At 33.1% G+C, this 72,089-nt stretch overlaps 4 protein-coding genes and 1 pseudogene across 4 annotated transcripts; 3 read left to right on the top strand and 2 right to left on the bottom strand.

Annotated features, from left to right (window-relative positions):
- Positions 1 to 4,250, top strand: part of LOC114756459 (G-type lectin S-receptor-like serine/threonine-protein kinase RLK1) — an 8,711-nt pseudogene extending 4,461 nt beyond the window's left edge.
- Positions 4,251 to 19,794: 15,544 nt separating this feature from the next.
- Positions 19,795 to 36,941, top strand: LOC114756458 (G-type lectin S-receptor-like serine/threonine-protein kinase LECRK2). Its single transcript, XM_028945404.1, has 4 exons — positions 19,795 to 19,801; positions 19,894 to 19,905; positions 30,131 to 30,135; positions 35,120 to 36,941. The coding sequence occupies exons 1-4, from the start codon at positions 19,795 to 19,797 to the stop codon at positions 36,788 to 36,790; spliced, it is 1,695 nt and encodes a 564-aa protein (XP_028801237.1). The 3' UTR covers positions 36,791 to 36,941.
- A 1,540-nt stretch (positions 36,942 to 38,481) lies between these two features.
- Positions 38,482 to 39,603, top strand: LOC114756457 (G-type lectin S-receptor-like serine/threonine-protein kinase LECRK1). Its single transcript, XM_028945403.1, has one exon. It carries the CDS (start codon positions 38,482 to 38,484, stop codon positions 39,457 to 39,459), a length of 978 nt encoding a protein of 325 aa, XP_028801236.1. The 3' UTR covers positions 39,460 to 39,603.
- A 7,901-nt stretch (positions 39,604 to 47,504) lies between these two features.
- LOC114756456 (G-type lectin S-receptor-like serine/threonine-protein kinase LECRK1) lies at positions 47,505 to 50,190 on the bottom strand. The gene has a single exon (XM_028945402.1). The coding sequence runs from the start codon at positions 50,188 to 50,190 to the stop codon at positions 47,791 to 47,793; it is 2,400 nt and encodes a 799-aa protein (XP_028801235.1). The 3' UTR covers positions 47,505 to 47,790.
- A 2,271-nt stretch (positions 50,191 to 52,461) lies between these two features.
- On the bottom strand, positions 52,462 to 54,911 carry LOC114756455 (G-type lectin S-receptor-like serine/threonine-protein kinase LECRK2). The gene has a single exon (XM_028945401.1). The coding sequence runs from the start codon at positions 54,909 to 54,911 to the stop codon at positions 52,566 to 52,568; it is 2,346 nt and encodes a 781-aa protein (XP_028801234.1). The 3' UTR covers positions 52,462 to 52,565.
- Positions 54,912 to 72,089: the final 17,178 nt, after the last annotated feature.

Here is a 72,089-nt window from a genome sequence, read left to right as displayed (position 1 = left end):
TCCCACGGACACCATATTAGGAGGTCAGAATTTATCTGAGGGACAAAATCTGACCTCTGCAAATGGACATTTCACTCTCAATATGCCGAGCGATGGAAATCCTGCTGCCTACCCTGTGAATAATGAAAGAGAAGACGATGCTTACTGGCACTCAAATACTTCTGAACTAAGTGCCTCAGAACTTACTCTTAATCTTACAGGCTCTCTTTGCCTCAGCTATTATGGGGATACCATCAAGGTTCTGGCCAATAGCAACTATCTCGCGAGGAACACAAGCTTAATCTATCGTGCAACATTGGATTTGGATGGCATATTTAGATTTGGATGCTCGAACTCATCATAGAAATTTGGTTCAGCTTATTGGTTATTGCATTAATGACTCAAGAAAGCTTCTTGTTTATGAATACATGAGCAATGGGTCCCTAGCGGATTTTCTGTTCAAGGCACATATGCATCTATCTTGGAAACAAAGAGTCAAGATTGCATTGGATGTCGCAAGAGGTATCTTATATCTACATGAAGAATGTGAAGTTTGTATCATCCACTGCAATATCAAGCCTCGTGACATTCTTTTGGATGAAATGTGGACAGCAAAGATATCTAATTTTGGACTTGCACGGCTATCAATGCCAGAACAGCCAAGAACTAGAAGTAGCAATGAATCAACAAGTGGCTATGTGGCACCTGAACGACAAAAAGATGCATTGGCGTCGGTTAAAGTTGACATCTACAGCTATGGCGTGGTGCTGTTGGAGATCATATGTTGCAGAAGAAATATAGACGTGAATGCTCCTTCAGAAGAGGAAATAATGCTTTCTAGTTGGGTATATAATTGCTTTGTGAGAGGGAAATTGAATAAATTGGTAGTAGATGAAGATGTGGAATGGATTACATTGGAGAGAATGGTGAAGGTGGCCTTATGGTGAGTCCAAGAGGACCCATCTCTGCGTCCTTCCATGAAGAATGTGATACTGATGTTGGAAGGGTTGAAACATATTCCAATTCCTTCGTCTCCAATGCCTCTAATGGTTTGTGAATAGGTATCTGATTCTGTGTTTTTGATGTCTTTATTCTGATTGTTATGTTTGTAAGCATGTAGTATGTACTTTAGGCTTTAATTTCAATTTTGCATATGATCTTCGAAGCTATGTTAAGAATTGGATTACTTGTGTGTGTGTCATATTAGGTGTCTCTGGTGTTGTAATACACCTTCAGTCCTTAATATAAGACCCAATTATTGAGTTGGTTTTGGTCCTAAATATAAAACTCATTTCTCATATTTATCAATTTTCTCTAAATTACTCGTATGGATACTCCCTCAACCATAATCAAATAGAAGAGGGAGAGAGGGTATTAAGAAATATCATTATGTGTTTTAGGAAAAATGTGTTACTTTTTTTATAATTAACTACCTTGCCTAATTTCCTTAATCTAATCAAATTAGTTAAATGGATCTTATATTAAGGACTAGAGGAGTACAACTTTGTTCATTTGATAATGCTGTACTTTATGATGAAAAATATAGTGTTATTGATTTTGCAAAAAAAAATGAGAGTTGAGAAAATAGGGCGACATGAGTTTTATGGGTTAATATAAACTTGGAAAATTTGATTAAAAAAATCTCTATTTAAAATTTTAATTAGCTAAAAGAACCTGAATTTGAGTGAGTGTAACTATAATCTGTAAGTGCAACATATCTTTCATTGTGTACAACATATATCAATTATGCGTAACAATCATCAATACAAAAATCATATGCACAAAGTGAAAGATACATTGCATGTAACGGAAGATATGTTACACTTACATATCATAGTTGCACTCGTTCAAATTCATGTCCTTTTAGTCAATTAAATTTTCAAATAGAAATTTTTTTTACCAAGTTTTCCTATAAACTTAGGCCTATACACCTTTCTATCCTAAATATTTAGACATTTTCTGAAGTGTAGCTTAAAGGGCTTGAATAACTTTTGCTAATTTAAATTTCTCATTATCATAATAATATGAATACATGTACATTTTCAACCAATTAATTCATAATGATATTAAAGAGGCACAATAGGATAACAGCTGTTGATGGAGGCAGCACCAATTGTAGGAAGCGAGAAGATAGTAGTCGTTTACTTAGGAACCCATGAAATGCACAAAATAAATTTCAATAATAAAAGTAAAAAAATTAAATAAATAATAATAATTATAACATGATGTGTGAGAGAGAGAAAGAAAAGGAGGACATAATGTCTCTTGTGCCAATGAAGGAGGACATAATTATCATAACCAACGCCTTATAAGTTTCTCTTTCCAGCACACCCTCTTGTCCTTGATGTGTTACAATCAGAGGGAAAAAAGAAGAAAATAACAGAAAAATAATTCTTGAATTTGAAAATTCTTAAATAATCACTCAAGTAAGTAAAATTTCAGTTTATAAAGCTGACCAAATGGGGATTTTTAAATTTGTTGAAATGATCATATTGTACTTAATTTTAAAAAAAAACATCAAGCACTCTTACCGGTTAGGCGGTTGATGAAGCTCCTGTTATAACAATGAAACTACTACACTTTCAAATTAATCAATATTGAAGAGTTAACCATAATAGAAAGAGGAACTTTGCAAAATGTAAAAAAAAAAAAAAATCCTACCATGGTTATATAAACAACCTAAATCACATGAAAATTTACTATGATAGAAAAGAATTAAATCAATTAATATATATGTCTATCATGGTTAAAAAAAAGCTTTTTTAAATTAATTGTATGCAAATAAAGATTCACAATAAATGGGGCTTTAGGCATTATAAAACCCAGAATGTCATCTTCAACCATAAACCCATAACATAACATTACTTAATAACACCTTTCATAACTTTCCAAAACCAAAAGTCATCTAGTATTAAAGATCACTGTGGATCTACAACTCATATAAAAAATCACATGCAAATACCTAGACGCCTCCGGCTTTAATACCAGCATGCAATCCAATAACACTTAATCAAAAGTATACTGTTAAAATAACCAGTTCTAAGACAAATTAGAATATGTGGAATGTGCCTTATTATGGAAATATACATCTATCCAACACAATCAAAAGAGTGGAAGCGCTACAATTTTGCAGTAGTAGCTCAAACTTCTAAAGCCTTCCTTGACAAACCAGAATGGGAACTATCACCTGGAAAAGTGTTAAATCAATAGAGTGAGACAAAAGCCTCAGTAATCAACAATTCTACTTATCAAGCATACAAGTAAGTACTCATGAGGTGTCAAGTGAGACCATTACAAATTCATAGTATCCAAACAAATTTCTTATTGTCGAAGCATATAACAAATTACAATAAATAATCCTCTCACCTCCTTTTGAAAGAACCCATGGGCTAAATTTTTATCCTTGTGATTAGTAATTGAACAAGCTTACCAATCAAGTGACACGGACCAATCAAAATCCACAAAAGCACAAGATCAAACCATGGGTTTTCCCTCTAGTCCACTAGTGGGGTCTCAATACCCTATAATAAGTAATTGGGCTAATAGACCAACCAATGTACACCTAATGGCCCTACTACCTTATATCCTAAAATGTACATGATTCACCCTCTTATATCCTCTTTGGTATAATTCCTATCATCAACATCCGTCACCCCTCATATCAATACTCAAAAGATTATATTCATGATAATTCATCAACATGTCAAAATCAATTCAAATTTTCAATTCCCAATAACACATGAGATCATCATAGTCATATATATATATATATATATATATTAAAGAAAGTCCAAGACCGTTTCAACAACAATATAGTTTCATAGCTCATATAATATTTCAATAGTACTTTCTAAATTTTATATAGGGGAAATTTCATTCAAGGACCACTGAAGGCAATTAATTTCCAAGAGCCCCCAAAACAATCTAAAAAGCCACTGCAGGACCATAGGGGCAAATTGAAATTAACTTCAAAACCAAAAAGACAGTGTTGCCCCTCAAACTATTACTCTGAAATTTGAAGTCTTTTCTCTCTCTCTCAATTCCTGACATTTGAAGCCCCTCTTGCTCACTCTCTAAAAAATCTAGTTCATGCATTGAAGGAGATTGTTCGCCTCGCCGTCGCTACTGTTGTGGTAAGGAGAGACTTTGCCATCGTCATTGCTCTTCCGAGGAGAGCCTTCGTCGTTGCCCCTGCTCTAGCAACGAGAGCCTCTATTGCCCCCCTGCAAGTATTGGACGAGAGCCTTTCCCATAGATATGAAGCTGGTTAAATTAGAAAAACTTACAGGAACTCGAACTCTACATGACTTTATTGCTGAATATAGTTTGTTTTTGTTTTAATATACAGTTTTTTTGTAAATATATGAACCTCAATATGTACTTCTAGAATGGTTCGTGAAGTGGCTATGACAGTTGAAATCTGTTTTGTATAGTGTTATGAATAGATGGAGAATTTCATGATGGTACTTTGAGGTAAACTGCCCTAAATATTGAATTGAAACTAGCTAATAACTATCTAAATGTATGGACAAATTAATCGACTTGCAAATAGACATATTTTTATTGTTAATGTATATGTCCTTATTGCAAAGTTCCTAATTCCACTTGTGGACAATCGCTCCAGACTTGTGAATTGATGTGTTCAACTTTTTGCATGAAATAAATCTATTAGCAAAAGGACGTATTTTTATTGTTAACATGTGTATCCGTGTTGCAAATTTTCTAATTTCACTTGTGAAACCTCACTCCCAGACTTGTGATAAACTTTTCAATTGAACTAGCTCACTTGCAAATGGATGTGTTATTCTTATTAATATACATATTCTCTTTTCAAATTTTCTAATTTCAGTTGCAAATGATCCCTCCCAGACTTGTAAATAATCATGTTCAATTTCTTGAATTCAACTAGCTCACTTATAAATGGACAAATTCTTGTTGTTAATATACTTATCCTCCTTTCAAATTGCCTGGGAAGCACCAATCACAATATCCCTTGTGTGATAGTCATTTTCTATTGCTCATGAGTTCATTCATTAGTTTGAGTTTTCATTGATGCACCTGTGCCAATCTATTGACGGTACTTATTGTTGTGCCACAGGAATAATACACTTCACTAAAGTCTAAGTTGTGATGGCTCGTTACTCATACAAGAAATACGTAATCAGCTACTATTACAAAACTACTTCAACAAATAAAGACAACAAAAAACAAAACAATGACATAGCAATTATTATATTTTTATTTCAAATGTAATTTAAGCTATTTTAGAATGTGTTAAAATTTGTGTATGGAGAATTTGCACAATTTCCGTTTTAGGGAATATACTATGAGTAGGTTACATGTCAATGAATTACAATTTGCTGTCTTTCCCCACGAACTTGCAAGTATGTGATGCACTATTGACAACTCAAATTAGAAAATTTGCAATAAGGATATGTTGATTAACACTTTGATGTCATGGGTATTTGGATGTCATATTGGCAATTAGAATTAGAAAATTTGCAATAAAGATATATTGATTCACAAGAGAAACTCGTCCATTTACAAATGGACCAATATAACTAAAAAAGTCATACATTATTATTCACAAGTCTAGGGAGTACTAATCACAAGTGAAATTAGGCAATTTGCAATACGAATATGCATATTAACAACAATAACCCGTCTATTTGCAAGTGACCTAGTTGAATTCTAGAAGTTGGACATGATAATTCATGTTTAGGAGGGACTATTTGCATCTGGAGTCAGGCAATTTGCAAAAAATAAGTATATTAATAGCAAGAATTTGTTCATTTATAAGTGAGCTAGTTGAATTCAAGAAGTTGAACATGATTATTCACAAGTCTAGGAAGGATCATTTGCAACTGAAATTAGGAAATTTGCAAAGAGGATATGTATATTAATAAGAATAACATATCCATTTGCAAGTGAGCTAGTTCAATTGAAAAAGTTTATCATAAGTCTGGGAGTGAGGGTTCACAAGTAAAATTAGAAAATTTGCAACACAGATACACTCATTAACAATAGAAATACGTCTTTTTGCAAGTAGATTTATTTCATTCAAAAAGTTGAACATCAATTCACAAGTTTGGGAGCGACTGTTCACAAGTAGAATTAGGAAATTTGCAATAAGGATACATACATTAACAATAAAAATACATCCATTTGCAAGTCGATTAATTTGTTCATACATTTATATAGTTGCTAGCTAGTTTCAGTTCAGTACCTAGGGCAGTTTAGCTCGAAGTACCATCATGAAATTCTCCATCTATTCATAGCACTATACAAAATAGATTTCAACTATCATAGCCACTTCAAGAACCATTCCAGAAATACATATTGAGGTTCATATATACACAAAAAAGCTATATATTAAAACAAAAACAAACTATATTCAGCAATATCATGTAGAGTTTGAGTTCTTACAAGTTTTTCTAATTTGACTAGCTTCATATCTATACAAAAAGCTCTCGTCCAACACTTGCAAGGGCGGCGATGGACGCTCTCGTTGCTAGAGCAGGGGCGACAATGAAGGCTCTCCTCGGTAGAGCAATGACGATGGCAAAGTCTCTCCTTATCACAACAGTAGCAACGATGAGGCGAACGATTTCCTTCAATGCATGAATTGGATTTTTTAGAGAGTGAGCGAGAGGGCTTCAAATATCGGGAGTTGAGAGAGAGAGAGAGAGAAAAGACTTCAAATTTCAGAGTAATAGTTTGAGGGGCAACACGGTCTTTTTGGTTTTGAAGTTAATTTCAATTTGCTCCCATGGTCCTGTAGTGGGTTTTCATATTGTTTTGTGGGCTCTTGGAAATTAATTGTCTTCAGCGGTCCTTGAATGAAATTTTCCCATTTATATAATTCAAAATCTATCACAAACAACATACAAGCATGCTTAACAAGTGCAAAGTGGTTACCTCTTGCCTACTAAAAAAAAGGATTACCACAAAGTTAACTTTTTGCTTAAACCAATAATTCAATAATTTAATCTATACAATCAATATATTTACATATCAATACACAAGTTATTTAATTAATTACTTGAGTATATATATATAAATTAAAGTTTCTAATTCTATGTTAAAATTTCATACCTCTCATGCCCCATAACTAAATCTTTTAGCACAACATTATAATATTCTAACCATTAATATTTCAAAATATTTGCTTTAATAAAAATTTCTGAAATTTTTAAAATCTGAAATTATCATATTTAAAATTCAAAAAATCCTATCTCAAATTTAAATTTTAAAAATAAACCATTAGAAATTCAATATAGATTAAATAAACTTAAGTAAATAATTTAATCAAAAGTTTAGAGTAAAAATATCATATTTTTCCCAAATAAATATCTATTTAACTAAAATAATTAATTTAAAGATATTAAGTCAATCAATAAATAAAACTATACTGATAGAAATAATTTACTAAAATAACTCTACAATATTATGTTCATCTATCATCAAAACTCAACACTTGCTTCAAATTTTAGAACCAAAAATTTTCTCTAAACAATATAAAATTACTATCATTAGTTAGATAGATTTAGAAGAATATAATAACTTTCATGAAGAGTTTAGTTAAAAAAGTCATTTGGCTTATCCAAAATGATTTGCAAAATTATAACCTATGCTGGATTTTCAGAACGCGACGCTGTGCGGAAAATGGGACGAGAAAGATCAATGACGCGTTGATGCAAAGGCCTAAAATAAACTTTTAGGGTAAATTAAACTTAAAGGCCTCATGTTAAAAACGGAAATATTACCCTTTGAAAAACCCCATCTCATTTTTCTTGCATCTTCTCTTTTTTTAATTTGTTTTATTATTTTTATTTAGTAAATTTTTTTATTAACCTTATTTTCAGTAAATTCTCTTTCCTTAAATAATTAGAGAATAAAACTCATTTATTAGGCATTAATTTCTTTCTAATTTTATTTAAATATTAGAAATAAAAATTAGGATATTATACTAGTGCTGGCAACGATTATTGAAGTTCAGCTGGGCTATTGGTTGCTAGAACTTCGCCAACCCATAGTTGAAGCTCTAGTAGCTGACAAATATGTTTTGGAGATTTTTTTCAAATCTAGTAACATTATTAATAAGTTCTTTAATCCTATTAATGAGTTTGTTATAGTAATTAACAATAAGTTTTTCAAAAAATTCAAAAAGTAACACTTTTATAACTCTAATAATGAAGTTAACAAATTATGTAATGATATTACTAACTCTCATAATGCTATTAACCATGTAATCTAAGAGCTTTCTACATTTTGGAAAATTAGTCATAGCATCATAAATAGAAAATTTTTTAAATCCTGTAACATGGTTAACAAGTTTTTAATGCTATTAACAAGTTTGGTCGTCGGTAACAACATGTATTTCAGAAAATTCAAAAAAGACACTTTTATAACTTCAGTAATGCAGTTAACAAGTCATGTAATAATATGAACAACTCTCATAATATCATTAACAACTCTCATAGCAAGTCACGTAATAGTATTAACAACTCTTACCTAACAAATGAGAAATTTTGTTGTACAATCTTCATAAGGAGTTGACGTTATAAGCATCAACCTTCATAGAAAAATTTTGTTAACAGCATTATCGAAGTTGTTAATATTATTACATGACTTATTAATTATATTATTAAAATTGTAAAAATACCACTTTTGAATTTTTTAGAAAACCTATTTTTAATGACAATATCAAACTTGTTAATAACGTTAAAGAATTTGTTAATCATATTATTGGACTTGAAAAAATTTTCAAAAAATAGTTGCCAACAGCTAGAGCTCCGTTGACCAGTAGTCGGTTGGCTGTCAGAGCTCTAGTAACTAGTGACTCACCTAAGCCTTTGGCACCAAACCTTTGGTGATTGACTAGCCGATGAGGGTATTTCATGCTTTTTTCATAAAAAATTAAGGGTAATATGGTCATTTTAGGAAATTTAAAATTTCAATTTGGTCAGCTATACCTAAACTGGAATTTTACTTATTTCAATGACCATTTGAAAATTTTCAAATTCAAAAGTTATATTTCTGTCATTTTTCCTGGAAAAAACAATTTAAAAAAGTGTTATGGGCCGATCCAAGCCCAAGCTCCTTGTTTAGGGCCAGGTACAAAAGGTCATTTATACTAAAAGCTCATGATTTTCAAGGCCTGTATTGCTGGTTAAAGATTGAAATTGTTCCATATGACAATGATTTCATTTTGATTTTTGTTTTTTTTTTTTACAAAAGGTCCCATCTGGTGTGTTTGCCAATGGGTACAAATCATTCTTTGCATAGATGATTTCTGCACGAATTCAAATTTGTTCGTGCAATAAATGATTTTTAATGAAGAATTTTGGTAAATACTTTTTACAGTACTTTTAGTGTTTTATTTCATTATTAGTATCTCATAGTTTATTCATGTGGGTCCTATTTAATTATCACTTGTCACTTCATAAATTACTAATCACCAGTCAAATTAGGTGAATTTTTTAATGGCATATATTGGTTCATTAGTCGAGTCAACCAGTGAGCATGGGTCCATGGAAAATAATAATGTGGAGAAAAGTAGAGCCATCATTACTAAACGACAGAACACGAAGCTGGTTGTTGGAATTAAAAGTATGTCGTCCCAACCACGCAGTAATGACTTAGTGATAACCTCACTTGGTCCCTTAATTAAGTAGTGGGGGTTTGAATCTTATCCTTGGGTATGGAAATGCTTTTGTGGCTAACCGTTTGCCCTTAAATGAAAGTCCCTGTGACAAAGAGATTAGCCACTGCTACAGGCGGTGGATACCTTGCGTAAACAAGTAAAAGTATGTTGTCGAAAATCTCTTATCACTTGTAACCTTTATAATTTATTAACAATATTAACAACTCTCTTAACGCAACTAATCATGTGATATGAGAGCTTTTTATGCTTTAAGAGATTAGTTATGGCATCATAAATAGAAAATTTTTTAAGTTATGTAACATTGTTGACAAGTTTTTTAATGTTATTAACAAGTTTGGTCGTCGTTAACAATATGTTTTTTTAGGAAATTTAAAAAGTGACATTTTTACAACTTTAGTGATGCAGTTAATAATTTATTTATTTTATTAACAACTCTTATAACAAGTCATGTAATAATATTAATGGCTCTTATAATCATAGCAATTGCCTAACAATTAAAAAAATTTTGTTGTATAACCTTCACATGGAGTTGATATTAAAAACATCAACCTTAATGGGAAAATTTTGTTACTAGCATTATCATAGTTGTTAATATCGTTACATGACTTCTTAATCATATTATTAAAGTTGTAAAAATGTCGCTTTTTGAATTTTCTTAAAAACCTAATTTTAAATTTGTTAATAATATTAAATAACTTCTTAATCATATTATTGGGCTTGAAAAATTTTCAAAAAATAGTTGGTAGCCGCTAGAGCTCTGTTGACAAGTCTTCGGCTGGCTGCTGAAGCTTCAGTGACCAATGACCCATTGAACTCTATAGGCGGCCATTCGCATCAAACCTCTAGTGACTAACTGCCCGATGAGAATTGATGCTTTTTTCATAAAAAAAAAAATATTAAAGGCAATATGGTCATTTCAGGAAATTGAAAAATCCCAATTTGCTTAACCATATCTAAACTGGAATGTTGCTTATTTCACTGATCATTTGGAAATTTTGAAATTAAAAAATCATTTTTCTATCATTTTTTCTAAAAAACACAATTTGAAAAAGACTTGTGGGCCAATCCAAGCCCCGGCTCCCTGTTTAGGGCCATGTACACAAGCTCATTTATACTAAAAGCTCATGATTCTTACCAAAAAAAAAAAAAAAAAGCTCATGATTTCCAAGGCCTGTATTGCTAGTTAAAACATTAAATTGCTTCACATAGAACGACTTCATTTTGAATTGTTTTTTCACAAAAGGTCCCATCTAGTGTGTTCGCCAAGAGGTGCAAATCGTTCTTTGCATAGACGATTTCTGTACAAATTCAAATTTGTTCATGCAGTGAATGATTTTTAATGAAGAATTTTGGTAAATATTTTTTATAGTATTTTTAATGCTTTATTTCACTATCAGTATCTCATTAAAAAAAAAAAAAAGCCCCAGTTTGTTTATGTCTTGTCAGTCTATATTGTCGGAACTTTCTTTCAGTTTTGACCCAACAAATATATATGAACTTTTCTGATAACCTCCCAAAGTCCTACGAATTAAATTAGATGGACTTTTCATTTGACAAAATTTGAAATATTAACTATATTATTGCTACCTACCACCTATGGTTTTAAAATCCTTACAAGATCTGTTGGAAAAAATAGTTAAAAAATGATTTTCACTAAAAATATTAGGCTTTGATATTTTTTATGAATATTGAGAAAAACAATACCCCAAACTTTGGGTTGTTGATTCACCGGGTCAACAAGGGTTCATGGAAAATGATAATATGGAGAAGAATAGAGCATCATTTTTGAATGATAACATGTGGGTCCTATTCTTTTATCACTTGTCACTTCATAAATTGCTAATCACCAGTCAATTTAGGTGGATTTTTTAATGGCATAGATTGGGTCATTAGTCGAGTCAACCGGTCAGCATGGGTCCAGGGAAAATAATAATGTGGAGAAAAGTAGAGCCATCATTATTGACCGATAGAACGTGAAGCGTTGGAATTAAAAGTATGCGGTCCAAACCACACGGTAGTGCTTCTCATGGTAACCTCACTTGGTCCCTTAATCAAGTGATGGGGGTTCGAATCCTACCTTTAGGGCCTGTTTGGATGCCCCAAAACCGTGGTTTTAGAAGCATTTTTCTGTAAAACGAGAAAACCTCCTCCACATATTTACTTCGTAATCCGTAAAAGCACTTCTGAAACCATGATTTGGTTTCTATCCAAACACTCCTTTAGACATTGAAATGCTCTCATGACCGGTCATTTGCTCTTAAGTGGAGGTCCCCGTGATGAAAGGATTAGTCTCTACTATCGACGGTGGATACCCTGCATAAGCAAGTAAAAGTATGCGGTCGAAAGTCTCTTGTCCCTTTCATAATTTATTGCCTTATATATTACCTCCATTAGTATAAAAACTAAATAATTAATTTAAAAAAATTTAGAAAATTAGTTAAAGTATGTAGTTATAATAAATATGTGTTGATTTTGTTTTAAATTAACCTATTTCATCATATGTATTGAAATTATCTCTTGGTGGAAACTCTTCACAATTAATAGAGATATATTGAACAAAAATAATATGAATTTGAAAATCAAGTAGATTGAAATCTTATCTTTATGATCAAATCTAACTCTCAATTAGTCTTATATTTAGAGTCGGAGGTAGTATTGACTTTCTCTTCAAAACTTTACTTTTACTTTTTATTTTTTTGACATTAACATCTATCATCCTGCTAGAAGCAATTTTGTTTAAAACATTAATAGGCACTTAATATAAGCATTTCTTTTAGAGGCAATTTGAATCCTAATTTGTCATTTTATAAGGAATTAGCTACTTTTATCAAACCCCACCCCTGTTGGTAAAACATTATTATTATTATTAACCAAATTAGGTAGATTTTGAAATATTGTATGATCGAATGTGTGAGAAATAATATTTATCATTAATATAATATTCTTATATAATTGATTATAAACTTGTTATTCAACATTGATAATCATATTTATATCGATCGATTCTATTGATGATATTTTATTTGTTGACTTAAATTGAAATGAAAATAAAAAAGACCGTGGTTATATAAAAATCGAGACCCAATTGCTGGTGAGTTGAAGACTGACATTCTACACGGCATAATGCCGTATTGTGGACCCCATGTGACATTGGCCCTTGAACCACATTTTAGACTGTGAGAGTTCCCATGTAACACGACAATTTAAGGCGACTAACCATGGGCCACAATGGAATTTCCCTTCGGCCAGGACAATGGAATTTCCCTTCGGCCAGGACTCTCTCTCCTTCCCACTTCTCTTTCTTTTAATAATTTACCATTATTCTATCTCATACTCTCTCTCCTTATTAATGAGGGTATTTTTGGAAAAAAAATTATACTTTTTATTTATTGATTGTTTTTAATTAATTTTAACTTTTTTTTTTATCAACGTAATTCAGTTATTCGTTTCTTATAATAAAGAACGGACGGAGTAATTAAATATGTTGGTGGGAAATCAAATACGCGTAGGAAATGCTTCCAAGAGAGTCGAACTGAAGTGGTCTTGTGTGTGCGCTTGGCCTTGTGGAAATATGGTTCTTTTTTCATCCATTACAAATTACTGGCGGAAATTTACCGCGCAAGTATGTGAAGAATAGCTGACAGCAGCTTCCCTTTTTTCCCTCGAAATTGTTCTCCTCACTCTAAAGCTGTTGTGTTAGTTTTCAATCCGTGCCTCTACATTTGTTAATAGTATTCTGCATGAAAAATTTTGATATAAACTTTTCATTTACTCTAATCATTTTAGATATTCTAATCACACATGCTTTCATTTTAAAATTGGATTATATAATACCTTTTTTATAATTTGATATAACTTGAACTTAATATTATCTCAGAAATTGAATTGTTAACTTATATGACTTGTCAATTGGTTTACATAGACTTGTCAATCCATGTCTTACATTTGTCAATGTCATTTCGCAAAATTCTGATATGAATCTCATATATGTTCATTCCTTCATCTCCTTCACTAAAGATAAAAATGTATTTTCATAATTCTAATATTTTACTCATAGATCTTTAAAAGGCTTTGCATTAATTTCAACATCTGAAGAAACTTTATATTAATAAAATGTGTTACTAGGGACCAGTATGTAATTGTCCCTTTTTTCCTAGAAAAATTACAATAAGACTCCATCCAAGAGAATTAAATACAAAAAGGTTTCTTAAAATTATTAAATTATTCTGAAGTCTCAAAAGACTTTATTACAAAAGAATTTATTTGCTTAATTATTAAAATGCTCTTTTTTTCCTATAAAGTTTGCATTGAGAGCTGAAAAAACAGTCATTAACAACTTAAACTATTGCAACAAATATTGACAACACATTTTCTCAGTACATCACAAAATATAATGTATGAGTTGTCAATACCTATCGTAATAGTTGTTAATCCTTACATCTCACGTTGTCAAACAACGGTTTTTTCAGTTGTTAATGCGAATTTAAAAAAAAAAGAAAGTAATTTAATAATTAAACAAATAAAATTTTTTTACAATAAAGTCCTTTATGACTTTAGAATGATTTGATGATTTCAAGGGACTTTTTATATTTAATTCTTTTGGATGATACCTTATTGCAAGTTTTTCTTTTGTCCCGCCTGGAATTCAAACAAGATGCTTAGAAGCGTCTGAATAGATTTGGTGATCTTACAGATTATCTAACATTCAATTATTCAGTCCCTGGGTTCATAATTTTATTTGTAGAGTTATTACATGTTAGGGGGTCCATTTATTTAAAGCTTTATATTTTGTTTTACGTATTATTTTCAGCTCATTATTTTCGAGAATGAATATTAAAATTTTTATTGTTTTATGTTATCACTCATGTCAACTCTATTCTACCCTATTTGAACTATTCCTTGCACATCAGACTTGGTATATGAAAATAGTAAATTACATTTTTCCCAAGAAAATACAAAATTTTAATACCCTAAAGAAATTTGGGACACAAGTCCTTTGAAGTCTATGATCAATAATAATTAGGTATAATAATGGAGACCCAATTGGACGCTAGTTGAAGACTAAAATTCCACATCACATAATGGTAACTCCTTTCGTTGGCTGAATTAAATAAAGACAATGCTCCTTCCATTGGATTATTCCATGGCATGTGTATAGAGGATTTTTCATTTGAAAAATTAATCATATTATTTTTACATGCCAAATATTATTTTAAAAATACAAAATTTGTTGGAAAAAATAGTTAAGACTTTCCCCGAAAATATAAGAGTTTCACATCTGATGTTGGGAAAATGAGCTGGCTCTTCATGGCCACGGATTAAACAAGCTAGCCTCTCTTAGGCCCGCATTTGAAAAAGTGCCTATTTTACTGAACCGTCCCTTCTATGGGTAGGCTCGGACTAACTCGCGGGCTTTTAGACAGTTTAATTTATATATATATATTTTTTATTTGTTTAAAAGCAAAACAATAAACCTCATAAAATTGGAACTTCCAATTATTAATATTACTAAAACAAAATGTTAAGTTGTTATTCAGATTTTCAAACTAAACAAAATCAAGTTATTGTTCTAAACATTATACAAATTACAAACTAAACACTAAATGATAGCAATATCATCAATATGATTTTTATCACTATCTTTAATATAAGTAATATTTGATTTTACTTTACTATGAGTAATTTTTTTTCAGTGACAAAAATATCAAGGTTTTCTACTTGAACTAAAATTCACTTTCAAGTTTTGTAGTCTAGTTATTATTTTACTTAATTTAAGATATATTAAAATTGAAACTCATAAATTTTTAATTCAAGTTATAGATCACAAGTTACATAAGTATAAAAATACATTCTTATCAAATATATATAGTTTAAAATATTGACATATATAATACAAATCAAATCATTATTTAATATCTAAGTTAACTCATTTTTTAAAGTTTAATCAACAAATCATTATTTAAAACAAAATAAGTCAAATTATTTTATGAAATTCAACTAAATATTTAAAATATCATCAATAATATAAAAAAATTATATTAACATCATATAATAATTTTAAAAAATAAAAAAATAAAAAGGCCTAATAGGTCGGCCTTTAGCCCTACAGGCCGGCCCGTATAGGCCTTCAACTCATCAGGACTAGTCCTTTTATGCCTGTTTTTTAATTTGAGAGGTAAAATCACAAGCCCAACTTTTTTAGGCTTGACCTGTTTTTCAGCTCTCATATCTTTTTGAATATTAAAAAATAATATCCGCAAACTTTGGCTCATTAGTCAAGTCAACCGGTCAATATGGGTCCACGAAATAATAATATGAGAAATATAGAGAAGGAATGAGCAAGGAACAAAAAATCGGATCAGATACTAAACCGATTGAGATAGTGGTTTAAAGGTCAGTGGGTCGGATCGGGATCAAATCGGTCATATTAAAATAATATAATTTGATTGAAAATAACAAAATATAACAATACTAATAATCACTAAAAACAAAATATAAGAAAATACAATAATAGTTTAATTGTAACAATAATAAAGTATAATAATATTGAGAATTTTGATCTTTATGATTCCTAAATAACTAAAATTGATAGTTATTGATACCAAAATTATCATTAAAATCCATTTAAATCTATAATAACTGATATATTAGGAGTTGAATGAGAAAAAATATGATAAATAGCAATATAATCATTCAGACCAGTTCATTACCGGTTCATACTAGTTTTCATCGATTCACACCTGTTTAACTGATTCAATTCGGTTCGAATTGGTCCCTGGTTTAATCTATGAACCAGACCGGACCACTGACCGATTCACCAGTTTTCTGGTTGAACCGGCCAGTTCGGTCTGGTTTTTTTTACTCTGGGAATGAGCCATCATATTTGAATGACAGAAGGTGAAGGTGAAGGACGCATGAAGCTGCTTGTTTTGGAATAAAAGCATGGAAAAATTGCAATTAGGTCCCACCTAAGAGAATTAAATACAAAAAAATCCCTTGAAATCATAAAATTATTTTGAAGTCCCAAGAAACTTTTTTGTAATAAATTTTATTTGTTTAATTACCAAATTATCTTTTTTTTTTTTAAGTTTGTATTGCCAACTGAAAGAGCAGTAGTTAATAATTTAGGGTGTAATGATTAACAACTATCGTGACAGGTAGTTGCTCAAAACATTATATTACTAAAATTAAGTCCTTTTTTTATTTTAATTTGAAGGGATAAACATTAACGGCAAAAAGTTTCAACTCTCAACGTTTCATTTACCAAGGACCTTTTATGCCGCTAAGATACAACAGGTTGACAAATTTTATCAATTATGAATGCAATGTATTGAATTAAAGGCAATGCTCCTTATAGTAGACTATGTTTTTTAATCCCTAATATAAGGTCTAATTAACTACTTTGAGACAATTAAAGAGGCTAAAAAATTATTTAAATATAGTATATGTTACATGATCTCTTTAAAATATTTACGTCTATTATTAGATTATATACCAATTATAAGTAGGGTAAATTAGTTTGAAAAATAACAACAAATATAATACTTTAAAGTAATTTTTTTAACTTTCTTAATATTTCTAAATTAGTCAATTGACCAACTGAACTTTATATTAAGGATCAAAAGTAGTACTATTATTCTGAAGCATATAGAGGATAGAGAGCATATTTTAATCAATACCAAAAATCTGAGTTTACACTGTAATTGGGGTTTTTTTTTCTTTTTTAATTTCTACATAAATACATGAACATCTAGATCGTAGTGCTTGAAATGTATAAGAACTAATTTAGTCTATATAACTTACTGATATATATTGAAAGGGAAAAATATCAAAATTAATTTTATAATTCTTTTATTCCTGGCGAATAGGTAGACGAAGGCTTAAAGATAAAATTACACAGAAACACAAAAACCAAAACAAATCAAATGAAAGCCACATAAAATTGCAACATCTTGTTCGCTTTTGTTTCCTGGCAAAGTGCTACCGTCAAATAGAATCAGGGGATGGACAAGGAGGAACAGCCACCTTAGTAACTCCCTCAAGGATCAACACCACACTCTTCATGGATGGCCGAAGAAAAGGTTCATCCTGAATACACCATAACCCCACTTTCACCATATCTCAAGCAATGTGTTATCCACTTCTTCTCCAATAACAAGCTTCTTTAACTCTCTCCTAACAAAACAATTGCAGACCCAATTGGATAGGACAATTTGCTCCGGATTTGACATCTTCACCACTAGGCTTCTTCTGCAAAATACAATCTCCAAAAGCATTACTCCATAGCTATAAACATCTGCTTTCACTGTTATTGGAGTGTTCTTACTCCATTCCAGAGCCAAATAACCTCCTGTTCCTCTAACTTGAGTAAAGGTACTTTTTTGATCTGGCATTAGAAGTTTTGCTAACCCAACGTCTGATATTTTAGCTGTAAAAAACTCATCCATCAATATGTTTTGAGGCTTTATATCATAGTGAATGATGGAAGCCCTGCATTGTTCATGCAGATATAGTGAGCCTCTTGCAATGTCCAGTGCTGTTCTTGCCAATCTGGACGTATGGTTCTGTCAACAAAGAAAACCTTCTCAAGGGAGCCATTACTCATGTACTCATAAACTAAAAGCCTTTTGGATCCCTCAGCACAATATCCCAACAAGCGAACTAAGTCTTTGTGGTAGGTTTTTCCAATGACCTACATTTCAGCTTGAAATTCTCTCTCTCCTTCTTCAATTAACTTGTGTAGCCTTTTTACTGCAATCAGTTTTTTCCCTTTGTGTAAATTCCTCTATAAACCGATCCGAAAGAACCCTTACCCCCTCTTGTTTGAAACCATTCGTTGCTTTTTTCAACTCATTGTAGGAAAATATCCTCAATATAATCCCTTCATTCAAGTCCAAATCTCCTATATCCAACAACCTCTTGTAACTTCAAATTCCAATCTTGTATATAAATTGGCTAGAGACTGCAATAGCTAAACACAAAAGAATAGCAAAACCTAACATGACAACAATGATAAGCAGAATTGCTCTCTTACTAGTTTTCTTAATGGAAGACGTATTGTTATTTCAACAATTAGAGGTCTGTTATTGAAACTAACAGTAGCTTCTAATGTATCCCTAATTATCATTTTCCCTTTTTATTTTTTTTTAAAAATGGTCTTACTTTTCCAAATATCTCTCTAATTCTCACTCCATAACATAAGCTGCCCCTGGTCATTGATCGGTATGCGTTCTTTTTTTAATTTTTTAATTTTGGGTCCCCTCAAGAGCTTTGCTTGCATTTGGAATTGGCATTGGATCACGATGGTGTTTTGAGAAATGGATGGAATGAAAGTTTGATACAATTCAAACTTAACATAGTGGCAGTGATTGAAAGTGAACACATCAATTCCCATTTTGAAACCCACAATTAGTTGCACAATCACTTGACAAGCTTTTGATACAGCAATTGAATTTATCTAATTTTTAAATTATATAATATGATCATATATATAACACAATACTCCCTGTTATGCTTATTATAAGTTTCAAATAATTAATTCAAAATTAAAATTAACCAAAAGCAATAAGTATGTTAGAACTATACTTTTATTTCCAAATATGTCTTTATAATAAATGTGAAAAATGATGAAAGAAAATGTGTGAGGAAATATGATAAAAGAGAGTATGTCAAATAGGAGAGAATTAATAATTAATGTAAAAATTGGAAAAAATGAATTAAATATTAAGATAAATCTAAATCAAAGGTTATAAAATGAACCCAATCCTCTCCAAATTTCAAATTTATAGAAAGGACTGGATGGAGTATTTTTTAAATTTTTAATGGATTATACTATCAATTTAGCTTGGCAGATAATTTTGGCTTGTATTTTTAATAATTAACGAAATTGTTTCAAATATATTGATATTGGTCAACAAAAGCATACGCATATAATAAGTATTTTTTGGAAAAATTGCAATTAGATCCCAACTGAGGGAATTAAATACAAAAATGTCTCTTAAAATCGTGAAATTATAATGAAGTCTCAAGATACTTTTTTAGAATAAATTTATTTGTTTAATTACCAAATTGTCCTTTTTAAAAAAAATTGTATTGGCAACTGAAAAAGCAGTCATTAACAACTTAAAGTGTAAGGATTGACAACTATCATGGCAGGTATTGATCACACATTTTCTCAACACATCACAAAATCTAATGCATGAATTGTCAATACCTGCTGTGATAGTTGTCAATTCTTGCACCCTAAGTTGTCAACTACTGTTCTTTTACTTATCAATACAAACTTTAAAACAAAGGTAATTTAGTAATTAAACAAATAAAATTTATTGCAATAAGGTTCCTTGGGACTTCAGAATAATTTCATGATTTTAAAAGACCTTTTTATATTTAATTCCCTTGAGTGGGAGCTAATTGTAATTTTTTATTTTTTTTTATGAAAAGACAAATTTCATTAAGATAACATGAATACAGTTTAAAAGGTCGAACAAGCAAAAAGCTGGTTTAGCAGCAGAAGACTTGCCTAAGGGGGTGTTTGGATGAGGCAAAACCATGGTTTGCAGAATATCTTCTGGAGAATAGATTCTGGAGAGAATAGATTTTGAAAGAATAGATTTTCTGGAAAAGTGATTCTGATAAAGTGAGAGTGTTTGGATAATTACTCCTCCGGTCCTTATTATAAGACCCAATTTGACTTTTTATTTGGTCCTAATTATAAGACCCAATCCATTTTCTCTCTTATATTTATGCATTTTTTTCCAAGATAATCCTTCTAATAATGATAGTTTTAGCCAATATACTTAATTAGCAAGGATATTTTAGGAATAACAACACTTATTTATTATAAATAACCAACTTAACTTACTTCCTTAATCTCCTCAAATAAGTCAATTGGGTCTTATAATTAGGACCGGAGGAGTATTATTGTAACACCCCGAATTTTCTGACTCAGGATGAGCAGAAAAGAGAAAGTTCATTAAAATTGTTTAATAGCTCAATTAATTGGGGAAAATTATGGAATATTGATTTTTCAAGGTTTAGAAATATTTTGGAAAAGTTCATTCCCCAAAAAGTGGCTTAAATGATTTTAAAGCTATTGTCATAGCAAAATGGGTTATTGTCTTAGAAAATACTTAGAGGTTTCTAATTAACTAGAAAATTTTAGGGAAATTATCTTATGAGGTAAAGAAGTTATTTGAGGCATAAAATCCTTAAAATGAGTTAAGGATTAATTTCTGGAATTAAGAGTTATTTTCTTGGAAATTCAAGAAAAATAGTTATGAGTTAATTTTTGACCCAAAATGTTTAGAGAAATTATTTTATGGATCAAAGAAGCTAGTCGAAAAGAAAGATCCATATAAAACATAGTGGAGTAATTTTTGGGTTTATCTATTTATCTCAGAATTATAGAGGAAGCATGAAAGTGAAAGAAAGCAATGAGCGTAAGGGCAAAGTGGACATTTCGTTTGTTTTTACTTCCTCATCACACGTGTACTGCCTCACCGCTTAACATAAGATAACACTCTTCCTCCTGATTTTTTCATTCGGCCACTCGAAGGAAAAGAGAGAGAGACGGAAAGCGAGAGAGGGAGAGCACGGGAAAAAGCAGTACCGGAGTTGGTGATCGGAGGTAGTGATCGGTGGCCAGATTCCTGCATGCAAACGGAGTTTCAGATTCAGGTGAGCCCTCTGATCATCATTCTACTCTTCGTTCTTTGGTTTGCTGTGTGTTTGAAGAGTTAATGATGAAAGAAGTTTGGGTTCTAGTGAGAGAAACTCTTGGTTAAGTCTGAAGCTCAATGATGATGAAAGAGTAGTGTTTGTTGATGATGATGGAGTATGATTTTTAGCTTGCATGTGGATTTCCTTGCTCTGTTTTGTTGCTGGCCGAACAGGGGTTGAGTGGCTGGTTTAGGATGATAATGAGTTAAGTTCATGGAGTGAGCATATTATATTGCATGTTGCTTATCTCCTCTGCAAGTTAAACTTGAATAGTTGTTGTTGTTGTTTCTGATGCGGGTAGCGTCAGGTTCTGGTGGAATTAAAGGGGGAAAATTGCACTATTCAGTGTATATATGAGGCCGTATGTGATATTGGTTTGTGAAGTGACGGTTTTCGAACCCCAAGCTCCGTTTTAATTAAGTGACATGGAGTTCCCTGTTTTGGTTGTATAGTGTCGGTTCATAGTAACAAAAGTAAGGGAAGTTCAGATATTATGCAAAAGAGCTTTAGATGGTGCTGTGTGATAGTTTGGTGAACGTTTTCAAATCAGTAAAAAGAACAAAATCCAGAATATGGGTGCTGATGTACGAAACATTTATGGAGGTTAGAAAGTGGCTAAGTTATATATATAGAGAACGAAGCTATTTGGATATATATTAGTGAATGTGTGTGTGTGTGCGTATGGGGGAAAGCCGTGGAAGTATGAGTGGCAAACATTGAAATTGAAATGGTTAATTGGGAGGAAGTTTAGGCATGATTATATATATATATATATATATATATATATGAGTCTATGTGTATAAGTGTCCGCTTGGTTCAGTGATTTAAGAAGAAAAAGTTGCTGCAGTAAATATTAATTGATATGGGAGAAAGGCGAAGCTAAGAGCTTAATATATATGTATACTTGGGAGAGTGTTTCAGTTAGTTGGAGTTTGGAGGAAATTAAAGTGGTTAATTTTCTTAAGAGCTTGTAAAGATGGTAGAAAATGCTTTTAAAATCTGGAAATATTTTCCAAATTTTGGGGTGATGTGTATGGGTTCTCTGTCTCTGTTTTATGACTATCAAAACAGAGAGCTTGCCCTTATATTAAGGGGGTTGAATTTGGGACATTAGAGGAAGGTGAAGGCATACACGCATATAGATGAGGTTACACTTGGAGATTGGAGTCTAATGCTCTCTAGTATTGTTGGTCTGTGTTTGGCCGAAAGCTAATGGAGTTTATATTGGTGCTTGAGAAGTTGAAGTGATCTAATGGAATAAATGAGATATAATATATATACATATATATATAGTCGCAGATTTGTCTTAACAAATTTATTATATATGTATATATGTATGTGTGAAGATGCCGTGAGGAGTGAGTTTGGAAGCTAAAATCAGATCGGAAGTGAGAAGTGATACACACACATGGCGGGAGAAAAGAAGGAAACGAGATTAATATATGCATGTGCTGTTTGGTTGCTGTTGTCCGTGAGGTTGATAATTGGGAAAGTTGGAATTTTCGAATTATTGAAGTTAAGTAAGGATCTTAAAGGTATATGAGTTGCTAATAATAACTAGAAAAGTTTGTAGATTTATTTTGGAGTGTTAGATTAAATTTATTTGGTGGAATAAGGAAAAGTAAAGTAACACTATGGGTTGAGATAAGGAAGGAAGCGTTCCAAAGAGAATAGTTTAAATAAGAAAAATTATCCAAGATCACCAACTATTATGTAAGGGTAGAGATTAAAGAAGATTTGAGATTTAAAGAGAATTATTTAATTTATGAATTACAGTTGGATCAAATATTGATCTACCCTTATGAATATGATAGGTTTTTATATCTGCTCAAGCCCACCAAGAAGCAGAAAGAAAGGAGAACGGTAAGGTTTGATTTGGAGGGAAGCCGTCCAGGTAGTAGTTCTTTCCTCCCTTACACTTGTGTATGATTGCTGCATGTCTGTTTGTGCCATATTGCTATTCAAAAAGCATGAGAACATGTAATCCTTAATTCCTTGCATGGATTATTTAGCCGTGATCACGTGCAGCTGATAGACATGGGGCAGTGATTGCCAATTATTTGCGCTTTACTTATTCAGCTTGTCTAACAGACATGGGGCAGTGATTGCCAATTATATGCGCGGCAGTGATTGCCAATTATTTGCGCATTATTTATTCAGCTTGTCTATCTGTCATTGCGCATAAATGCTTAATTGCATTAGCTTGCAAGGTTTTGTTCCATATGGCTTGTTTTGCATGTTTTATGTGATCTGCACATTTGTTTGATGGAAATTACTACTACGGGGATTCTTCGGAATCTCACCCCCCAATTTATGATGAACAGTGAAGGCTAGTAGCTAGAAGGACAAGGAGGTTATTTAAGAAGAAGATGGGCTGGTTGAAGATCAGAGATACCTGTTATAATTCTGTAAATTGTATAGCAAAATATATTGGCAAGTAACTTTACTTGCCCTATGGAAATATTATTTTGTATCCTCTAGAAGAAGGAAGTGAGCATTGCCAGGTGCACGTATATGCTGTCAACCAAGAGCGTTGCTTTATTTTTAATATAATATTATAAGATTGTATAGTATGAAATTATTTTAGATGATAATAGATTAAGTTGAAAGCAGGGTTGATATTGGATCACTCATTAGTTATCTGAAGCTTTGAAATATTTGATCAACGGATTCTAATGTTAAAGGAAAAAAAAAATTCCCTGTTTTTTCCCAAGACGGAAACCTGGCGTTAGTGATTCACAGACGTTAAAATGATCCTATTAATATATATAAAAGTGAGGTGTTGCAATTATCAGAAGTGCTTTTTGATATGTAAAAATTACTAAAAAGGACATAAGTTTAAATGATAATTACATATAATATATATTTCATAATATATGTTTATTTGAAGTAATAAATTTATTAATAATATATATTTTGGCAACATAATAAATATGGCATAAATAATATAAATAATAAGAAATTAGTGTGTATATATATTAATAAAATAAATATGTTTTTAGGAAAATGATTTATTTTGCCAAAGAAAATATTATTTATATTATTTATAAATATAAATAATATAAATAATATTATTTATATTATTTAAATAAGGGATACCTAAGTATCGCCCCCCCGCGTGCTGTTCCCTCCGTGAGCTGACCTTTGAAGCCCAATAATTGTCCCTCCTCAGAAGCTATGCCCCGCCTGTTTATCTGAAACCAAGGTTTTGTTGGGCAAAACCAAGGTTTTGCCCAAAACCTTGGTTTTAAAAAAAATGGGGGTGTTTGGCAAATTTTTTGCCAAACCATGGTTTGGCAAAAAAGCCAAACACCCCCCTAAATCCTTTTAGGTCTCGAGTTCGAGTCCCACAAAAAACACCTTTATACCTCGAATCGGATTAGCCGGATGATAATATAAGGTGAAAAAAAAAAGCCAGCTCATCATAGAAAGTCTATTTTTTTTTTTACCTGAAAAGTCCAATTTTTGAATCATCATCTTTTTATACTAGCTGCTTATTCCCAAATTACAAATTTCACATTTTCTTTACATTCTGTTAAATGGTACTGAATGGTCAATTTTCAATATTTCTCCTCCGTAGGACCCCTGGCCCCTGACCAACCATTGTCTATCCATTATACTTCATGGAAATTTACTCGAAATCAATAAACTTTCACTGCCACCCAATAGTTTTGTCGGTGCAAAGGTGCAATCAATGCATGAAGCTAGTCAAAGTCTTCAAGCGTTCCCAAAGTTCACGGTGGGGTCTTTCCTTTGTTTTAAAACAGAGTTACTGAAAAATCAGTTTTCTTTTCCCCTGGACATGCTACCTATGGTGGGCATATTACCTACTATTCTAATTATAGGATTTTGTTTGTAAATGAGATTTTATAATTAGAATAGGAGCTAGCATTAATTTCCTTCGTTTCTTCTGCTTTTTGTTCATCAATTTTCTCTCCGTCCTTGTCCCTTCTCGCACCACACCATGTCCATGGCCCCCCGAACTCTGTTCTTTCCATATTCAGCTGTGTCTGCAAACGAAGTTTGGGCTCAAAAAAATGATTCCAACATTCTAAATTTGGGTTCTTCTCTCTCTCCAAAAACCAATTCCACTTCATGGGTGTCACAGTCGGGTCTCTTTTCCTTCGGCTTTTATCCACAAGATAATGGATTTGCGGTCGGAATACGGCTAATGGGTGAACCCGAAGGAACAATCGTATGGACAGCAAACAATAAAAACAACTAAAAACAATTGCATGAACTATACTTACCGGGCCTCAGATACTTCTCAATCAGGTGCCTCACAGCTTACTCTTAATGTTACGGGCTTTCTTCGCCTAAGCACTGGTGGGAATACCAATAAGTTTCTAGCCAATAGTAGAAACCATCTTGAAAGGAACGCAAGCTTAATATATCGTGCAACATTAGATTGGGATGGTATTTTTAGATTGTATGTTCACACATTTGAGAAGAATAGTAGCTTCAATAATGTTCAAACCTGTGTGGCAATCTATGTCTAATCAATGTGAAATCAAGGGCTTTTGAGGTTTCAATAGTTACTGCTCCATGAATGGCAGTAAAGCTATTTGTGAGTGTTATCCTGGATTCATGCCTATAAATGGGAATAAGAGCGCGTTCTTGGATTGCGAACAGAGGAGGAGCAAAGGTGACTGTAAAACTAGTGAAGATCTAAAGGTGCTGTGCGATGTTGTCTCCCTACAGTATCTGCAATGGAGCCTTATTCCTTATTTCGTCATGCCATTGGGAATGGAAGCTTGGGGGAAGTCTTGCAAGGAAAACTGTGACTTGATGTAATTGGTCATGCCATTCGAAATGGTTCAAATTTGATGCAATTGTTACGATGAAAAGTGAAGGCGGAGGGGAGATTTAAAAAACCAAATAGAGAAAATTCTTTTTCTTTTTTTCTTCCCTGTACATCCTCCTACTTGATACAGTTTTATTAAAGTCATTATATTTAATATCAACACATCTCCTAATAAAGATTATTTAAACAGTGATTCGTCATGTTCTAAGAGATTAGCTTATTCCTGCTAAACCCACTCTCTATTCTATCCCATAAGTCTCTGTCAAGTTTAAATGGATCCCAAGACGGCATTACCCCTTCGTTTAAAATTGTGGGGCATTTTTTTGTCACAAAAAAAACTATAAGGCATCTTTTATGAAGTACTCTTTGCTCTTATTTATGAGATAATTTTACTTAATTTATATAAATTAGGAAAATTAAGTTATATCCTTATAATTATTTACATTTCCATAAATCCCCTCAATTAAATGCTGTTATCTCTCTTATATTAATACTACCTCTGGTTCTTAATATAAAAGCTAGTTGACTAATTTAAGTAGATTAAGAAAACTAATTAAGTTAGTTATTTGTAATAAATAAGTGATGTTTTTTTTAAAATATCATTGCCAATCAAATGTACTCCCTCCGTTCCTTATTATAAGAGACATTTGATGCTTATAGCATGTTCCAAAATATAAGAGACACTTAAAAGTTGTCTCTACTTTTTTGTGTTGATTTCCTATTTTACCCATATTTATTGTCTCCAACTCACACTCTCTCTCCTTCCCACTTCTCTTTCTTTTAAGAATTTACTATTGTTCTCTCTCATGCTCTCTCTCCTTATTAAGGAGGGCATTTTTGGAAAAAAAATTATACTTTTTACACATTAATTGTTCTTAACTAATTTTAACTGTTTTTTTGATCAACGTAATTCGGTTATTCGTCTCTTATAATAAGGAATGGAGGGAGTATTAGCTAAAATTATCATGACTACAAGGACTACTTTGGAAGAAAATGGATAAATATGAGAGATAAAGTGTATTAGGATCTTATATTCATGACTAAAATAAAAATCAAACAAGTTATTAAGGACTTGAGGTAGTTAAAGCATCATTTTCGTTGGAAAAAAAAAATTAAAGCATCATCTTCAAAGGTCATTCTTAGAGAAAATATCTATCGCCAACCAGATTTGGTAAATTGTCTTGTAAACAGGGACGCTCCGCTCTTGTCTATTTTAGCTTATAAAAAGCAATGGAGGAAGTAATATGTTTAAAAATATAAGGCATTTTTGGATTTTCAAAATATACTCTTCTGGTCTTATTTATAAGCTCCTTTCAACATATTTCATACAAACCAAGAAAAACTTTAAACTTTATTAACTCTCATTTAATATACGTTATATCTCATAAAAACAAAGTCAATACAATAATAAATAAAGAGTAAAATTGTATTTCCATACAAAAAATTTCTATCACTGCTCTATAAATATGATAAAAAATATCTTCTCTCTCTGTCCTAAAAATAAAACCAGAGGAGTATGAAAAGGACTTGAGTTTTTTTCTTGGCCAAAATGAAAAAGCCTGAATGACTACTCCACTCTTTATTACAGGGCATCATCTAATCTAGAAGGAATTTTTTATCCTAAATATAATTCATTAACCAACTTATTAATTGTTACTTCCTCCGTTTCAAAATATAAGATAAAGTTTATCCATTTACGTTTGTCAATAAATTAATTAAAATCAGTTTAAAACAATAAATATTTAGTATTAAAAGCTCATCGAATTTCTTGTTTATCTATCTTCTTCATTTAAGTTGGGGTAATCTTGATAAAAAAAAATTACCAATTTAGGATATATTTAATGCTTTAACTATCATTTCTTTGTATGTAAGAATTAGTTGAGAATGTTTCATAATATTTGGAGGGAGTTTTAAAAATTAAGAACCATTAATTCTCATATATTAAATGAGGATAAATATGAAAAGAATATATTTTTTAAAGGGTTAATAAAATTTTTAGTCTATTAAAAATGCTCTTATTTTGATTTTGGTCTTTTAAGTTTCAAACAATATATTTTAATCCCAAAGTGCAAATTAGTTTAGTTTTTATTGAATTATAAGGTCTAACATTTTAAATAAAAAAATTTAAAAAATCAAAACTTATAATTTAAAATTTGAGACATCAAATATGATATTAACTATTTTTCATATAACATTAACTGATTTACTGTGAGTATAAATTAGTAAAAATTTTCTTTTATGGCCAAGGGGCCGGTGAACCTGAAAGAATAATCCTTTGTATACCTAACTTCAACAATCCATCCATCATTTATTAGTAAATCTCTCATTTTATTAGTAAATCTATCCATCGTTTCTTCTCCCTACCTATCGTTGCTTCGCGGAAATTTACTTTAGTCGCATTGCTTCCACATTCTTGTGTTCCTGCTGGTGTAGAAGAACACGCAATATGCAGGAAGCAAGTCAAGTCTTGACTCGGTTTCCATCATTTTCCACACCTTTTTTTTTTTGGGGGGTTAAATGGCGTTACGACAGATTCACAGGTCAATGCATGAAGCAGTCAAAGTCTTCACTCGTTTGCATCATTACGCCGGTGTCTCTCTTTCACCTTGCAGCTGAAAGCAAATTAATTTCCTTCGTTTCTTCTGAGTTTTGATCCATCTGTTTTTCCTTCCTTCCACGAATCCCACATGGCGGCTTCCATAACTCTGTTCTTGCTCTTCGCAGTGCTTTCTGCAAACCGACTTATAGCTGAAGCCACTGATCCCAGCATCATTCGTTTGGGTTCTTGGCTCTCCCCAAAATCAAATTCCACTTCGTGGGTGTCACCCTCTGGTCATTTCGCCTTCGGCTTTTACCCACAAGGTAAAGGCTTTGTTGTTGGAATATGGCTGAGCCATGAACCTGAGAACATAACTGTATGGACGGCTTATCGCAACAGTCCACCATTATCATCAGATTCTGTGATCGAGTTAACTAAAGACGGCCTAGTTCTGCTTAACGAGACAGGGAAAAGAACATCCATTACAAATGCGTCATTTGCAGTGCCTGTACATTCAGCGTCTATGCTTGATTCGGGCAATTTCGTGATTTATGATAAGAATCAAAGTGTTATCTGGCAAAGCTTCGATCTCCCCACCGACACCGTGTTAGGAGGTCAAACTTTATCTCCTCAACAAAATCTGGTCTCTTCTTTGTCCAAATCCGACCACTCGAGTGGAAACTTCATTCTCATCATGCAGGATGATGGGAATCTTGTGGCCTACCCTGTGAACAATCGAAGGAGAGAAGCCGCTTACTATGCATCCATGACTTTTGGGTATGTCTCGCTTACTCTTAATCTTGCAGGCTCTCTTTGCTTGGTTGATCGAAGCAATACTACTTTAAGGGTTCTGGGGCATAGTAACATTACTGGGTATAACACAAGCCTAGTCTACCGTGCAACACTTGATGTGGATGGGATATTTAAATTTTATGTGCACAGATTTGAGAGGAATGCCAAATCAACTGTCTTTATTGTGTGGCGTAATCTTGTTGATCAATGTGATGTCAGAAGTTTTTGTGGCTTCAACAGTTATTGTTCCCCCACCTCTGGCGAAGGTGTTTGTCATTGTTATCCTGGATTCACACCCATAAATGGGAATAAGAGCACGTTCTTGGGCTGCGAACAGAGAAGAGGCACAGATGACTGTAAAACCAGTGACGATCCAAAGATGTTGTACGATATTGTTCCCTTAGAAGATGTGCAATTGGGCCTTATTCCTTATTTGGTCCTACCATTATTGGAAATGGAAGACTGTGGGAAATCTTGCAGGGAAGACTGTGATTGTGGGGCTGCGTTACATAAAGATGGCAGCTGCCAGAAGTATAGGCTTCCGCTTGAATTTGGCAGACTTGATCATAGCGTATCGACGACAGCCCTCTTCAAGTTGCCTTCAACAAATAACATTACTTCAAATCCAAAGCCAAAGTTTCAGAATCTGACTTCTACTCTGGTCATCACTCTGGGTTCAATTTCCTTGCTTTGCATAGCATTTGCAATATCTATTTTCTTCATCTACGTTCATAAAGCCTATTCATACACAAAGCTCTCTTCTAGTAGCGAAAATTTGGGGTTTGCTGAGGATTGTAGTCTACGAACATTTACCTTTGATGAATTGGTGAACTCAACAGGAAATTTCGCAGAAGAGATTGGGAGAGGAACTTTTGGAGTGGTTTACAAGGGAAAAATTCAAGGAAATAATAGAAGGATTGCTGTGAAGAGACTAAACAATATTGATGAAGGAGCAGAAAGCGAATTTCAAGCTGAAATCACTGCAATTGCTCGAACTCATCACAGAAATCTAGTTCAGCTCATTGGTTATTGCATTGATGGTTCAAGAAAGCTTCTTGTTTATGAATATATGAGCAATGGGTCTCTAGCAGATTTTCTATTCAAGGCTGAGATGCATCTATCTTGGAAGCAAAGAGTCAAAATTGCATTGGATGTAGCAAGGGGGCTCTTGTACCTTCATGAAGAATGTGAAGTTTGTATTGTCCACTGCAATATCAAGCTTCGTAACATTCTCTTGGACGAATTGTGGACAGCAAAAATATCTGATTTTGGCCTTGCAAGGCCATCAATGCCAGAACATTCAAGAGCCAGAGATACCAATGAATCAACAAGTCACTATGTGGCACCTGAACAGCAAAAAAATGCATTGCCATCTGTTAAAGTTGACATTTATAGCTATGGCGTGGTGCTGTTAGAGATCATATGTTGCAGAAGGAATATAGATTTGAAGGTTTCTTCAGAAGAGGAAATAATGCTTTCTAGTTGGGTGTATAATTGCTTTGTGAGAGGGGAATGGCATAAATTGATATTAGATGAAGATGTGGAATGGGGGACATTGGAGAGAATGGTGAAGGTGGCCTTATGGTGCGTCCAAGAGGACTTATTTCTGCGTCCTTCCATGAAGAATGTGATACTGATGTTGGAAGGGTTAAAAGATATCCCAATTCCTCCATCTCCAGTCCCACTTACTTGGTAATCTTAAAAAATTATGCAGCTTTTTGCATCAGAATATATATATGTGTGTGTGTACACAATTGCATATCCATATTCAAGTTTGTGTTTACTTAACTATTTTAGCTTACTGCTACCAGCGCATGAATTCTTAATATAAGAGTTAGATAACTAATTTGCGGATATTAAAAAAATTACTTGAATTTTTTATTTGTACTAAGTAGATGCTGTCTTCCCTAAAATACTCTTGTTTATCAGTTACATTGGAATTGCCCTGTAATGGAAATTCTTTACCTTATGTAATCACCATGGAAATTACTTGGGAGCAAAAGAAATAAATATGAGAAATAAAGTAGATTAGGGTCTTATATTTAATATTAAATTGAATATTCAACTAACTCCTATATTAAGTACCAAACTTATTATGTCTTATCCTTTCATATCCACGAATGCAGAGCAAGTTACTTTCCTGATGCACATGCTAATAAGACGTTTCCCCTTTTCTTAAACGAAAAACAAAAAAAAAATAATATTAGATCAACAAAGGCTCTTATCCAGTTTCCCTGCCCTTGGATTGGGTTGAGCCCAAACCCCTTCCTAAAATTTATGTATCAAAAAAAAAAAAACAAAGGCTCTTATCCAACCCTAACTATTAATTAACGTTGATTGTTCCGGGAAAAAACAACATTACAATGATTTTAGAAGATTAAATGTTATATTACTTAATCATTTTTTTTTTTTGGCCAGCGCTTGATAATTTCTTTTAGAGTATCCGTAACTCTTGAAAATATTTCAGAGATAAGTGTACTTCAAACCTGGAACCTTGCATAATTTCCTTACTCTTTCGCTATTGAAAGACTGGTCCATATGAGATATCCAAACTGCATTAAGTTCGTGAAAAAAGAAAACTTTAAATAATATAATACTAGGATATTTTAAAAAAAATCAATTTAAAATATTATTAAGAAGATAATATTATTCAAAAAGCCAGACTGGACTTGTTGGTTCAGACCGAAAACCAACAAATCAACTAGTTGTCCAATCCGATTTACCTCCTAAATAGGAAGAAGACAAATTCGGCGTAAATTTGCCTGACCCGGAACAATCCGGCTCATTTGGTGGGTTACACTGGATTTCTTATATCTTTTCTGAGAGAGGAGGAGGATGAGGGGGAGAGGAGGAGGACGGAGGCAGGAAGTTGGCTCTGAAGGATGAAGGAGACCAAGGTAAGGAGGAGGAAAAAAGATGGTCACTATCGTTTGCCTTTGGTGAGAGCCAACCAGATCTACATGAGGAGAAACCATGAAAGCTACTAGGAAAAATGGGTCACATGCACAAACGAAGATCATGAGGGGCGTTGCTGGAAGACGGATTTTTCTTTCTTTTGAGTGGGCAAGCTCACAAAACTTGCGACCAAGGGTCGGACCTGCTTCCTAATGAGGACACCATCTGTGCCACCAGGCCAACAAGCCTTGGGTACTGAAAAGGCAAAAAGAAAAGTCTGTCAATGTAGCCTTTAGACTATACAGTGTTAAACACTCAAGTCATAAAGTAAGAGAGAGAATAAAAAAGAACAAGAAAAGAAATTTAAAAAAAAAAGAAAAAGCGTGGGTCACATAGAGGAGATAAGAAAGAAAACGAAAAGAAGAAAGAATTTTTGCGGAAATAGTTTAAATAAGATTCAATATTTTTTCATATTTAAATTAATGAATTAAAAACCGGACCGGATGAATTGGACTAGAAACCAATCATCAGGCCAATCCGCTTGATAGCAAAACTCGGTGGTTACCCCAGGGTGACCCAGTGTATTCGGGAGAAATTCGGTTAACCCAACTAATTGTTTTCTCCATTTTTTTAACTTTTATTTTTTTAAAGTTCTTTTAATGCCAAAAATTTGCTTGATTTTCTTTCTTTTTCGAAGTTATTGATAGTCATTAGTTTAGTGACTAAAAAATTGTAGGTAGAAATATTTTATTACTATAAATATTTTTGATATTTTGCTAGAATGAATATTCAGTGATTTTAATAGTATATAGTATTATCTATGATGTCAATTTGTGAAGGGAATTGTAGAGAAAGTTAAAAAGAAAATAAAAGTATATGATTATTTTATTAGTCATTCAAGGTATTGTAATGATATTTAGTCTTTTAGATGGTATGATAAGAATTTAAATTAATTTTTAATTTTTTATCCCCTCCCAGTTTGACTTTGATTTCACTCCAATCTAACCTATTAACTCTTAACCTATTATCAGAAATATCTCGGGTTTTTAGGATCTTGATTTAAATATGAATATTTTATACATTTTAATTAAATTAAATTATTTAATAATTACTAGTTTGAGCTTAGTCTGACTCTGATTTAGTTCATTGAGTTTTGAATCATTGCCTCAACTGGTTGAACATCTGATCCGTATTTTTGGACTTTCATGACAACTAGCTTCAACAATTTTCTTTTTTGAGAACTGTGAATTGATTTGTACAGAGGGAGTATATAACACAGCAATTCAAAAAGTGACAAGCAAGAAACAAATTGGACAACACACATTTAAAATTAACTAGAACCTTTAGTTGCATTCGTTCATTTATTTGTGACAACCATTTTGATGCTAATAAGAATTTAAAATTTGGGTATTATCTTCTCCCCTACGACAACAACTGATATCAGAAGGGATAAAAGTTAGGCCCCATTTTAGATTGCCACTAACAATTTCCATTGTTACATATGTTCTGTACAACACAATGACTACACCTCCATAAAAGACGATTGGTGCCCTCACTACAGGGAAAGGCTAATTCAACTATGAAAGGGTATTCTACTCTTTTAAAAATATTCATAAATTTATAATCAGGCCATGGCCTGAATTTGGATTTTAAATTAGATTTAATTGGAATTTTTCCTAAATACTATCCTACAAGATTTTAAATTAACAATTTATCTATGATGGTTCTACAATTAATTTAAATAAAATAAAATTTCATATAAATAATATTCTTAATTAGTAATTTGACGTGTTGGGCTTCCCCAGTCATTTTCTACTATGGACGAAAGTAATGACACAGCAAGGAAATTTGGTGGAAAAAAATACAGTGAGAAAATGACAGATTGGCAACTTCTCAACACTTTCGGGGAAGACTTGGAAGACTTTAAGATCACGGCCACCGTTGCAGCGAGCCTTTTTATTTATCAGCGATTCTGCAATTCTGTGAGATTTTCGTGACCATGGCTACCATTGCATCAAACATCTACTTTCTCTTTTTAGTATATTTTCTATGTCAGACTGTATTTACACAGTCCATATCACCTGGCCTTTTATTTTCCCCCACTGATCACCCCCCTTCATGGCCTTCACCTTCAGGTCGATTTGCATTTGGCTTTTACAAGCAAGGCAATGGGTTCAAAGTTGGAATCTGGTTGCTGGATGGAATTAATAAAACAATCGTCTGGACTGCAAATCGCGATGACCCTCCTGTCTCCTCAAATGCAAGGCTCGTTCTAACCACAAATGACGGGGTTCTTCTGCAAACAGGTCCAAGGAAAAAGAAGGTTATTGCTGATCCGGGCAATGGAACTGTTTCCTCTGCTTCTATGCTTGATTCTGGAAACTTTGTTCTCCAAGACGAATATTCCAAGATCCTTTGGCAGAGTTTCGACCACCCAACTGATACTATGTTAGGAGGCCAAAAGCTACCTGCTGGGGGTCAATTGGTGTCTAGTTCATCAGACACCAACCATTCTTCTGGAAGGTTTCAACTCTCAATGCAGGGTGATGGAAACCTTGTTCTGTACCCACGATATTCTGCTGCCGCAGCTTTGGATGCTTACTGGGCCTCTGATACTGCTAATGGCGGTGGTTTCACATATTATCTTTTGCTTAACAACACAGATCCTCGGACTCTATGGATTGTGAATGCCAGTAGCTCCAACTCACAAATTATCTGGTGGGAGGATATCAACTTCAACTTCTCCAAAGGGAACAACGCTATTTGTCGTGCAACTATTGATTTTGATGGAGTTTTACGAATCTACGCTCATTTTGACGACGCAAATCAGAAACATCAAGTTAAAAAGTGGTGGTCACCGCCATCCTTGGACAATCTTTGTCATGTGAAGACTTTTTGTGGGTTCAACAGCTATTGTACCTACAATGACAACCAACCTAATTGCAATTGTCTTCCCGGGACTGATTTTATAGACCCAAGTCATACGAATCTGGGATGCAAAAGGAACTTCTCAGAAGCTGAATGTGAAGGTGGGAAAGATAATGCAACTTTTTATTTCATGTCCCCCCTGGAAGATATAAGCGTGGATGGTGATCTTGACCTTCCTTATGCAGACGAAGACATTATGGAGAAGGAATGCCCAAATTCTTGTTTGCGAGATTGTTACTGCGGGGCTGCCTTTTATGAAAACAATCGGTGCAACAAATATAAGCTTCCATTGAGATATGCCAGAAGAGAAAATCTATCCTCCTACTCCACAATATATTTCAAGGTGGGACATCAGAGCCTCAAAAGCAACAGAGACAACCAGCCACCTTCGATCAAGACTGACAGTAAGAAAGCAATTAAGATGATCATTCTCATTGTCTTGGGTTTTGCTATTCTTTTGTGTTCAGCAGTTGCTGTCGCTACCCGGTTTATATACAAGATTGGAGTTTTAAGTTACAAGAGGTTGTTGGAGATTGGAGATTTAGGAGTGACCGAAGGGAGTACTCTGAGGGTATTTTCATACAGTGAGCTGAAGAAAGCCACACACGGTTTCAAACAACAGGTGGGTAAGGGTTCCTTCGGATCAGTTTACAGAGGAACTTTACACAAAGGAAGAAAATTGATTGCTGTGAAAATGCTACACAAGTCAATCGATGAAGGAGAGAGAGAATTTGAAGCTGAAATGCAAGCCATTGGGAAAACACACCATAAAAACTTAGTTCGCTTGCTGGGATATTGTGCTGAGAGATCTAAAAGGCTTCTGGTTTATGAGTACATGAGCAATGGCTCCCTTGAGAAGCTTATCTTTGGTGACAGTACTATGCGTCCAGATTGGGATCAGAGAAGAAGAATAGCACTAGACATTGCAAGAGGGTTGCTATATCTGCATGAAGAATGCAGGGCTCCCATCATTCACTGTGACATAAAGCCTCAAAACATATTGATGGATGAGATTTTCACAGCTAAAATATCAGACTTTGGGTTGGCTAAACTTCTGATGCCGGATCAAACAAGAACCTTCACTCAAGTTAGGGGCACAAGAGGTTATTTGGCTCCAGAATGGAATAAGAACACTCTAATAACAGTGAAAGCAGATGTTTATAGCTATGGAATAATGCTGTTGGAGATTGTATTTTGCAGAAAAAGCCTAGTGGTTAATATGTTGAATCCAGAGCAAATTGTTCTGTCCAACTGGGTGTACAAGTGCTTTGCTCGACGAGAACTAAACAAGCTGGTTGTTGGGGAAGAAGTGGATAATAGCTTACTGGAGAATATGGTGAAAGTGGGGTTATGGTGTATTCAAGATGAACCTTTTCTTCGGCCATCAATGAAGAGTGTGGTGTTGATGCTTGAGGGAGTTACGGAAGTGGCTATTCCCCCTTGTCCATCTTCTGATTCTATTTGCTAGGAAACAAAAGCGAACAAGATGTTGCAATTTCATGTGGCTTTCATTTTATTTGTTTTTATTTTTGTGTTTCTGTGTAATTTTTTCTTTAAGCTTGCGTACATCTACCTATTTGCCAGGAATAAAAAAGAATTATAAAATTAATTTTGACATTCCCCTGCTGGGCGAAAAAAAAAAAGGGAGTGAATTTCATGTTGTCATCATTTGCTTTCTTTTATTATTATGTTTGTGCAATATGATTTTCTATAAGCTTTGGTCTACTTGTAGCTGTAGATAAAGGTCTTTTACATAGATTATAGATAACCACCAATTAAACCACAAAACAAACATAATATACAATATATATATAATGGACAATATATATCATAAATAACCACCAATTAAACCATAAACAAGGTAATTAAATCCCAAGTCATAAGTGTACAATTAAATTAAAATTTATTTAATAACTCGAAAATTTCAAACAATAACTCTCTTTGTTTACAAATATAATCCTTGTTTATGACACAAAAACACAAATGATTACAGTTTACATGGACCAAGTTTTATTGTTGTAGTAGCTGGAAACAAGTTCCCCAGCACGTGTAGACATCCTCAATAATTCTTTGAGGGAATGGATCCTCAATGTCAAATATTCGCATAATCCCAATAAAGCATTAAAGAACATAAGCAATACAATTTTCATTTCACAAACACAATTATCCCTTAAATAAATTAGAAGAATTATAATCAAGTTCTAAAGAAGAAATATGATTACTGAAAAGTCCTAATAACAACCTAAGTAGCCTTGTGATGACAACTTCTGAAACTTATTTTGTAATTATTTTTTTTTTAGGATTTTATTGTAATTTTCTCAAAAAAATTTTGTTGTGCCTGAAGATGTTAAGCATGTGTCTCATCTTACACCGCCCTCTAGACATGCTTTTCGCCCCTTTACAAAACAAATTTTCATATGTAAGAAGTAATTTATAGTACAAAATGCATCTTAAAAATAGGCGGTCATTGTATTTTGTTGTGATTAGGTAATATTTTGTTTGTGTGAGGTTTTGGTTTGTTAGTTCATATCAGAAGGGTTTTTTTTTTTTTTTAAGTGCTTCATCTTTTTCCTTCCACTGTTAGTGTTTGAACTTGCTTTGTTTGGCCATCAATAAAATGGATTTATTTTGGCCAAAGAAAAATATAACACCTTAAGCAATATGATCGACGCACGTTTTCTGAGCACGGTGTCCCTGTTAATTCTGTTCTAACATATGCACTTCCTCCAGTAGATCTAAAACATGAGAAAATTTTGAGACGAGTTTAATTTCTTGGTTTTAATGATTAAAAAATATTCTTTAAATTGTATTCTTTATTCAAAATGCATTATGGTCACGAGAGAAAAAAAGTTTTAATAATATTATACAAAAATATTAGGATAAATTGAGGATAAATCTCTTATTGAAAATTTATTTGGTAAATGGAACCTATATTGATTGATTGCATAAGGGAAGATTGATTGCATATGAAGGACTGTATGTTGCACAAAGAAAAGATAGTTTGCACAGAATATTATTTAGATATAAGAAATTCGTTTGCACATAGGAAAAATAACTTGTACATAAAAGAATTTTACTTGCACAAAATAATCCTTATTTTATCTATCATATTTATTCATTTTGTCTAAAGTAATCCTTATAGTAGTTGTTACCCGGTTTATGTACAAGATTGGAGTTTTAAGTTACAAGAGGTTGTTGGAGGTTGGAGATTTAGGAGTGACCGAAGGGAGTACTCTGAGGGTATTTTCATACAGTGAGCTGAAGAAAGCCACACACGGTTTCAAACAACAGCTGGGTAAGGGTTCCTTCGGATCAGTTTACAGAGGAACTTTACACAAAGGAAGAAAATTGATTGCTGTGAAAATGCTACACAAGTCAATCGATGAAGGAGAGAGAGAATTTGAAGCTGAAATGCAAGCCATTGGGAAAACACACCACAAAAACTTAGTTCGCTTGCTGGGATATTGTGCTGAGAGATCTAAAAGGCTTCTGGTTTATGAGTACATGAGCAATGGCTCCCTTGAGAAGCTTATCTTTGGTGACAGTACTATGCGTCCAGATTGGGATCAGAGAAGAAGAATAGCACTAGACATTGCAAGAGGGTTGCTATATCTGCATGAAGAATGCAGGGCTCCCATCATTCACTGTGACATAAAGCCTCAAAACATATTGATGGATGAGCTTTTCACAGCTAAAATATCAGACTTTGGGTTGGCCAAACTTCTAATGCCGGATCAAACAAGAACCTTCACTCAAGTTAGGGGCACGAGAGGCTATTTGGCTCCAGAGTGGAATAAGAACACTCCAATAACAGTGAAAGCAGATGTTTATAGCTATGGAATAATGCTTTTGGAGATTGTATTTTGCAGAAGAAGCCTGGTGGTTAATATGTTGAATCCAGAGCAAATTGTTCTGTCCAACTGGGTGTACAAGTGCTTTGCGCGACGAGAGCTAAACAAGCTGGTTGTTGGGGAAGAAGTGGATAATAGTTTAATGGAGAATATGGTGAAAGTGGGGTTATGGTGTATTCAAGATGAACCTTTTCTTCGGCCATCAATGAAGAGTGTGGTGTTGATGCTTGAGGGAGTTACGGAAGTGGCTATTCCTCCTTCTCCATCTTCTGATTCTATTTGCTAGGAAACAAAAGCGAACAAGATGTTGCAATTTCATGTGGCTTTCATTTGATTTGTTTTTGATTTTTGTGTTTCTGTGTAATTTTTTCTTTAAGCTTGCGTACATCTACCTATTTGCCAGAAATAAAAAAGAATTATAAAATTAATTTTGACATTCCCCTGCTGGGCCAAAAAAAAAAAGGAAGTGAATTTCGTGTTGTCATCATTTGCTTTCTTTTATGGGAAAATTGCAAAAAAAACATTGGAATTACAAAAACACAGATAGGGACCCTTAATAACTTCACTTTAGGTTTTGGCAATAATAATATGCCATGAAGTTGTCAAAACCTAAAGTGAAGTTGTCAAAGGTCCCTATCTGCGTTTTTGCAATTCTAAGATATTTTTTTGCAATTTCTCCTTTTTTTTATTATTGTGTTTGGGCAATATGATTTTCTTTAAGCTTTGGCCTACTTGTAGCTGCAAATAAAGGTCTTTTACATAGATTATAAATAACCACCAATTAAACTACAAAACAAACATAATATACAATATATATATATATACTCCTCCGGTCCTTAATATAAGACCTATTTAACTAATTTGATTAGATTAAGGAAGTTAGGTAAGTTAGTTAATTATAAAAAAGTGATACATTTTTCCTAAAATATCATAATCATCCTTCTTAATACCTCCTCTCCCTTTTCTACTTGATTATGGTTAAGGAAGTATCTATAGGGGTAATTTAGAGAACATTGATAAATATGAGAAATGAGTCTTATATTTAGGACCAAAACCAACTCAAGAATTGGGTCCTATATTAAGGACCGGAGGAGTATATGTAATGTACAATATATATCATAAATGACCACCAATTAAACCATAAACGAGGTAATTAAATCCCAAGTCATAAGTGTACAATTAAATTAAAATTTATTTAACAACTCGAAAAATTTCAAATGATAACTCTCTTTGTTTACAAATCTAATCCTTGTTTATGACACAAAAACACTAATGATTACGGTTTACATGGACTAATTTTTATTGTTGTAGTAGCTCAAGGAAACAAGTTTCCCAGCACGTGTAGACATCCTCAATAATTTTTTGAGGGAATGGATCCTCAACGTCAAACATTCGCATAATCCCAATAAAACATTAAAGAACATAAGCAATGCAATTTTCATTTCACAAACACAATTATCCCTTCAATAAATTAGAAGAATTACAATCAAGTTTTTTTAAAAAAATATAATTACTGAAAAGTCTCAATAAATAACCTAAATAGCCTAGTGATAACAACTTCTAAAACTTATCTTGTAACTATTTTTTTTTTTTAGGATCTCATTGTAATTTTCTCAAAAAAATTTTGTTGTGCCTAATGATGTTAAGTATGTGTCTCATCTTACACTGCCCTCTAAACATGCTTTATGCCCTTTAACAAAACAAGTTTTCATATGCAAGAAGTAATTTATAGTACAAAATGCATCTTAAAAATAGGCAGTCATTGTATTTGTGTTGTGATTAGGTAATATTTTGTTCGTGTGAGGTTTTGGTTTGTTAGTTCATATCAGATAGGTTTTTTTTTTTTTTAAGTGCTTCATTTTTTTCCTTCCACTGTTAGTGTTTGAACTTGCTTTGTTTGGCTATCAATAAAATGGATTTATTTTGGCCAAAGAAAAATATAACACCTTAAGCAATATGATCTACTCACGTTTTCTGAGCACGGTGTCCCTGTTAACTCTGTTCTAACATATGCACTTCCTCCGATAGATCTAAAACATAAGAAAATTTTGAGATGAGTTTAATTTCTTGGTTTTAATCATTAAAAAAGATTCTTTAAATTGTATTCTTTATTCAAAATGCATTATGGTCACGAGAGAAAAAATTTTAAATAATATTATACGAAAAATATTTCAGGAAAAAATCAATTTAAACAATATTAGGAAAATAACCACTTTTATTTTTTTTTTCCTGGATTATCTGAAGTGATTTTTTCCCCTCCTTTGTAGGTGGGAGTATATAACACGGCAACTCGTAGAAGTGACCGGCCATGGACCCCAAAACCTTTGGAATTTTTGAGAATTCTATTAATTCTGCAATTTATTTGTGACCGCTATTTTGGTGTTTTGATTTTTAGGTTAAAGTTTATTCAGACTCGGAAATATTTTTTCAGGTTTTCTTTAAACCCAAAAATATTTAGTGGATTACCCAACATCTTAAAATATTTTTTAAGTGTGTTTAATATTCTAAAATATTTTTAAGCTTACACTTAACAATTTACGCTGTTGGATGCATAAAAAATAAAAAAATACTTTAAAATGTTACATGTAACTACAAAGACATGTCAAAATGCCGAATACAATACTAAATATTTTGAAATATTGAATACTAATAAAAATAATTTTGTAGGCATCATTGAATTTTCAGACTTCGCTTGGCAATGGAATGTTCAAAATTGGCTTATCCGAGCACATGGCAACGCATTAAAGTTGTGAAAATGACAACTTGCTTTTAGATAATACTACCTCGAGTTGCTTATCCGAGCAAGTGGCAATGCATTAAAGTTGTGAAAATGGCAACATGCTTTGAGATAATACTATCTCAAGTAGTTAATGTAAGAATTAGTTTATATTTAATTTAATCTTAAATATAAAATTTAAATTTATTATATATATAACACGGCAATTCATAGAAGTGACCAGCCATGGACCAGAAAACCTTTGGAATTTTTGAGGCTTCTGTTAGTTCTGCAATTTATTTGTGACCGCTATGTTGGTGTTTTGATTTTTAGGTTAAAGTTTATTCAGATCCTGAAATATTTTTTTCATTTTTTTTAAAACCCTAAAGTATTTAGCGGAGTACCCAACATCTTAAAATATTTTTTAAATGTATTTAATATTCTAAAATATTTTTAAGTTTACACTTAACCATTTTTGCTGTTGGATGCATGACAATACTAATAAAAATAATTCTGCAGGCATCATTGAATTTTCAAACTTGGTTGGCAATGGAATGTAGCACGTGGCAACGCATTAAAGTTGTGAAAATGACAACTTGCTTTGGGATAATACTACCTTGAGTTGCCTACCCGAGCAAGTGGCAACACATTATAAAGTTGTGAAAGTGGCAACTTGCTTTGATATTTAGTTTAATATTAAACATAAAATTTAAATTTATTTTATTTCTCATATTTATTCATTTTATCTAAAATAATCTTTACAGTAGTTATATATTTTAAATGTTTCATCAAATAATAATCCTAGTTAATATGCATGATTGGCAAAAACATTCCAGAAAAGACAATACTTATTTATTACAAATAATTAATTTAACTAATTTTTAATATACACAAATTAGTTAACTAGTTCTTATATTAAGAACCAGAAGTAGTACTGTGTCATTTCTTCTAATTTTAAATATAAGACATATTTTGTAGTGTAAATTATATTATAAAATTAGTTTTATATTTAGGAGAGGGGAAAATTATTTTCTTGGACCAATTTGACATTGACGAAGTGACTTATGTGGAGGATCTCACTGTTTTTTGTCCTCTTCTGCTTCATATTTAATTACTCATGTTAACAGTCAAGCCAAAGTTAAACGATTAAGATTTAATATTTTATAAAATTACTGTTCAAATATTAAATGAATCATATCTTTTTTTCTAAAAAGAACAAAGATTAACTAGTAGTTAATTATGGGTTATATCCCAAATTATGTTAGTCCTAGCTGTTTTGTTGGTTTCACTAATAACTGTTTTTTAGGCTAAAACATGTGAAGATATTCTAATTAGAAGTGTGTTGGCTCGATATCGGAAATGGGAGGGGTTTTAACGGTGGCAAAGAGAAGTGAGGAATTTTATATCAAAAGCGCGTTTGGTTCAAGAGGGAAGGAGATGAAAGGGATTTTCATATGAATAACTTTATTCTCACTTTATTTTTATATGATCAAATGTTTTTATATGCATTTTGATATGCTTATTAATTTTATTAATTCATCACAATATAAAAAATCGGTCACATCACTTATATATGTAAATGTATATTATAAATGATGGTCTTATTAATATTGATTGCTAACTTATTAATTCTAATATTCTTTTTAAAATTTTTATACATATTCGTAAATAAATAATTAATATATACATATATATATATATATATATATGATAAGACCTACCATATATTGGAGAATAAAGAAAGAAAAATTCCAAAAAAACTGTGAAAATTAAAATTACACATCAGGTTTTTTTTTTTTTTAAAAAAAACAACTGCTGTCAATCACAATCTAGTTGTTGTCAAAACCCATCACAGTATTGTAACGGGTAAAAAAATATTGTACTAAGAATAATGTAATATAGTAAATAGAATATACATGCATGTGGCCATAAAAAAAAAAAAAAAGAATATACATGCACGTATTAATCTGCAGCATAGAGATAGAGGGAAAAACATGAAAAGAGAATTAAGAAAAAGTAATTCACTATTTTCATACCAATTGTCTGATGTGAGCAAAAAATAGTTGTAAAAGAATACAATAGAAGTGATATCAGAGATAAAAGAAAATAATAATAAAAATTAGGAAAATTTTGAGACAACTACCTAAAAAAACTAATATTTATTGAGAAGGATTTTGAAAATTATAATTTTTTAAAGGGACCAAATGCTAAAATATAGATTTAAAAATACCTCATTAACCCTAATTAAATCCCTACACTTCCTCTTATCATACATCCATTACAATTTAATATATATTTTTATAATCTTCTTAATTTATACTAAAATTTTTTATAATCTTTTTCGCATCAATATTTGCAAAACAAATCATTTATTATTAATCCAAAATTTCTTATATATTTAAACAAACAATGAAACGAAATTATTTGTCTACATAAATAATGCTAGCAATAACTAATTTTCATTTTTGCCTTTCTGCGGCTTTAAATTGGATTTTCCTCTTTTTTTCAATTATTTATTTATTTAGTTTGTATTTTATAAATTTTTTTACTATACATATGTTTTATAGATATTTAAACCCGAAAAAACATTTTTTAATTGATTTCGATAAATAAAAATAAAAATTTGTAAATATTTTTGTTAACATTGTTATTAATTTCAATTTCTTAAAATAATATATAATTAGATATATAGTATTGTTCAAATTTATTTTTATATCTAAAATTTTCCCTTCTCTTAATTTTAATAAATTTTATTTTTAGTATGATTTACTTTAATAGACATATCAAGATAAAAAAAACAAATAAACTATGAAAAATACTTACGGAGAAAAAATTAAAACCATGAAAAATTGTATGAGTATAGTTGATTAATTTGACTTTCATGTTATTTGGATTTCACCCTATGTCTACCTCAAAAATGATATGAAACTAATTTTTTTGGTGAAATATGAAGCCAATATATGGATCTCATTTTTGTGCTTATTTGTTGGTTTAGGTGAAAATGATAAATTTTTACTTTTAATCCAATATTATTAAAATATGAAATATAATGTTGTGTATTATAGGAGTTAATCCCCAAACATAGAGCATATGTGAGATGTGATTAGAAAAAATTTAGGGATTTAATTATGGGTAGTTTAGTGTTTTTAAAATTATATTTTGATATTTGATCCTCTAAATAATTACAATTTTTAAGATCCTTTTGAATAAATATAACTCTTCCGGTTCTAAATATAAAACCAACTTTGTTATGTAAGTCACACTGTAAAGTATGTCTTATATTTAGTATTGGAGAAGTAGTTTTTTTTTAGGTCTTCTTTAATTTTCTCTAATAATTACGTGTGGTACCATAATTAATAAACAAATTAAGTTATGTGCATTTGAGACTAAGAATACCAATGAAATAAAACATTTAAAATTAATTAGAAGGATATAACTGATTTAAAACTTGATTGAAAATCACAGGTGAAACAATATATAAAGCTATAAGTAAATCGACTAACTAGCACGTAATTCTATGCATAAAATTATGAACTAAGGGACTATGTTTTAATACAAAAATTTTAGATAAGGGTTCAAGATTAACTTAAGCAAATATTGAGGAAGGCAAACCTACAACAAACCTTCATGCATTTATTTAAGCACATCTAAATCTAGGATGGCTTCCTAAGCACTGTGACGGGAAATTGCATCTTATTTTTTTAATGAGAGGGTGAGATTCTTACCGCTTAACCCACTGGCGATAGGTTAAACTAAGGGACTACATAATTGAAGTTAGATAATCTGTATGACCAAATCTGCAGAAAGCCTTTTAATACATCTCGCATGAATTTCCTGGGCGTGAAAAAACCTGCATGCCAAAGAGCTGTGGCTCCAATACATTTTATTGTCGAAAAGTGTGTGACCCATCTGGGCTCGTTATGATTATTAGTTCAGGAAATTCAAGACCATGGGCTGGACTTGTCCATTTGATAGGAATGAAAAGTCCACCATGTGATTCCTTTTCCGCTCTTTGCCCCCCTTTGGGTGTCTTATTTTGGGTCAATAGTGTCCAAAATCTGAGACCAACAATGTGAGGCCCAAAACACTCAAAGATTTGATCCTAACGGATAACATCTGTTTCTTTTAATGGAAGAAAATTATGAATTTTAATATTATCTTGTTCAATTTTAGAAGGAAAAGGAAGGGGAGAGTAGAGGACGAATTTTAGTATCACACTAAACGTGTCTAAAGAGAGAAACGGGCGATATTGGCTTGCAGAGTAGATTTTTTGGTTTTCATGTAAACTAAGGGCATTTTAGTCAAAATAGGATAAGAAATTACCCTCTCCAAATCCTCCATTTTTAGAGGGTCCTAAAACTTTCAGGACATATAAGAGTTAAAAAATAAAATAAAGAAGAAAACTTCCAGATGCTGGATGCGTCGTTCGTGAATATTTTTTTAAATAATACCTCCTGTCCTAATTAAACGAGATTTTATAATTAGGATCGAATGTAGTATTTAGGCATCTTATCTCTTTTCTTTTTAACGTTATATATACTTGCAGCTGTGATTATATTCAACAAAAGAAAAAGAAAAGGAATAAGAAAAATATGAGTCGGAGCATGTTTGTATACGTGTATATGTATTGACGATAACAGATGTGCTGACGGAAAGAGAAGAATAGGTCTAAATGACTTGCATATTCACATTATTGGAAGTGCACACGCGTGTGAAGCTGATTAGCTAATGTACAACCAGATTAACTTAAGTTATACTACCTCCGGTCCTAATTATAAGACCCGGTTGACTTATTTGAGAAGATTAAGGAAGTAAATTAAGTTAGTTATTTATAATAAATAAGTGTTATCACTCCTAAAATATCCTTGCTAATTAAGTGTATTGGCTAGAACTACCATTATTAGAAGGACTATCTTGGAAAAAAATGTATAAATATGATAGATAAAATGGATTGGGGTCTTATAATTAGGACCAAACAAAAAGTCAAACGGGGTCTTATATTAAGGACCGGAGGTAGTATATAGTCTCCATCATATATACCTCACCATTAAGTCATAAGAGACTTGAACCAGATTGGGAGATCCAATGGCGTAGTAAATTTTCTCAAGAACACATGATAATCGATCTCAATATGTTTAGAAACTCAGCCTTGGAAGAGGAGAGCAAGAAACAATTTTCTCAATTTGTTTTATTACTTCTTGGAACATAATGCCAGGAGATAAAAGCAACCAGCCCAATCAAAATCACTGAAGGCTTTCAATGGAAAGTCCGGAGAAGAAGGAAATTAGAAGCTTTTGCCAAGAGAAGACATGATGTATGGAAGAACACAATGAGCAGCTCAAAGGTGATGATCAGTGGGGTAGGACATGAACTCACTTAGCTATTGCTACCTTTGGTATTTAACATTAGAGATAGTTGGACATTGAATTTGGCCTTAAATGTAATGCTTCAATTTACCTTATCTCCCAAATTCATTTTTTCCCCCTTCAAAATATTCCTCTTGATTGCTAAGGGATTCTACTGGGGAGTAGTTTATGATTATAAAAAAATTGTCCAGGCAAGTCAATACATTTTTATTACATATATGAAATATGAAAACAAGATAATTTGAATTAACAACTATAAAATATAACAATGTTATTCTAAAATAAAACGAGAAACATAACAATAATAACTGTGTGTGTGTGTGTTTTTTTTTAGGTGTTACAGAACAGCAAATCATTTTGGACCAAGGAAATCGGAATACTACTAATCTCCAATGCATCCTTATATTATTTGCAGCTAAAAAACTTAGAAAATCATATTACACACAAAAACACAATGATAAAACAGAGCACATCAAAACGACACAAGATTCACTGTAGTTTTTTTTTTTTTTGGGCCCCAGCAGAGAGAGAAATGTCACATGGAATCAGGAGATGGACAAGGAGGGATAGCTACATCAGTAATTCCTTCAAGCATTAACACTACACTCTTCATGGATGGCCGAAGAAAAGGTTCATCTTGAATACACCATAACCCCACTTTCACCATATTCTCAAGCAATGTGTTATCCACTTCTTCCCCAATAACAAGCTTCTTTAACTCTCTCCTAACAAAACAATTGCAGACCCAAGTGGATAGAACAACTTGCTCTGGATGTGACACGGTAATCACCATGTTTCTTCTGCAAAATAGAATTTCCAAAAGCATGATTCCATAGCTATAAACATCTGTTTTCACTGTTATTGGAGTATTTTTTTGCCATTCTGGAGCTAAGTATCCTCTTGTGCCTCTAACAACAGTGAAGGTTCTTGTTTGATCCGGCATTAGAAGTTTTGCTAGCCCAAAATCAGATATTTTAGCTGTCCAGAACTCATCCATCAATATGTTTTGAGGCTTTATGTCACAGTGAATGATGGGAGCTCCACATTCTTCATGCAGATACAATAGCCCTTTTGCAATGTCCAGTGCTATTCTTCTTCTTTGATCCCAATCTGGACGTCTAGTACTATCACCAAAGATAAGCTTCTCAAGGGAACCACCGCTCATGTACTCAAAAACTAAAAGCCTTTTAGATCCCTCAGCACAATATCCCAGCAAGCGAACTAAGTTTTTGTGGTGTGTTTTCCCAATGGCTCGCATTTCAGCTTGGAATTCTCTCTCGCCTTCTTCAACTAACTTCTCTAGTCTTTTCACTGCAATCAATCTTCTTCCTTTGTCTAAACTTCCCTTATAAACTGATCCAAAGGAACCCTTACCCAACTCTTGCTTGAAGCCATTTGTTGCTTTCTTCAATTCATTGTACGAAAATAACCTGAGAGTAATCCCTTCGTTCAAGCCCAAATCTCCAACCTCCAGCAACCTCTTATAACTTAAAATTCCAATTCTGTAAATTAAATGGCCAGATATTGCAATAGCCGAACACAAAAGAATAGCAAAACCTAAGATCAAAAGAGTGATAAGCAGAATTGCTTTCTTACTGGTTGTCTTTATTGGAGGTTCAGGTATAAAAGAAGACGTGCTGTTGCTTTTGAGGCTTACTTTTCCCACCTTGAAGTATATTGTGTACGAGGATCCTTGTGTTTGTCTTCTAACATATCTTAATGGAAGCTTTTGTTTCCCGCATCGCTCGTCCTTGTATATTGCAGCCCCACAATAACAATCTTTGAGACAAGAAGATTGGCAGTCCTCCTCTGGAATTGGTTCTTCAAAGTAAGGAGCATCACTCCAAGACATGCTACTCATTCCAAACATGGAATATAAATCTGTATTATCTCCTCCATTTCTGCACCCAACATCTGAGAAGTTCCTTACGCAGCCAAGATTATTTTGACTCTGATCTATATAATCAGTTCCAGGAAGACAATCACAGAAGGGTTTATCGTCTATATATGTACAATAACTATTGAACCCACAAAAATTCTTCACATCGCATACATCCAAAGCTGACCACACACTTCTAGCTTGGCGTTTTCCATTCTTATCATCAAAATGAGCATAGACTCGAAAAACTCCATTGTAATCAATGGCTGCACGGTAAATGGTGTTGTTTCCGTTGCTACTTGAAGTTGACAAATCAGTATCATTTGGTTCCCATATGACCGTGTTGGAACGATTAGCATCTAAGATACGCAGATAGGGAGATGTATTTTCAAGTGAAAGATAAAATTTGGAACCTGCGCCATTCACTGTCATGGTGGCCCAGTAGGCATCCGACGGTGTGGTGGATGGATAGGCTGGATACATAACGAGGTTTCCATCATCTTGCATTTTGAGCTGAAACCTTCCTGACGATTGGTTGGTGTTTGATGAGCTAGAAAGCAATCTATCCCCAGTTCGTAGAACTTGGCCTCCTAAAATTGTATCCGTTGGGTAATCAAAACTCTGCCAAAGGATATTGGAACTTCTGTCTTGTAACACCAAGTTGCCAGAATCAAGCAAGGAGGCAGAATGAACAGTTCCGTTATCACTGTGAGCAATACGCTTCTCTTGCCTTGGACCTATCTGTAGAAGAATCTCACCGTTCCTGGTCAGAAACAGCCTTGAACTTGAGGAGACTGGAGGTTCATCACGATTTGAGGTCCACACGATTGTATTAGTAGCATCATCACCAAACAACCAAATTCCAACTTTGAAGCCATTGCCTTGCTGATAAAACCCAAACGCAAATCGACCAGAAGACGAACGCCATGAAGTAGGATGAATAGTGGGGGAAAGTGATGCCCCAAGGGTTATTTGGTTTGCAAATGCTGCTTCAAATCTTTCACGGAGCAAAGATAGTAACAGAAGAAAGTAGACGTTTGAAGCAACGGTTGCCATAGGTACTCTACAATTAAAGAGAAGAGGAGTTGCTGATAAACAAACTAATTTTTAATTTGCTACTAAAATGGCGATCATCTACTGTTATCACTAGTCTTAGAAGTCTTACCCTTGAAAGTCTAATTACAATTCTGCTTGGGAAGGCGCAGCGAAGTTGCACTTGTCACATTGTTAACTATTACATCCTCATTATCTTGACTTTCTTCAGCTGAAAGATTTTTTCCCCAACTAAATTAAAATCTGAACATGGAGGAAGCTAATTGGAGTAGCAATTGGAAAGCATTCGGGTAATAGGGGGCAACAAATTGACTTGGTCAATATATGAACATCCTGTATTAAAATCAACCAAATGGCAACAAATCAACGTATTCATTCCATCCGGTTTGGTTTGTCCAAGAGTGGGTCAACAAATTTACTATGTGTTAGCACTCTGTCACTTCTTTGTTGACTTTGTTTTCGTCCAGCAATTTAAAAATGACTTCTAACAGAACAGTATAAATGGCCCTTGACTTTTCTTCAACAACGTTCTTTTTGGTTTTTGTTGAAAATTGTGCATATGAAGGGTAAGATATTTGAGAGGAATGATCAAGTTTTGAAGCTAAGGTCCGTTACAGACCTGCAATCAAACTTTTAACTTAAGAATTATCAATGCAGATTTCTGAAGATTTCTGTCAAGTCGATTGAGTATTTTAAAATCTACTATAAGCTCGTAGAGCTGGTACTCCTTATGAAATTTCTCACCCTTTAAGTCATTTTGTAAAACTTTTCATTTTTTAGGAGAAGACCATATAACAAAGAGGTAAAGACCCAATTAACACCCCAATCTTATTTTTTAGATGCATCTAGTACCTTAATTTTTTCTTTTAATAATGCATCCAACACCCTGATCTTATTTTTCTAGAACATATTTTTAACACTCCGATGTTAATTTTTTCAGTAACATCTGCTGGATAAACCATAAAAAAAAAATCATGATATTAGATGCATCTAAAAATAAGATTAAGGTGCTGGATATTACTTTACATTATAACTAAAACTAATAAAGCATGATAATTTGTTTAACACTTCTAAATTTCCTGTTCCACATCTAGTTTGGTTTGGCTTGCGAGTGGAGGCGGCTCAGCAAATCAGCAAATTGATTTGGTCAGCCTGGCTTAATCACTAATCTATTGAGCTGTTTTCATAGAGGAAAACGACTTTTGAGGTCAAGCGAAGAAAGCGTTTCGTCAATGCCTTGGACAACTGGCCTGAGTTCGGAATTTTTTTTTTTTTTTTTTACGTTTAAGTTATTATGAAATCTTGAACTTTATAATATTTAATGGAACCATTTTACTTGTTTAAGAGTTTGAAACTAAACATCTGTACATAAAAATCTCATATTAATATTGCAACAGGTATTAACAATACATTTTTTCAGCATATCATAAAAATATAATTCATGAGTTGTCAATACCTATCATAATAATTGTTAATCATTACACTTTAATTTATTAATAATTGCTCTTTTATTTGCCAATACATATTTTAAAAAAATAAGGACAATTTGATAATTAAACAAATAAAATTTCTTACAATGAAGTTTCTTAAAACCTTAGAATAATTTGATAATTTTGAGGAACTTGTTTGTATTTAATTCTCTTAGGTGGGACCTTGTTTCAATTGTTTCTTTAATTAAAAAAAAATTCCCCTGGAAGCTTATTAAAGAACTATTTACATTGAAATTCTTGTGGGCAAGTTTTTTTTTTTTTGCTAATATACATGTCGTATATATCTTGTCTCAATATATACATATTCTTAGGATCTTTAAACCTATAATTCTCTTTTATTGTATATGATGGCAGGTCTCTATTATCAATAATCTTAGTTTGTTTTCTTGGAAATTTGATTCACATGGTTCCGAGGAAAATTTTCTTTCCTTCCAAAACAATTTTGTCTTCAGAAACAAGGTCATCATCCATTCATTTGTCTGATCTCCTATATCAATATATCGAGGGAAAAAAAACAGAGAGAACTTTTTCTTTCCTATTGAAATAAGTAGTGATTGTTGAATACTTTCGCATAGGAATGATCATTTCAAAAGAAATTATTACTACATAACTAAATTTTATGAGTTTGATCGCACCAAAAAAAAAACTGTATGAGTTTAATTAATTTTGAATTAATTTTTAGGGTGAATATCGTGTTTATCCCAGGAAGTTTGACGAACAAACAGATAAACCTTTTTCCATAAATTAAGTCCTATGCATTCTAAACACAAACTACAGCAAGCTCTAGTGGACAATAAAATTAAAATTATCAAACGCACGCACACACAAAATTCAAAGTTAAAGGCGAATGCAAAATCAAACGCTTATACATTGTAATTTTAAAGATGATCAAACAAAAAGGGATGGAGATGGAGGAATTGGAATATCCTTCAAACCTTCCAGCATCAATAGTACTTTCCTCATTGAAGGACGCGAGGACAAGTCCTCTTGGACACACCATAAGGCCACCTTCACCATTCTCTCAAATGTCCTCCATTCCACATCTTCATCTACTACCAACTTGTTCAGTTCCCCTCTCACAAAGCAATTATACACCCAACTTGAAAGCATTATTTCCTCTTCTGAAGAAACCTTCACATCTATATTCCTTCTACAACATATGATCTCCAACAGCACCACGCCATAACTGTAGATGTCAACTTTAACAGTTGCTAATGCGTCTTTTTGTCGTTCAGGTGCTATGTAGCCACTTGTTAATGCCATTATTGAGTGTCCTGGCATTGATAGCCTTGCCAGTCCAAAATCAGATATCTTCGCTGTCCACATTTCATCCAAGAGAATGTTTTGAGGCTTGATATTACAATGGATGATACAAACTTCACACTCTTCATGTAGATATAGGATTCCCCTTGCTACATCTAATGCAATCTTGACTCTTTGTTTCCAAGATAGATGCATCTCCGCCTTGAACAAAAAATCTGCTAGAGATCCATTGCTCATATATTCATAAACAAGTAGCTTTCTTGAACCATCATTGCAATAACCAATGAGCTGAACTAGATTTCTGTGATGAGTTCGAGCAATTGCAGTGATTTCAGCTTGGAATTCTTTTTCTCCTTCATCAACAACAATATCTAGTTTCTTCACAATAATCCTTCTATTGCTTCCTCGAATTATCCCTTTGTAAACCACTCCAAAAGATCCTCGACCAACTTCTTCTGTGAAATTTCCTGTTGAATTGACCAACTCATCAAAGGAAAAAATTCGCAGACTACAATCCTCAGTAAATCCTAGGTTCGTACTTGCAGAAAGCTTTCTGTATGAATGGACTTGACGCTTGTAGATGAAGAAAATAGACATTGCGATGACTAAGCAAACAAATGAAATTGAACCTAAAGTGAAGATCAAAGTCAAAATGAGATTTTTCTTGTGATCAACCTGAACCAAAGGACTCCTTGGATTTGGAGTAGTAGTGATGGCAATTCCTGAAGGCAGCTTGAAGAGGGCTGTGGCTGATGTATTTTGATTAATTCTGCCAAATCTAAGCGGCAGCTTATACTTCTTGCAGATGCCAGCTTCATGTAGCACTGCCGCACAATCACAGTCTTCCTGGCAAGACTTCCCACAAGCTTCCATTTCTAGTGAAATAACCAAATAAGGAACAAGGCTCCATTCCATATGTTGCAATGGGTTGCTAATATTGTATAGCATCCTTGGATCTTTACTAGTAATACAGTCATTTTTTATCGTCTGTTCACAAACCAAGAACATGTTATTGTTTGCATTGATTGGCTTGAATCCAGGATAACACTTACATTCGGCTTTGCCAGTGACGATGGAGCAATAACTATTCAAGCCACAAAAGCCATTGACTTGACAATGATCAGAAATAGCTTGCCACACAATTTGGCTAGTGAAGCGACCATTCTTCTCAGATGTGTGAACATACAACCTAAAATTACCATCTACATCCAGTGTAGCACGGTAGATTAAGCTTGTGTTCTTTCCAACATGTTTGCTAGGGGCAATTATTACCTTAATGAGATTTGTATCATTCCCCAAGCAAAGAGAGCCTGAAAGATTAAGAGTTAGTTGTGAGATGGTTGTGTCCAAAGTATTTGAGGCCCAGAAAGCATCATCGCTCCTTTCACTGTTCAAAGGGTAGGCAACAAGGTTCCCATCATCCTGCATTTTAAGAACGAAATGTCCACTTGAATGGTTCGATTCCGACAAATCAGAAAGCAATCCATGTTTGGTAGATAAATTTTGACCTCCTAATATGGTGTTAGTGGGGAAATCAAAACTTTGCCAAATAACCCTGTGATTTCTTCCATAAAGCACGAAGTTCCCAGAATCGAGCATAGATGCTGAGTTTGCAGGCTCTAAAATGCTAGCAATAGGAGAATTTCGCCCTTGACCTGTTTGTAGAACAAGCTCACCGTTCTTTGTTAGAACTAGCGTTGCATTTGAGGAGACAGGAGGATCATCACGATTTGCAGTCCAAACGATTGTATCAGTAATGTTGCCGAACAACCAAATCCCAACTTTGAAGCCATTGCCTTGCTGATAAAAGCCAAATGCAAATCGACCCGAAGGTGAAGGCCATGAAGGATGAGGAATAGTGGGGGAAAGAGAATCTCCGAGTTCTATTATTTTTGCAGAAGCTATTTCATATCTTTCACAAAGAAATGATAATAAAAGAAGAAAGTAAATGTTTGAAGCAACGTTAGCCATAGCTACTACAATCAGAGAGCAGAAGAACTACGTACTGATAAACAAAATAATTTTTGCTGCTAAAATGGCCATAATCTTCTGTTATCACTGGTCTTAAAATGTGAAAGTCTAATTACAAGTCTTCTTGGGAAGGCGCAACGAAGTTTCCCTTGTCATAATAAAGAGAAAGCTACTTCTCCGTCCGGTTTGGTTTGTTTAAAGGACAGCAAATTGATTTAATGCGATGTCACCTCTATTGAATTTCTTTCGTTCAGGAAAACGATTTTTAAGTCAAGGAAATGTGTTCGTCAATGCCTAATCAATTAACTTTGGAGCGAGTCTCACGGGATGCAACAGTGGTAATATGGGCCACCGGGACGGGTTAGAATTGACCCAAGATGGGTCAAGGTTAAACGGTTTGAAAATGCCCGTATAATAACAGGTTGGCTAAAGTTTGTCATGGTGGGTTGGCCGACCCGAGAATTATTAATTTCTTTTTTTTAAAATTATTTTTTCCTCACACAATATAAAGAAAATATAATGGAATTTCTATTTTTGCTTCAAATACTTATTGAGAACACCAAATAAATGATATTGGTATTTTTTAATTTTTTGGATATGATTAAAATATAATAATATAATTATAATAATTAATAAAATTAAAAAATAAATTCAGGTTAGCCTACCAATCCCAGGGATCAGGTGGTACTAAAGTTTCATTTGCTTGCAAGTTGACTTTGGCCAATTCTAACTTGTTATTTTTTGTGGGTTAGCGGGTTGGTCCCGACTAGCTAGCTCTAAGGGGATGGTCCCTCATATTTTTTCTTCGTCAACATTTCCTTTCTCTATCTCTATCTCTCATTCTTCTTTTAACTTGGGATATTGAATGATAACTTTTACTTTTTTTTTCCTATTCGAGTTTAGTAAAAATTTCATTTTTTGTATTTGAATTCAAATTTCTTATTTTAGGTGTTCAAATAGGGCTCTTCCCATCTGCAATCATCATTAAATCAAACCTTTCATAGATCAACTTTAGATTGAGAAGTTTCCATGAAAATAAAAGCCCAATGATCTCGCAGTTTAAAACATTCTGGAGTTATTAAGTCTCATATACTCAAAATAATTCAAATTAAATGAAGTTGGTTCTAAACTCATAACAAAATCCTTCAAATACCCGAGTTTAAATATAGGCTAAAATATGTAAAGCCCCTAAAATTTTAAATCAATTGTGTATAACTCTTTGACTTTTGAAAGTTTAAATTAACGACTCTACCATTTCATGTTTTGATTATCAACCTCCTGCTATTAAAATTACAGTTAAAGTTAACAGTTTTTGTCATGTCAAAATTTTATTTTATTTTTATTATGTACTATGTCATTTAAAAATAATGCTAGGCATTTGGCTTGTAATTACATACAAGTCATTTATATTTTCTATTTAGAAAGGATTAACAAATTTAAGGGATTTTGTTTATTTTAGCCTGAAGTATATTTTAACAGCAATTGAAAGTATCTTAAAGTTTATTTTAAAAAAATAACTATATCAAAAGTCATCCGGGGGAGATAATTACTTCAGTCTCTAGAAGTCAAAATAAAGGAAAACATCTTAGAGTCATGCCAAAAATAATAAGTACAAGGAGCAATGGGACAACCGTAGTCATTCCAACATTAATTAATTAGGCATCGACGAACACGTTTTCTTGACTTGGATAGGATTTCGTTTTCCTGAACGAGAGCCACTCAATAAAGGAGCGACAGATAGACTAAATCAACTTGTTGAACCTATAATAATCTTAAGGCAAAGCAACGCAAACCAAACCAGACGGTACGTAGTTTTCACTTATGGTTGCCATTGAATCGGCTTCAATATATCACATTCAAGAAATATTATGACTTGGCATCTTAGGTTTCATTTGGGACGAACCGTTAAAAATAAGGGATAAAAATTGTGATTGGGGTTGAAAAGATATGTTAAAAGAATGTTTAGTATGATTAATTTCTTATCACATGGGATCAGGCAATCTCATGTAGGTGGGATTGGAGAATATAATCTCCTCTCATGGTATTCCCTAATCCCACATATATGGGATTGCCTAATCCCAAGTATCACACAATTACTCATCCTAAACACCTTTTTAATATAGTTTTTCACTTTCAACCGCAGTCCTTATCCCTCATTTTTAATGCTTTTACCAAATGGGACCTTAATGTTATTAATAGGAAAAATTGCATTAAGGTCCCATCCAAAAAAACAAAGCCAAAAAAATCCATTGAAATCATTAAATTAATCTCAAGTCTCAATGGACCTCATTGTAAGATATTTCACTTATTTAATTTTTGAACTATCCTTTTTTTTTGAAAATATGTGTTGACAATTGAAAGGGCAATCATTAATAATACAATGTGTAATAACTAACAACTATCACAGAAAGTATTGATAATACATTTTGTCAATGCACGCGTTGACAATTGAAATGGCAATAGTTAACAATTCAAGATACAATAATTAACAACTATTGTGGTAAGTCTTAATAACACATTTTCTTTTTGTCATGCGTTGAAAAAATGTATTGTTCATATTTGCTGTGAAAATTGTTAATCATTGCATCTTGAGTTATTAACGACTGCCCTTTTAATTGTCAACATGTACTGTTAAATATAGAGAAAATGTGTTGTCAACACCTTCCACAATAATTATTAATTATTTCACCTTGAGTTGTTAATAACTACTTTTTTTAGTTGTAAATGCATATCTGAAAAAGAAGATGAGGTAGTCTAATAATTGAACAATTGGAATATTTTACAATAAGGTCCCTTGAAGCTTTATAGCAATTCGATGATTTCAAGAAACCTTTCTGTATTTATTTCTCTTGGTGGGACCTTAAAGCAATTTGCCCATTATAAAACCAAAAAACAAGGAAAAAAAATAGATCAGACACTAAATCGGTTAATATACTAGTTTGCAGGTTACTAGGTCAGACCGAGGGTCAACTTGTAATCAAACTGGTCTTAATTAAATAATATCTCTCTGGTCCTCAATATAAGACTCCTTTTGTATCATACATTACATTACAAAAAGAGTTTTATATTTAAGATTGGAGGAGTATAATTCAATGGAAAATAATTTTTGGTCAATTTTAAAAGGTACTAAGTACCTTTAAAAAAATAAAATTAGGGGTAAATCTGTATCTTTATCCTTTAATATTTTTACCTAATTTCAATTTGCAAACTTTTTAAATATTATATAATATGTTTAATAGTTTCTCATTGATTTATTTATTATCAAATTCTCTTTCTGCCTTGTTATGCCGGTTGCTTGTCTCTTGTCAAGTCTTCTTTTCTTTTCAATTTTCACACTCTTCCTCTTCTTCTTTTTCAACTTTCCTCTCTCTCCCGTCAGTTTTCTCCTCCAAAATAAAAAAAAAAAAAGACTTCCACCAGAGAGAGCTTTGCTTTTTCATATCTAAGACTCAAGTTGTTTGAAAGGCAAAAGCATCTTCTCCATTCAAAATCAAGCACTACTGGTCATTTTAATGAAGGGCACAAGTCAAAGAAAGTGAAAACAAGAAAATTTGAAGGGTCTCATCTACTTGCCTTGTGTGTTTTCCTCCTTCAGTCATTTCTTCTCATCATCTTTAGCTCTTCTTCTCTTTTTTCAAATCATATTCAACGATTCAAGTTTTGTTTTTAAAAAAAAGTTTAGGACTGACAAACTAGAATTTGATTTCAAATTTGGATTTTTCAGACAGAATGACACGGTTTTGGCAAGTCAGAGGGAGGAAATAACTAAACCTTGTAACCCAACCTAACTGGTGATTTACCCAGCTTAATACCAGTTTTAATTGATTTCACCAGTTTAATGTCAGTTTAAATTTCGATCGTTTTACCTCTTAAACCAGACAGGATCCTAGACCGGTTCACCAGTTTTTTAGTTGAACCAACTTGTCAAAGCCGGTTTTTTTAACATTGCCAAAAACATATAAATTCATTAAATAAATTGAAGCTATATATATATATATATATATAATTCTTTTCAAAACAAAATATTAAATGTATGAACTTAAAAAAAAAAAGACTTATTGGAAACTTTCAGAAAAGAATTAAATTTAAATACTTTAAACGAAAGTTTTTAAATTATGATTTATGTACATATTTTCCTAATCATTTCTTTTCCTTTCTTTTTTTTTTTCAATAAGCAACAGCAAGTTACATAAACGCACTGCATATAGGCTCTAGAATCCAGCTCAAGCGCCGACAAAATGTCTTCTGAGGGAGACTCAAACGATACCAATCCAGGAGCAACATTCAGTGCCTTATTTGCTACTAAATCAGCCACCACGTTTACGTCTCTCGGGTATGAGACAACAGAGATATTCCATTCCCTGCTCATCAAAGGCCGAATCTCTCTAAGTAGATTTGCATTATCATTAAGTAGCTCGGTGCCAGCTTCGATCCATGTCACTACCAAAAATCTTTAAAAAATCATAAAAAATTGAAAATAGCTCTATTTTTTGTCCGTAAGATATCAAAATGTCATTCATGAAATGTAAAATTTAGTAATAAAAAGAAACAAGAAAAAAGACATTGGGGAAGGGAGGGAAAATGAGAGGGAAGCAGGGAGGGTAGCAAGGAAGGGGTAGGACAATGCATTTATGTCATAATTTAAAAGATTATAGCTCTAATAAACTCCTCCATACACATATAATTGTGTTGGGCCTTCAATCACATGGGAATTGGCTTCAAGTACTCCTTTTAGTCTTTTAGAACATGCTCTTATCTTTATCAACTTCCAAATGGACATACTCCAATAACTCAAATGTTATGGTGGCTTTTAGGGTAGTCTTTCATGTGTCACATTAAGCTTCACATATGTCTATGTTATCCTCCATGTAAGCATTTTCGATCTAGAGATCCATTGGACACTTTAGACGGCTTGTTGGGCCTTAGGATTTTTGTATTGAATGCCTCCTAATATATTAACACGGTTTCTCTTTCTTCTACTGTTTACGACTGAGTAGAAGTACCTAGTGTTCTTGTCACCTAAATTATACCAATTACACCTAAACTTTTGTAACCACATAAGCTCCTCATGCAGGAGCAAGCCCTCTAACCTCTGCCAAACTTTGTCTTGTTCTCGCTGTAAGGAGTCGTGCTAGGGTTACTTGGAGATTTTGTCTTTAAGATTTTGCAAACATTTGACAAGGTTCCTTTTCTAGTAGCCACTATGTCCAAAAGGCTTTTTACTCCATCTAATGACTTCCTCAGTAAAATGGACAATTGTTGTACTCTAATGTGCCACTCCGTCCAAAGTATCTTTCACGAATTGTGCAAACTGATCATGGGTGGCCTATGGAGCAAAGAAGAGAAAATTTCCCTTTTTCCCACATATTGGTCAAGCGTTTCCATGCTATCTAAGGAGTAGAACATTGTCCAATTTAAGTCTGGGGAGATGTACTACTGTTGCATTTTGAAAGTGACGGTGCCAATCATTATTCACGACCAGCCTATCTATTCTATTGAAACTGTCTCTGTTACCCTAAATAAACTGAGGCCCTTAAAACTCCAAGTCTAAGAGCTCAAATTTCGACATCCAACAACCAAAGTGAGAATCTACACCAAAGGTATTCGCTTTTCATGAGATTCATTTCGCAAGCCATAGGGTGGCATTGTAATCCCTGATCACGCACCAAAGGCCATTCACGACCTCCCCTACACCCATGAGGTACCCCATGAGTCCCCTCACAAGGTGAAGTTAAGACTTTTGCATACCACAGTTGGCTTAAATTCATTCATCTTGTTGTTATTCACTACTATGTGTAGAGTTTGGTCCGTCATCTCCATCACTTGAAAGTCTATATCCTCCTCCCAAAAACACAAATACCTCTGTTGGACGCTTGGGCCTCCACAACTTCATATTTTGTGAACTTTAGTGTCTTTGCTAATAGTTTTGTGTGGGAGTCTTTTTGTTGAGTCTCTAACAATACCAAGAAATTGAAACCATATTGCTTCTTCATCTCTACAAGTAGCCAATAAAGAACCCTTTCCTTTGCCCCTCTTACGTTCCAAATGATACAATCTATAAAAGCTAGTAATGATTGTGAAGACGAGCGACCAAAAGTCAACGTCAACTTTGCATATCCTCATTGGATAGTCCATGTTGTTTGACCCCAAATAGGTATAAAAGCTCTTGAGATAAGAGATTATAGTTAACCCTAAAGTGGGCCATGTTTTTTTCTCCTATATCTAGTAAATCATAAGAGATGGCCACTTAGAGACATACTTTTGGTGCCTCCATCTCGTAATCATCCTCTGTGGCTACCCCCTACCTATTTTGAGCTTCTTGAACTAGGCCTAATATCCTTTCTTACCCCATATTCTATCAGCTTAAGCCCAGAAGTTGTTACACTCATATTATTTTTAATGGTTAAGTAGTGGTCCATTGCGTCACTTTGCTTCTTCCCTTTCCCTATGTGCTAAGTTTTCAAGAGCTACAAATTGGCCTTAGGTTGCACAAACACATGGTTGCCTCTTGGTTTATTGGTTACAATATTGTTTATCTTCCGCAATGGGCCCCATTGAATATTTATCTCAATCATAGGTCCTCTCCTCATTATTTCCCTCATCTGTTAGCCTTGTAAATCTCAACCCCATTGATGTCATCTTAGCATCTTACCAGAGATCTCGTTTATCCATGACCAAAACACTCGTTTGATTCTCTTATGTGATTTCGCTCAATTCACAGTTATCCATTCTCTATACGGTGAGCTAGGTTTAGTCCCCGTGGCCGCTGATAGTGTGCTGTTGCTGGCTTTGATCTCTAGTGCTTCATATTGTCTAATATCCTTTTAGCTTACCTTTGCCTTGCTGTATCGCCCAGTAGACAAGCTATGCTCTTCGTGCACATTATTCAGACCTTTTCTATATAGGGAGTAATCCTTGCTATGCCCATACCAACCATAGGAGAAACAAATAAGATGGATACTCTCACATTCTATCTTCTTTGTGATTCTATTGGCTAGTATTAGAGGTAGTAAGGGTTTAGTAAGGTTCGATACATAGCCTAGAAAACCTCCCTTTAGAGAGCTTGAGTGTTGTCATATCTACCTTTAGTACTTAACCAATTTGACTTCCTAGCACTTATAAAATTCCTTTATTGTATTAGTCCATTGGCAACCTCGATATATAGACCTATGATAAATTTTTGCTAATAGTCTCAATGTCAATGTCAAAATCTTCCTTTCAAGTTGTACTACAAGGTAATGGTCCATTATGAGCCAAGACCCTCCTGTTAAAGCAAACCCATTGCCTCTGCACTTGCAAAAATTTGACTAAGAAAAATCCAGATCCCATATCAATAGTTTTGAACTGATCATCATGCAAACCTTAAATTTGTTAGAGGTTAAGTAATCTTCCTTATCTGTATGCCCTAGGAGTTTCACAAGTAATGATCGCTGCCACTTCTTATTTAGTCTTTTTTTCTCCTCTAGTAAGATGATCACATTTAGTCCTCATGAAGTACTCTTAACCTTGATCCTTTCCTTTAAGCGGTTACCCGGCCATCAATCCACCTCTTCCTCTATTGCTTCCTCCTATTCCTCCTTATCATTGTCCCCCAGAATGAACGCTAGCTTGTAGGTCTTCTTCTCCCTTGTTAAACTACCATCCTTCATCCTTAATCGGTTCACATGGCTTTGAGACCCATCTATCAATTCATCCCCCTCATCATCCTCCACCCAGTCTTCTACCCTGGACACCATCAACTAATCTGGAGAGAAACAACCCTCCCCTATCCTAACCTTCTTCCTACTATGACCAATCGCATCTGCTTCCTCCTTAGAGAGCACTAGTTAACCCTCGATTGCCCTCACTTTCTTCAAAATGTAAGAATAGCTGATCACCCAAGAGGGGGTGAATTGGGTGTTAATTAAAATTAAAAACCTTTTTCCAATGTAATAAAATTCATAAGAAATTCTGAGTATAAAAAAAATGAATTGACATAAGCATAATCACAGTAGTAAAATGGTTTAGTTGGAAATATAAAAAGGTAAGGGAAGAGAAGATGCAAACTGTGATTTATCCTGGTTCGGTCCTCACTAACCTATGTCTAGTCCCGAGGCTCCCCCTAAGATTTTCAATTGACTATCTCCCTCAAGTTTAACACGGGTACTTGAGAACCGCTACAACCACAACTTTGATCTAGGTACTTGTGACGCCACTTACAATTCTTAGACTAACCAGTCTATTCAACAGTAACCTCACACCGAGATAAATACTCCCCTTACTCACCATAAGGATACAATCTAATGAAGATTGAATATTTCTTCTCTTAAAGAAGTGATAGATGAATCTTAAGCATGTTTGGGAAACTCTCCTCTCTATCTTACGAACACATATGTTTTTGTCTATGAAGTACAGAGATAGGAAGTTTTCTCTCGGAGCTCTAAATGAGAATATATTGATTCGGCATTTTAGCATTTGATGTTGTGAGCTCAGACTCTTCTTCTTTTTCTTGTTTTGAATGCTCTTCTATTTATGGATGATGTTGGGTACTTGACCGTTGAGCATTTTCTTCCCGTTTGGCTTGAAGAATATGACCGTTGAAACTAGCCGTTGGAAGCTTCTGACGAAAGTCGATTCTTCACCTCATTAATTCGTCGTGGCCCTTTACCCGAAATAATCTTCCTCAAATCAAATGATAAGTATCTGATAATCTTAGAAACAGTAAGTTGAAAAACATGGAATCAATCATCAGATATTCAGAAAGTAAGATGAACTTACTTGATCGATGATATTATCGATTAATTACATGAAGAAAAGATATAGTAGATATATGCAATTATCGAATAGATTATGGATCATATGATGATCGAACAAATGATCGATAAATGATGAAGCATGTATGCAGCAAGCTTTAAATAGATTATGCAAGGATAATCTTTTTCAAGTTACGTTTGCCTTCGTATCCTTTTAATAGAGAGTTATGTGTAAAAGGAAGGCTGAGAAAAGCTTAAAGATAAAAAGATAAAATATTTCCAAATCATCGTGAAATGCTGTTATGAAATGAACTTGTACAATGATCGAACAAGTGATCGAACACTTGTTGATCGATCAGGTTATCGATAAACAAAGTGTTATAGAACAGAATTTAAAGTAATAATTTGCAAACACATTATCGATAAATAGATGATTGATAACCTTATCGAGAAACAATAAACAAAAGTATATTCAGTGAAAATACAGGTTAATCAAATAGGTGATCGATTAAGTAATGATCGATCAAGTGATCGATAAAGAGGTTCAATCTTGTATAATCAAAGAACTGATTTATCGATCACATTATGTGAAAAACAAGGTAGACATGCAAGTGCGATGATCGATCATATTATCGATAATCTGATTATCGATCCGGTGATCGAAGAGCCATGATTTAAGAGCGATGTACTGATGATCGATCATGTGATTGATAATTTGCTGATCGATCAGGTGATCGATAAGCTACTTGGATAAGTACCAATTTATCTGGGTCATTATCGATTACCTCCTGATCGATCAGGTGATCGATAAACCTTTTGTTATGAGACAAAGGAAGTTGAACCTTTTTCTGACAGCTTATCGATCAACCAATTATCGATTAAATGATCGATAATTTATTGCAAAATCTTACACTTAAACAATTCTATCAGTGATAAAATATCTGATTGATTATCCTTTAATCGATAATGTTATCGATTACTTATGCTTTCATATTTTCAAAGATAGATTATAGCTTGAGCACCTTAGAAATGCATGTAAAGATATAAGAAGAATTAAAGAGATAGTACCAGGAACTTGATAAAGTGATCGAGTATGTAGTTGCTTGATCAAGCTCGAGTAACATCTAATAATGGCTTTTTATTTCCTTATTTCTTCTAGTGCTTTTACTCAATAATATGTTTAAGTAACATGTTGCTTGAGAGCTTAATCGATCAGTGTAGAACTTCTAGTCTTTGCCTCAATAAATTCGAATTCTGATTCAAGCAAAACGAAGGTCATCTTTGAGTGATCATAAATCTTCCAATTCAACTCCAAATTTTGCAAATGACCTATCCCCAAAAATCTATTTGAGTATACTTTCTAATGCAACAAGAATCACCCTAAAATTCATTGTAGTTACAAATTTATCTTCATCACAGTGACTAAAGGTCGGAATCAAGGCGTTAATCCTTACTTCAATGTTTTGAACAACATATCTCCCTCATATGAAACTCTTTGAAGTTGATTTTGATGTCCATGAACCGTGTTCTGAGTCTAGTTTCATATGAATCAAGTTTCACCTCAAACGGATTTGTGGTTTGAGAGATATTAGAGAAATACTGAACCTCTGTCAGAGCTAAACGAAGAACAGAGCATAACAGAGTATGTGTTTTATCGATAACTTGATCGATAAGTGGATGATCGATCAAGTGATCAATAAATGCCTATGAAAATCACCTCTGAAGCTTATTTTCCATGTTTATATGAAGGGTGACTCAATATATGATTATATAACTTCCGGTTTGTGCATTTTAGCTTCCGATTGAGCCATTCAAACTTCTGATTGAGCATAGCAACCTTTAACTTCAAATCTATGAACTTGAATCTTAATATTTCCATTTGGTCTTGCAAGTTTTTCTTTTCTCAATCTCTCTTCTTCTTCTTCCTCTTGATCATTCTCCACAACTCAAAGTTCAACATAATAACTCCTTTCTTTTCTTGAGGAAACTACACAGGATATTAAGTCTAATAGTTAGTCAAAATATGAGGTAAATAATTTATGCAAACTTTTTGCTCTATTATTTGACATCATCAAAACTAATCATATCTAACATTCTCCCCCTTTTTGATGATGACAAATCCTTTGTTAAAAAATATGGATGATATGAAATCAAATTAGATGCAACATATTTTTCATGCCTATCTCTCCCCCTATTTGACATCAGCAAAAAGTTTAAAGGACATAGCTCCTACGTGAGGGGTAATCTCTCCCCCTATATCGTTCTCGTCTCTTAGTGCATGCAATCCATGTAATGCATCAATGTTCATAAATATACGAGAGAGGGTTTAGAAATGCTCATTTGAATTCGGCAAGTTGAGAAATTGATCCATGAAGTCCATTGCCAAGCTTAATGCTCATTCGTATTGGCATTGGTGATTATGCTTTGAAGGTTGATGCCAAATAATCTTTCTATCTTCAATCACTTTCTCTTTTCTCCATATCTTGATTGCGCATTAAATTATCAATCCTCAAATTTGATAATTTATCCTGTAGTCCAGTGAGGAGTTTCTTTCATAGCATAAATTCTCCTGTTATAAATTCAACAACTTCTTACAGGGAGAATAGTTAGTACAATCAAATATCAAATGTATACATAATCCTTTCTATAAATTGTTTTCGAATTGGATCATGAAAGGAAAATGTGAAAGCAACTCATCATCAAAACTAATCAATTGACAGTGAATGCAGATGAGTATACTATTTTGACGAAGGAGATGAGCTTTTAAGATATAAGACACATATGAATGTGAAGTTCCCTTTTAATCAGAAATTGATAAGGTGGAGACTTACGATGATCGAATAAGAATAGTAGAAACACAATGCATAATTATAGATCAAATTATCGAAAAAGCAATTGATTGAATATGTTATGAATAATTTTTTACAATAAGAAGTCATACCTATGTAAGTTGATCGATCATGTGATCGATTAATCAATGTTCGATTAATAGATTGATAAACCTTACCCATTTGATTGATTAACCAAAGAGTCTCTTTTTGCTGTTGATCAATAAATTGTTCGATCATTGAGTGATTAATCAGGTTATCCATAATTATGCTCCCCATCATTTCTAGGCAATTCCATATATCCTGTGGATCCATAAATTGGAAGTGATTGATAAATTGAGTCATCTTTGAGACTTGATTATCGATGCTTTTATCGATCAATCCCCACTTTGTTCACCTCTATTTTTCAACGTCAAAACAGGGCTTCCTGCAAAATAAATTTCTATCTACTCCGATACTTAAGTTAGTTTCCTAATTATCAAAACATTAAATCGAAATACTCAAAATAAAGAAGTAATGCAGAATTTCTTACAGCTTATTAGGATTTATCATTCCCAATTCTCTTCTGAAGTGTTTGAACTTTTGCTGGTCGAGAGGCTTTGTAAAAATGTCTGCTATTTGATATTCGGTAGGAATGAGTTCTACTTTTACATCTTTCTTTTGAACATGGTCCCGAATGAAGTGATGTCGAACATCAATATGCTTGGTTCGGGTATGATGAACTGGATTCTTAAACAGGCTGATTGTGCTTGTGTTGTCACACAGGATTGGGATTTCCTTCAACTTGATTCCCAAATCTTGTAATTATTGTTTTAACTATAAAATCTGAGCACAACAACTAGTAGTGGCAATGTATTCTGATTCTGTAGAAGATATGGCCACAGTGTTTTGTTTCTTACTAGACCAAGAAACAAGACAACCTCCTAGGAATTGGCATTATCCACTGGTACTTTTTCTGTCTATTTTGTATCCTCTGTGATCAGCACTGAGTATCCTATTAGATATTCTGTGCCTTTCTTCGGATACTAGATTCCCAAACTTTGTGTACCAACAAGATATCTAAGAATTCGTTTGACGGCTTCTTCATGTGATTCTTTGGGGGCTAATTGATATCTTGCGCACATTCCCACACTGAATTGAATATCTGGTCTGCTTGTTGTGAGGTAGAGTAGTGATCCAATCATCCCTCTATATTTAGTCAAGTTCACATCCTTGCCATTCTCATCCACGTCCAATGATATGGTTGAGCTCATAGGTGTATTCGTACTCTTGGCTTGCTTCAGACCACTCTAAGATACTTTGTTTGAGATATGAACATCCCATTCTTCTTTTGCTTGATTTGCAGCCCGAGGAAGAAATTCAATTCTCCCATATTGACATCTCCATCAGTAGAATTTTATCTTATAATTCTTTAGGATACCTACACCACAAATATTAGTTCTTCGGTACCCAACTACTCTGTGGTCTACACCATGTTAGCTACAATGACTCTCATGCTCTTATATGGATTAAACCATATGATTTCTGAGCAAAGAATGTGTCAAAAGATTTTATAACTAAAAGATCATCAATCGTAAATTCTTTTGAAATTAGATTTGATCAGATCAACTTTATGAAAAAAACTAATAGCTTGCATAAAAACAGGTTAGCCATGAATGATCATGAATTTGAAAACAATGATTTATTCAAATCATGAGCATAATGTAAAATATGCACATGAAGTTAGAAGATAAATAATGCTTCCTTTAAAATAAGGTTTTTAACGCACTTGTTTAAAACATGAATGTTGAAAACAAAGTTTTAAAAAACTTGTTAAAAGTAAATACTTTTGTTCAAAAAAAATGTGGAAGTCAACAAATTAAGGAAAAATATCATATAGCTCCAATTTGTAAGATCAGATCGGATAACATGTCAAACAACAATATTAACACATTAGAGAGTTTTTCTGAGAGTAAAAGTCATATGGATAAGATGTTCGCTGAAAGGCTTTTCACAATGGAGGTTCAAAGACTTTGCTCACACTCAAATACTGGATTTTTGAATAATGAAGTACATTAACTCATTAGTCCAAATGACTGGCAGGTTAAATAGATTCTAGAAGCTATACAAGTCATTCCATTGAAATGGTTAATCATATAATCGTGCTTGCAATAACTCAGTCAATAATGATAAACACATTAAGCATAAGACTTTGACGTATTGGAATCTTTCTGTAAAGATAGACTTGAAACTCACATGGATGGTTAACTTGTTAGACTAAAGGTCTAACTCATTGAAAAATAGGATTTAGGAGTTCAAGTATAGGATAGCACATTAAGACCAGGAATTAACACATTAGAGATGGAGAAAGCTCTATTAGAAGTATTTGAAGCATTTCTGACTTTTAGCACTCAAAATATTAACTTCCAATTTTGAAAATCATTTGAATGCAAAAAAAATGATATCTTTGAAATCATTTGTATGCACTTTCACAATGAGTTTTAAAAAAATTGGACTGTGTATTTGAAAATACAAACACATAGAAAACTATGCACAATTCTATTTTCGGTCCATTTAGCAATCAGAAAATAATTTGAAGATCATAAAAGATTGATTACTAATGGAATGCAACAAGGAACAAGCATTCATTACCCAAATATGAATTTCATATCAGTACAGTAAAGGGTAAAGATTAGATATCACCGTATTTTCTCTTATCCTTGTGACAGCTTGCTTGATTTTGATGGATTAGTGTTGATTTTTCTTCTTTCCACATTCAGCACCAAAATCCATATCAGATAAGTTTTCTCAAGATTTGTTCATCAAATCCTTTTGTGGTCACAATCTTGAGGAAAGGCTTTCTCCCTTCTTCCCTAGGTACTTGGAGGATTGCTTTTGCATACCCAATGCATCTTTCTATGAGGTTGAGACTTTTGATTCCTCGCTTTGGGTACTTGCAATGTTCTCTCATAAAATGTATCCTCAAGAAGTCTTCTACTTAATGCTTGAGAGATCCTCCATTTCTTGTTCTCCTCAAGGTAATCAAATTTTACATTGTGGTAGTCCATCCTTGAGGTGCAACATACTCCTTTGGCTTGTATCCATTGCTTCCTATGATTGGACTTTGTAGTTCCAGCAATGGGTGCTCTAAGAGTTCTCTTATTGATCATGTGAGTAGCTCTCTTAGGCACTTTCTTCTCCTTTGGGCCAATATATCTGTTCTTAGAAATATCCTGCAAAATTAAAATACTAGAAGGACATTTTGGTACCCATTTTGCTTTGGGTCCTTGAGTGTTAGCATTAGACATTACTTGTCCTTTAGGAACCCAAACAAATTTATTTCTCACATTAGGATTTCTTCTAAAATAGCATGCGTGAGAAATGTGACCTGATTTACCACAATAATTGCAAATAACAGAATGATAGCCATTATGAGATTTTATGCAAATATTGCGTTGGTCAAAAGAATGCAATCTTAAATGATTTCTGTTTGTAAGTTCTTTCTTCCCAGTAAATTTTCCAGCATGATTAAAAACATTTTTACTTTTGAAAACAGAATCAATGACTGGTCGAACAACAGTTTTATGCAAACTTTCAAAATCATTTTTCATAAGTAATATACGAGAAGAATTGGGACTATTTACCTTAAGTGCATCTTGAGCTCCAAATAATGATTCATCATATTCATCCATGCTGAGCTCTTCTTGATGCTCATCTTCCTCTTGCTCTTCTGTGTTGACAGGCTTATGGAAGTATTGTGTGATTTCACCTTCTTCGATCTCGACTTCCATTTGTTCACTGAGAGTAGATGATTGAGTATCCCTTTTTTGATCAATCTCAAGTGAATTGTCTTCACATTTAGCTTGAATACAAGTGTTAGAAGTATAACAAGAGTCAAGAGTATCTAAAATATTCTTGGCAGTAGAGCAAGATCTGATTTTCTCATAATCAGTTTCAGTTAAAGCATTATACAGAATTTTCATTGCTTGAATATTCAAAAAAAAAATTTCTTTTCTTTTTTAGTCCAATCCTTTCTTTGTTTAAAAACAAAATCATTTGTAAAAACATATTTCATATCAAAACCAATAGCTTTCAAAAATCGTATCATACGAGCTTTCTAAAACCAAAAATCAATATCTTTGAGAAATGGTGGAATTGTATAATCAAAACCTTCAAAATCAGTCATGATCTTTGCACCTGAGATCGTTAGATCCTTTAAACAAGTGACCTGCTCTGATACCAAATGTAAGAATAGCTGATCACCCAAGAGGGGGTGAATTGGGTATTAATTAAAATTAAAAACCTTTTCCTAATGTAATAAAATTCATAAGAAATTCTGAGTATAAAAACAATGAATTGACATAAGCATAATCACAGTAGTAAAATAGTTTAGTTGGAAATATAAAAATGTAAGGGAAGAGAAGATGCAAATTGTGATTTATCTTGGTTCGGTCCTCACTGACCCACATCCAGTCCCCAGGCTCCCCTTGAAATTTTCAATCGACTATCTCCGTCAAGTTTAACACGGGTACTTGAGAACCGCTACAACCACAACTTTGATCCGGGTACTTGTAACGCCACTTACAATTCTTAGACTAACCAGTCTATTCAACAGTAACCTCACACCGAGATAAATACTCCCTTTACTCACCGTAAGGATACAATCTAATGAAGATTGAATATTTCTTCTCTCAAAAAAGTGATAGATGAATCTTAAGCACGTTTGGGAAACTCTCCTCTCTATCTTACGAACACATATGTTTTTGTCTATGAAGTACAGAGATAGGGAGTTTTCTCTCGGAGCTCTAAATGAGAATATATTGATTCGGCATTTTAGCATTTGATGTTGTAAGCTCAAACTCTTCTTCTTTTTCTTGTTTTGAATGTTCTTCTATTTATGGATGATGTTGGGTACTTGACCGTTGAGCATTTTCTTCCCGTTTGGCTTGAAGAATATGACCGTTGAAACTAGCCGTTGGAAGCTTTTAACGAAAGTCGATTCTTCACCTCATAAATTCGTTGTGGCTCTTTACCCAAAATAATCTTCCTCAAATCAAATGATAAGTATCTGATAATCTTAGAAACAGTAAGTTGAAAAACATGGAATCAATCATCAGATATTCAGAAAGTAAGATGAACTTACTTGATCGATAAAGCTTTGATCAATGATATTATCGATTAATTACATGAAGAAAAGATATAGTAGATATATGCAATTATCGAATAGATTATGGATCATATGATGATCGAACAAATGATCAATAAATGATGAAGCATGTATGCAGCGAGCTTTTTCAAGTTACGTTTGCTTTCGTATCCTTTTAATAGAGAGTTATGTGTAAAAGGAAGGCTGAGAAAAGCTTAAAGATAAAAAGATAAAATATTTCCAAATCATTGTGAAATGCTGTTATGAAATGAACTTGTACAATAATCGAACAAGTGATCAAACACTTGTTGATCGATCAGGTTATCGATAAACAAAGTGTTATAGAACATAATTTAAAGTAATAATTTTTGAACACATTATCGATAAATAGATGATGGATAACCTTATCGATAAACAATAAGCAAAAATATATTTAGTGAAAATACAGGTTAATCGAATAGGTGATCGATTAAGTAATGATCAATCAAGTGAT

Source organism: Neltuma alba, unplaced genomic scaffold, assembly GCF_004799145.2.
Source record: "Neltuma alba isolate B1F8T4 unplaced genomic scaffold, ASM479914v2 tig00010413_pilon, whole genome shotgun sequence".
Classification (NCBI taxonomy): domain Eukaryota; kingdom Viridiplantae; phylum Streptophyta; class Magnoliopsida; order Fabales; family Fabaceae; genus Neltuma; species Neltuma alba.
Note: the sequence above shows the minus strand (reverse complement) of the source record. Positions and strands in the feature narration are given on the sequence as shown.

Coding starts and splice junctions, on each gene's coding strand:
- LOC114756456 (XM_028945402.1), bottom strand. CDS start 50,190: ATGGCAACCGTTGCTTCAAACGTCTACTTTCTTCTGTTACTATCTTTG.
- LOC114756455 (XM_028945401.1), bottom strand. CDS start 54,911: ATGGCTAACGTTGCTTCAAACATTTACTTTCTTCTTTTATTATCATTT.
- LOC114756457 (XM_028945403.1), top strand. CDS start 38,482: ATGTACAAGATTGGAGTTTTAAGTTACAAGAGGTTGTTGGAGGTTGGA.